The 72,089-nt window shown below is 42.0% G+C and overlaps 2 protein-coding genes across 2 annotated transcripts; one reads left to right on the top strand and one right to left on the bottom strand.

Annotated features, from left to right (window-relative positions):
* Positions 1 to 5,809: 5,809 nt before the first annotated feature.
* On the bottom strand, positions 5,810 to 7,007 carry LOC117514580 (chemokine-like receptor 1). The gene has a single exon (XM_034175100.1). It carries the CDS (start codon positions 7,005 to 7,007, stop codon positions 5,883 to 5,885), a length of 1,125 nt encoding a protein of 374 aa, XP_034030991.1. The 3' UTR covers positions 5,810 to 5,882.
* Positions 7,008 to 53,697: 46,690 nt separating this feature from the next.
* Positions 53,698 to 58,086, top strand: has1 (hyaluronan synthase 1). The gene is made up of 4 exons (XM_034175099.1): positions 53,698 to 54,441; positions 54,528 to 54,753; positions 56,955 to 57,087; positions 57,170 to 58,086. The coding sequence occupies exons 1-4, from the start codon at positions 53,746 to 53,748 to the stop codon at positions 57,843 to 57,845; spliced, it is 1,731 nt and encodes a 576-aa protein (XP_034030990.1). The 5' UTR covers positions 53,698 to 53,745; the 3' UTR covers positions 57,846 to 58,086.
* Positions 58,087 to 72,089: the final 14,003 nt, after the last annotated feature.

Here is a 72,089-nt window from a genome sequence, read left to right as displayed (position 1 = left end):
TCTCCCTCAGCCCCAACCAGTCCCAGCAGAAGACTGCCCCTCCCTGAGCCTGGTTCTGCTGGAGGTTTCGTCCTGTTAAAAGGGAGTTTTTCCTTCCCACTGTAGCCAAGTGCTTGCTCACAGGGGGTCGTTTTGACCGTTGGGGTTTTACATAATTATTGTATGGCCTTGCCTTACAATATAAAGCGCCTTGGGGCAACTGTTTGTTGTGATTTGGCGCTATATAAAAAAATTGATTGATTGATTGATTGATTACTGCTGCAAATAAGTATTTCAACACCTGTGAAAATCAGTGTTAATATTTGGTACATTAGCCTTTGTTTGCAATTACAGAGATCAAACGTTTCCTGTAGTTTTTCCACCAGGTTTGCACACACTGCAGCAGGGATTTTGGTCCACTCCTCCATACAGATCTTCTCTAGATCTTTCAGGTTTGGAGTTTCAGCTCCCTCTAAAGATATTCTATTGAGTTCAGGTCTGGAGACTGGCCAGGCCACTCCAGGACTTGAAATGCTTCTTACGGAGCCCCTCCTTAGTTGCACTGGCTGTGTGTTTGGGGTCATTGTCATGCTGGAAGACCCAGCCATGACCCATCTTCAATGCTCTTACTGATGGAAGGAGGTTGTTTGCCAGAATCTTGGAATACATGACCCCATCCATCCTCCCTTCAATACGGTGCAGTCGTCCGGCCCCCTTGCAGAAGAGCACCACCAGAGTATGATGTTTCCACCCTCATGCTTCGTGGTTGGGATGGTTTTCTTGGGGTTGTTCTCATCCTCTAAACATGGTAAGTGGAGTTGATTCCAAAAAGCTCTATTCTGGTCTCATCTGACCACATGACCTTCTCCCATGCCTCCTTTGGATCATATAGATGGTCACTGGTGAACTTCAAACGGGCCTGGACATGTGCTGGCTTGAGCAGAGGGACCTTGCTGCCCTGCAGGATTTTAAACCACGACAGCATCATGTGTTACTAATGTAATCTTTGTGACTGTGGTCCCAGCTCTCTTCAGGTCATTGACCAGGTCCTCCTGTGTAGTTCTGAGCTTTCTCAGAATCATCCTAACCCCACAAAGTGAGATCTTGTATGGAATCCCAGACCGAGGGAGATTGACAGTCATCTTGTGTTTCTTCCACTTTCTAATAAATAATCATAACAGTTGTTGTCTTCTACCAAGCTGCTTGCCTGTTGTCCTGTAGTCCATCCCAGCCTTGTGCAGGTCTACACTTTTGTCCCTGGTGTCTTTAGACAGCTCTTTGGTCTTGGCTATGGTGGACAGGTTGGAGTGTGATTGAGTGTGTGAACAGGTGTCTTTTATACAGGTAACCAGTCCAAACAGGTGCAATTAATACAGGTAAAAAGTGCAGAATAAGAGGGCTTCTTAACGAAAAATTAACAGGTCTGTGTGAGCCAGAATTCTTGCTGGTTGGTAGGTGGTCAAATACTTATTTGCAGCAGTAACATACAAATAAATGACTAAATTAATTATAAATTATTAAAATCATACATTGTGATTTCCAGATTTTTTGTTTTTGGATTATGTCTCTCAGTAGGCATACACCTAAGATGAAAATTTCAGACCCCTCCATGATTTTTAAGTGGGAGAACTTGCAAAATTGCAGGGTGTTCAAATACTTATTTTCCTCAGTGTGTGTGTGTGTATATATATATATATATATATATATATATATATATATATATAATACGATAGGGTTATCGCAACTATATATATTAAGTTTTTATTATATAATAGTTATTAGTGCCAGTTATATAGTTATTAGTTAGTGCCAGTTATTATTATATAATAACTGGCACAAGTATTTATTCTTCAATGGAGTGAAGAATAAATAAGACAATAATTAATAAATGGACATTAAATATGTCATTGGCTAATTTTGCATAAGAGAGTGCTCTTGTTTTTTTCTAGCCTTTAACCAAAATGGGCATAGAGTTTGTTCTATGCCCTGTAGTTACCTTAGGTTAAAATGTTTTAATCCATAAAGTTTTGCATAATTAGGGTTGTGGTTGCTTTGAGTGACAGCTTGTGTGTTGTTTGTCCCAACCAGGTCGCTGGGGGTTTTGCCCATGGCCATGCTCCAACTCTTTGCCCATTTATGGGTTGGTAGTTGAGCTATTTACAGCCACAACATGAATGTCCATAGATAGAGCAGAACAGAGTAAGATATCTGAACAATGTGTTAAATGTGCAATAATATATTTATCGGAGATAGTGCCATTATTACGGTAAACTAGTAATAATTGTGGATTAATTGCTGTATTTTGTCTGAGGTAATTGGAGTGTAAACGTAATTTCATTGTTGTTGCACTCGTGTTATGACAGTGACAATAAATCTCATCTCATCTCACCAAATCTGGTATCAAAACTGTAGAGTTCTATTAACATTACTCTCTCTCTCTCTCTCTCTCTCTCTCTGTCTCACTCTCTCTCTCTCTCTCTCTCTCTCTCTCTCACACACACACACTTGAGATTAATCATAACATTTGTTTGTTTATACAATATATTCAGCAATGTAAAAAAGGGAATTGTATTATTGTATAATTATAAATTGTATTATTTGTATTACTATTATTTAATTGTATTATGTATAATTGTATTATAGCAGCCAGGCATTTAGGTCCATTGTGAAGAGAAGGTATTAGGACACCTTTTTGAGTTTTCCAGAATTACATTTAATATTTTATATACAATATAGTTTTGAACAGTTCACCCTGTTAGGTTACGCACAATTTTATAAGCAGCTGTTAAATTGTGTTAGTTAAGTTGTTATAAATGACAGCAGGCTATATAAAACATAAAATTGAATTTAATGCTGTTAAAAAAACAAATCAGTGTACCATTATTGAGCATGTAGATTTATGTATCTGTTGTCAAACTCAAAACTCACCCCTACCTGTGCAGCATCCTAACAAGTCTCTGTGTTTTTTGTTTTTTTTGTAAAGAATGGGGCTGTATGTAACAAATTCAGCCCAATCACTAACCTCTGAGATGCTTTAACCAGCAACGAGCATGAGTGGAGCTGTGTGCCTCGGCATGGGACTGCTGTGTGTCTTGGCACTTATTACTGTAAAAACATTACAGTACTGCCTGCTATGAAATTACAGTAAGCAGCTGTAGTTGCCAGACATAAAAAGTACAGTAAAATAAGGTTATTTTGATTATAATTTAGTAATCGTTAATTCGTTCAGTAATAAGCTCTTGTATGTGACAGTAGGCACACATAGAATAACAGTATAAAGCTGGCAACTATCATTTTAAGATTTTTTTTCAGTGTATGCAGCTACGGTGCATCCTGAAAGTATTCACAGCACTTCACCTTTTCCATATTTTGTTATGTTAAAGCCCTTTTCAAAATGGATGAAATTCATTTTTTCCTCAAAATTACACACAGTACCCCATAATGACAATGTGAAAAAAAGGTTTCTTGAGATTTTTGCAAAAGTATTAAAAATAATAAAAAAACCTGTACATAAGTAAAGTAAGTAAAGTTTATTTGTATAGTACCTTTCAAGATAAAATCACAAAGTGCTTTACAGTGATTTGTGATAAACAGAAATAGAAACATAGAAATTAAAAAACAGCAGTAAAATAAAGCTAGTTAAAAGCAAGCCTATACAAATTGTTCTTGACCTTCTCCTTAAAAGTTTCTAAAGAGTCCACAGAACATAGGTGCAGTGGCAGTGCATTCCACGGTTTCGGAGCCAAAACCTCAAATGCACAGTCTCCTTTGATATTCACAGCCTTTGCCATGAAGCTGGTGCATCCTGTTTCCACAGATCATCCTTGAAATGTTTCTACAGCTTAATTGGATTCCACCTGGAGCAAATTCAGTTGATTGGACATGATTTAGAATGTCAAACACCTGTCTACATTATATAAGGTCCCACAGTTGACAGTGCATGTCAGAGCACAAACAAAGCAAGTCAAAGGAATTGTCTGTAGACCTCAGAGACAGGATTGTCTCGAGGCACAAATCTGAGGAAGGGAATAGAAACATTTCTGCTGCTTTATTGGTACCAATGAACACAGTGGCCCCGATTATCCATCAATGAAAGAAGTTTGGATCCACCAGGACTCTTCCTAGAGCTGGCCACCCATCTAAACTGACCCATCGGGGAAGAAGGACCTTAGTCAGGTAAGTGACCAAGAACCCGATGGTCACTCTGTCAGAACTCCAGCATTTCTCCCTGGAGAGAGGAGAACCTTTCAGAAGGACAAAAAGTGGCAAAAGGGAAATGCTGTGAATACTTTTGGATGGACTGTATACAGCTGCACCAGCATAGTCAGATATGACAGTGCACAACCAGTAGCCAGTGTAAAAAAGCCAACACTGGTGTAATATGATCAAATTTCTTAGCCCCAGCCAATATTCAAGCAGCTACCCTCTACACTATCTGAAGGCTTTTAATGCTTTTGAGTGGGAGGCCACATACGAAAATATGACAATAATCAATTCCAGATGATACAAACATCTGCATAGCCTGGGACAGAACTGGTCAAATCTTTGCAATATTTTGCAAATGAAACAAAGCAATCCTTGTTATCACTTTATGTGCATCAAAGCAAAGAGAGCGGTCAAAGGTCAGACCAATATTTTTAGCAGTATTACTGTTCTGAATAATACAGTCACCCAGAGATACAGTGAGGTAATGATACAGGTGTCTCAACTGTGTTGGACCTACAACCATTATTTCAATCTTCTCATCATTTAGCAACAGGAAGCTGGATGATACTGAACCTCTCACTGCAACTGTAAGTCATCTGCATAACAATGACAATCAATCCCAAAAGTGCAAAGAAAACAGCAGTGGGCCAAGACCTGACCCCTGTGGAACTCCATGTCTCACAGAGGATCCAGAAAACATATTATTAAAAGAAACAGAAAAAGACAGACAAATAAGACCTCAGCCACATGAGTACTGAACCAGAAATAACAAAACAATTCTCCAGTTGTTCTCTGTTCAATAAAATACTGCGACCCATTGTGTCAAAAGCAGCACTAACATCCAAAAGTAACAATACAGATACAGAATTGTGGATTTGAAGCAGCAAATCTTTCACCACTATTGTGGGCGCAGTTTCAGTGGGATGATGCGCCCGAAGTGCAGTGGCTCAACAAGCTCATTCTTAGACAAATATTTCAACAGCTGACTTAAAACCACATTCTCAAAAACTTTGGAAAAAAAATGCCAGGTTGGAAACAAGTTTATTACTTCCCATCACCCCAGGATCTAGACCCAGTTTCTTAAGGAGAAACAACAGCTGCTTTAAAACAAGAGGGAAACACACAGGTGGTGAGTGATAAGGTCATAGCACTAAGCACACAGAGTTCCAAAACTAGCCAAAAATCTTTCAGGAGCCACGACAGCAAAGGATCCAAAGAACAAGTTCTATTCTTTCTACTCATCATGACCCATAAACGATTCTGCAATGAAATGCACTCAAATTCAGCAAAGACCCAAACGGAGAAAAAAAACAGTATCCACTGAACTAACGGCATGTGGAGCTATTTGGTTATAACAGTGGTGTCCAAACTGTTCCAGAAAGGGCCGAGAGGGTGCAGGTTTTCTTTGCAGCCACTGACTCCAGCAGGTGATTTCGCTGATTAACATCCCTTTGAACAGGTGGGATGAGTTCATCAGTGAAATCACCTGCTGAAGTCAGTGGCTGCAAAGAAAACCTGCACCCTCTCGGCCCTTTCTGGAACAGTTTGGACACCACTGGGTTATAACCATCATCCATTATTAAAAAAATGTGCTGACAAATCTGTACCATTAGCAGACTAAGAGTCACCACACTCTGAAATAATTATGTCAAAATTATCTGCCCTGTACAGATACAATATTCATGTGAAGAACGGCTTTAAACTTCAGCATCAGAGTAAGACTTGTCTTTGCTCTGATTGATGGCCATTGAGTTTGTGTAGGTGTAAGACCGGGACACCTCTTCTTGGAAGGCACTCTCCAAGACATTCAGGATGGATCTGCGAACTTTATCCTTAAAATCCTGGCCCATGAACACGTAGAGCAGAGGGTTGAGGCAGCTGTTGAAAAAGGCGAGGCTGGTGGCTAATGGTACTCCAATAGTGATGATGTGGTATAATGTTTCACTGAACTCAGAGGCCGTGTGACAAACCATCTCAGTAAGAGCCATGACATGATACGGAGCCCAGCACAAGAAAAACACGGTGATCACAGCAGCGATGATCTTAAAGGGGCGACTGGAGTGACTGGACAGGCTGCTGTTGCTCCTGACACGATGGATTATTACAATGTAACAGGAGACGATGACTGTGAAGGGGATCACAAATCCCAGAAGGACGCGAGTAATGGTCGTAGCCCGATGACGAAAGCGACGCAGCTGAATCACAGACAGAGTTTTGTAGTCTTCAGAAAAGGCAAAGTTATTGAAACAGTTGATGATGTCTTTATTGTGATATGACAGTGCAGTGTCCCTGAAGATGAAGTACGGAACACTGAGGATCAGAGCCAGAACCCAAACACCTAGGCTCACACAAGACGCTTTCCGCACACTTCGGTGGTTCTGAGCCCAGACTGGCCACACAACAGACACACATCTGTCCACACTGATGACCATCAGCATGTAAACACTGGCAAACATGTTCAGAAAGCTCACAGTGCTGTTTAGTTTGCACATGAATTTGCCAAAAGGCCAGTGAAAAGACGTCGCCATGTATGTGATACTCAGGGGAAGGAAAGCGGTGAAGAGGAAGTCGGCCACAGCGAGGTTGAGGAACCAAACTGTGTTAATTGTTTTCTTCATCTTGAACCCTGTCACCCAGATGACCACTCCATTTCCAAGGACCCCGAGAACAAAAGCCAGAGAGTAAACAATGAGAGACATGATGTTCAGGAACTGTCTCAGCTCTTTGTATTTATCAGTGGTATAGTACATGGATCCATTTCCACCAGATACGTATGTTGAATTAATGTGATCAAAGGGTGTAGCTGTTGTGGTCTCCATCATTTTCTTGAAACCTGCAAAAACAATAAAAATATAATGCAGTTGTAGTATTTAACAATAAAGTCAAGTTCATCTTACAGGGAAGGGCAGCCAGGAATAACCATTTTGCATCCTACTATTATAGTTTGTAGTATAATATAGTACTCAGTATTGTTTTTAATCCCTATTATTTTTAGCAGATCCAAAGAAAAGGAGGCTATGCGTTATTTTTTTATTCTGTGAACATGCTGCCAGTTGTTATTATGAAGATCCATAATTTTATGTTTCTGTTCTTTCTATATGCAAAAACGTCTGTCTGCTCAGTGTTTACCAAATCCTGTCAGATCTCAGAAGTTACGCAGAGTTGGTCCTGGTTAGTACTTGGATGGGGGGATGTCTTCTGTCCACTTACTATTCACCAGAACAACACTTGTGTCTCACTGTGGATCTGTACTGGATCTGCTGTTGTGAGCCTGAAGAAAAGGGGAGCAGCTGAAAGACAAAACAAACAAACAAACAAACAAAAAAACGAACAAACAAAAAATACATCATATTCTTTCTGTATGCCTTCTTCCTATTTATACGAGGGAAAGTGTGTGATGGTGTGTTCCGGTTTAATTGCTGTTTTTAAAATTGCCCCTCAGGGACAAAAAATATTTTTGTAATATGAATTTCACGTCACATAATTTTGCACAATAATAGTCATAGTTTACAATTTATTTTATTTTGTGTTATGTATGGGCTTGTAAGTTATGCGTTAATGATGTATTTACACAATTATCCATGATTATCATTATTATTTTTTAATGAGTTCTTTTAAATTATTCTTTTAGTGTTATATATGGGCATATAAGCTGTACGTTAATGTTGTATTTACACAATTATCCGTGATTATTATTATTATTATTTATTATTATTTTTAATGAGTTTGTTTAAATTATTCCTTTTTATTTTAGTGTTATGTATGGGCATATGAGTTATTATCAATTATCCATGATTATTATTTTTTTTTCTCTGTTTTAATTGAGAATCTGAATAAGCAACATAATAAATAAATAAATAAACTCTCACATCCACCTACTATTTATGTATTTTACATAATAAAGTTGTTCAGTAATACACATTATAAATCAACTGTTTGTTTCTGACTGTTAATTTTTCCAGTGACAAAAACTAACAACTGCTCATCAAATATCATTTAAACACTGGTATCAGTAACTGTATGTTATTTGTCCAGAGAAAAAGGAAAAATATTTTCAAATGTGTTTGAAATTTAAACAAAGAACTCACTGTGGGACTGAGGAATAAAATCTCTGTGAAATTAAGACCTTTAATTCATATATTTCTTATGAATGAATCTTTTTCAAAAGTGTTAAAGGTGTGTTTACATTTGTAATGTTCACTTTAAAAAAATGGGCCTTTTTGAGCTGCACCCAGTTTATAAATTCAGTTTTGATTTTTTTTATTGTAAAAAAGCACTTTTGAATTAATTATTTGCACAACTTCATATATATATATATATATATATATATATATATATATATATATATATATATATATATATATATATATATATATATATATATATATATATGTGTGTGTGTGTGTGTGTGTGTGTGTGTGTGTGTGTGTAGTAGAGCTGCAATCTTTTATCTGCAGATTTTGCAGAACGGGAACAAAGGCAGCTTACCTTCACTCAGCTGTCCGGTTTGGTGAGGAGGTGTCAGACGCAGAGGAGAAGCACAAAGGCCCTCAGACTTCCTGAAGGACTCCTTAAATATGTGATATCATTGTCCACATGGAGGAGGAGCCTCAGCCTGTCACTTTTTGTATTAAGAACATTTATTTGTTAACTGTGTGCATAAAGAAACTGCATTTTTATGAAAGGTTTTTTTCATGATATTTCATGATGACATGTTTTATTTTCATTAATAAATTAACATGCATTGGTCATGGTTTTTTTTTATCTTTGCATGTTTGATTTATTTTTATTGTTATTTTATTTATTTTTAATTTATTTCTTGACTATTGGATCTTATCTATCATGATTCTATGTGCAGCACTTTTGAATGTCTTTGTTGTTAAATATGCTATATAAATAAAGTGGATTGGATTGGATGGTTTGTACTTGGATGGCAGACCTCTTAGCAAGACCAAGGGCTATTTGTGTTTCTCCAGGTAAAACTGGAGTTGTGTTAGGAAGGGCATCTGGCATAAAACTTGTTCCAGATCCCAATATGGGTCAAAGGTGGATCCACTGTGGTGATCCTCAATAAAAACGGTGGCAGCCAAAAGACAACATTCTGAGCACATATATTGTGTGCTCATGCACATCCTGAGACAAGGTAGGACACCAAAAGCTTCTCCAAATAAAGCTCTATGTCCTGAAGCCATCAGGGTGGCATGATGGCTTTGATGACTGTCCCCATTGCAGGGCCTGTGAAGGCGTCGTGGATGAACAGCCCACAAAGTTACAGCCCACTCACCGGCAGCTGAACATCCTGAAGGGACCCTTCCCACTTGCCGCTCTATTCCCACACCACTGGACCCAGAATGCAGGTGGGAGGAGGGAAAACTGAGTTGTCAGACGTTGAATCATCAAGGGCAACCTGGCAAGAAAGAGCATTGGCTTTCTTGTTGTGGCGACTTGAACAACAGAAGAATGTGAAGTTAAATCAGGTAAGAAATAATGTCCATCAGTAAGGGTTGACTGGCACCTTCCAGCCAGAGTCTGCATTCCTCCATGGCGAGCTTAACTGCTAGGACCTCTGGATTCGCCACATTGCAGCTGAGGTTGGCTGGGACAACTTCTTGGAAGATAGTGCTCAGGGATGCATCTTGTTGTTCTTGGCAGACTGCTGAGACAAAATCACCCCCACTCCCACTAACTTAACTAACTTCCTCAAACACCTGTATCTGTGTGAACATATTCCTGAACTATCAAAAATAATCAAACCAGAGAGGATCCCCTGTGCTGTTTAAGGACCCAGATAATGTCTTATCACTTTATTTTTCAGACTCTCCTGCTTCACTTCCTGGGTCCATTCCAAAGGCCATACACAGTAGAATCACCAGTGTTAAATTAACACTGACAGTGAACATCTGTTCCCACTCTGGCCAGAATAGGGCTATATACACCAGCAGTGTTAATTTAACTCTGTCAGTGTTAGTTTTATACTGGTGGTTTTACTGTGTTCTGGAGTTCTCCATTTTGGCAGTGACAACTGCTCGACAGTCTCCAGTACTGTCTTCATTTCAGTCTCCACCGCTGTCTTCATTTCAGTCTCCACCGCTGTCTTCATTTCAGTCTTCACCGCTGTCTTCATTTTAGTCTCCACCGCCATCTTCACTTCACTCTCCACCGTCATCTTCACTTCAGTCTCCACCGTTGTCTTCACTTCACTCTTCACCGTCGTCTTCACTTCACTCTTCGCCGTCATCTTCACTTCACTCTTCACCGTCGTCTTCACTTCACTCTCCACCGTCATCTTCACTTCACTCTCCACCGTCGTCTTCACTTCACTCTTCACCGTCATCTTCACTTCACTCTTCACCGTCATCTTCACTTCACTCTTCACTGTCATCTTCACTTCAGTCTCCACCATCGTCTTCACTTCACTCTTCACGTCGTCTTCACTTCACTCTTCACGTCGTCTTCACTTCACTCTTCACCGTCATCTTCACTTCACTCTTCACTGTCATCTTCACTTCAGTCTCCACCATCGTCTTCACTTCACTCTTCACGTCGTCTTCACTTCACTCTTCACTGTCATCTTCACTTCAGTCTCCACCATCGTCTTCACTCTTCACGTCGTCTTCACTTCACTCTTCACCGTCGTCTTCACTTCAATCTCCACCGCTGTCTTCACTTCACTCTTCACCGTCATCTTCACTTCACTCTTCACCGTTGTCTTCACTTCACTCTTCACCGTCATCTTAACTTCAGTCTCCACCATCGTCTTCACTTCACTCTTCACGTCGTCTTCACTTCACTCTTCACCGTCATCTTCACCGTCGTCTCCACCGTCGTCTTCACTTCACTCTCCACCGCTGTCTTCACTTCACTCTTCACCGTCGTCTTCACTTCACTCTCCACCGTCGTCTTCACTCTTCACCGTCATCTTCACTTCACTCTTCACAGTCGTCTTCACTTCAATCTCCACCGCTGTCTTCACTTCACTCTCCACCGTCATCTTCACTTCACTCTTCACCGTCGTCTTCACTTCACTCTCCACCGTCGTCTTCACTTCACTCTTCACCGTCATCTTCACTTCACTCTTCACCGTCATCTTCACTTCACTCTTCACTGTCATCTTCACTTCAGTCTCCACCGTCGTCTTCACTTCACTCTTCACGTCGTCTTCACTTCACTCTTCACGTCGTCTTCACTTCACTCTTCACCGTCATCTTCACTTCACTCTTCACTGTCATCTTCACTTCAGTCTCCACCATCGTCTTCACTTCACTCTTCACGTCGTCTTCACTTCACTCTTCACGTCGTCTTCACTTCACTCTTCACTGTCATCTTCACTTCAGTCTCCACCATCGTCTTCACTTCACTCTTCACGTCGTCTTCACTTCACTCTTCACGTCGTCTTCACTTCACTCTTCACTGTCATCTTCACTTCAGTCTCCACCATCGTCTTCACTTCACTCTTCACGTCGTCTTCACTTCACTCTTCACCGTCGTCTTCACTTCAATCTCCACCGCTGTCTTCACTTCACTCTTCACCGTCATCTTCACTTCACTCTTCACCGTTGTCTTCACTTCACTCTTCACCGTCATCTTAACTTCAGTCTCCACCATCGTCTTCACTTCACTCTTCACGTCGTCTTCACTTCACTCTTCACCGTCATCTTCACCGTCGTCTCCACCGTCGTCTTCACTTCACTCTCCACCGCTGTCTTCACTTCACTCTTCACCGTCGTCTTCACTTCACTCTCCACCGTCGTCTTCACTCTTCACCGTCATCTTCACTTCACTCTTCACAGTCGTCTTCACTTCAATCTCCACCGCTGTCTTCACTTCACTCTTCACCGTCATCTTCACTTCACTCTCCACCGTCGTCTTCACTTCACTCTTCACCGTCGTCTTCACTTCAGTCTCCACCGTCGTCTTCACTTCACTCTCCACGGTCGTCTTCACTTCACTCTTCGCCGTCATCTTCACTTCACTCTTCACCGTCATCTTCACTTCAGTCTCCACCGTCGTCTTCACTTCACTCTTCACTGTCATCTTACTTGTAGTTCCTAGGGTTTGTAAGAGTAGAATGGGAGGCAGAGCCTTCAGCTTTCAGGCTCCTCTCCTGTGGAACCAGCTCCCAATTCGGATCAGGGAGACAGACACCCTCTCTACTTTTAAGATTAGGCTTAAAACTTTCCTTTTTGCTAAAGCTTATAGGTAGGGCTGGATCAGGTGACACTGAACCATCCCTTAGTTATCCTGCTATAGACTTAGACTGCTGGGGGGTTCCCATAATGCATTGAGTGTTTCTTTCTCTTTTTGCTCTGTATGCACGACTCTACATTTAATCATTAGTGATTGATCTCTGCTCCCCTCCACAGCATGTCTTTTTCCCGGTTCTCTCCCTCAGCCCCAACCAGTCCCAGCAGAGGACTGCCCCTCCCTGAGCCTGGTTCTGCTGGAGGTTTCTTCCTGTTAAAAGGGAGTTTTTCCTTCCCACTGTTGCCAAGTGCTTGCTCACAGGGGGTCGTTTTGACCGTTGGGGTTTTTCCGTAATTATTGTATGGCTTTGCCTTACAATATAAAGCGCCTTGGGGCAACTGTTTGTTGTGATTTGGCGCTATATAAATAAAATTGATTTGATTTGATTTGATCTTCACTTCACTCTTCACCGTCGTCTTCACTCTTCACCGTCGTCTTCACTTCACTCTTCACCGTCATCTTCACTTCACTCTCCACCATCATCTTCACTTCACTCTTCACCGTCGTCTTCACTTCACTCTTCACCGTCATCTTCACTTCACTCTCCACCGTCATCTTCACTTCACTCTTCACCGTCGTCTTCACTTCACTCTTCAACGTCATCTTCACTTCAGTCTCCACCATCGTCTTCACTTGACTCTTCACCGTCGTCTTCACTTCACTCTTCACCGTCATCTTCACGTCAGTCTCCACCATCGCCTTCACTTCACTCTTCACCGTCATCTTCACTTCACTCTTCACCGTCATCTTCACGTCAGTCTCCACCGTCGTCTTCACTTCAATCTCCACCACTGTCTTCACTTCACTCTTCACCGTCATCTTCATTTCACTCTTCACCGTTGTCTTCACTTCACTCTCCACCGTCATCTTCACTCTCCACCGCCGTCTTCACTTCAGTCTCCACCGCTGTCTTCACTTCACTCTCCACCATCGTCTTCACTTCACTCTCCACCATCGCCTTCACTTCACTCTTCACCGTCGTCTTCACTTCACTCTTCACCGTCATCTTCACGTCAGTCTCCACCGCTGTCTTCACTTCACTCTCCACCATCGTCTTCACTTCACTCTTCACCGTCATCTTCACTTCAATCTCCACCGCTGTCTTCACTTCACTCTCCACCGCTGTCTTCACTTCACTCTTCACCGTCATCTTCACTTCACTCTCCACCGCTGTCTTCACTTCACTCTCCACCGTCATCTTCACTTCACTCTTCACCGTCATCTTCACTTCACTCTCCACCGTGGTCTTCACTTCACTCTTCACTGTCGTCTTCACTTCAATCTCCACCACTGTCTTCACTTCACTCTTCACCGTCATCTTCACTTCACTCTCCACCGTCATCTTCACTTCACTCTTCACCGTCATCTTCACTTGACTCTTCACCGTCATCTTCACTTGACTCTCCACCGTGGTCTTCACTTCACTCTTCACCGTCGTCTTCACTTCAATCTCCACCGCTGTCTTCACTTCACTCTTCACCGTCATCTTCACTTCACTCTCCACCGTCATCTTCACTTCACTCTTCACCGTCGTCTTCCCTTCACTCTCCACCGTCGTCTTCACTTCACTCTTCACTGTCGTCTTCACTTCACTCTTCACCGTCATCTTCACTTCACTCTCCACCGTCGTCTTCACTTCACTCTTCACTGTCGTCTTCACTTCACTCTTCACCGTCGTCTTCCCTTCACTCTCCACCGTCGTCTTCACTTCACTCTTCACTGTCGTCTTCACTTCACTCTTCACCGTCGTCTTCACTTCACTCTTCACCGTCATCTTCACTTCAGTCTCCACCGTCGTCTTCACTTCACTCTTCACTGTCGTCTTCACTTCACTCTTCACCGTCATCTTCACGTCAGTCCCCACCGTTGTCTTCACTTCAATCTCCACAGCTGTCTTCACTTCACTCTTCACCGTCATCTTCACTTCGCTCTTCACCGTCATCTTCACTTGACTCTTCACCGTCGTCTTCCCTTCACTCTCCACCGTCATCTTCACTTCAGTCTCCACCGTTGTCTTCACTTCAGTCTCCACCTCCGTCTTCACTTCAGTCTCCACCGCCGTCTCACTTCAGTCTTCACTTCAGTCTCCACCGCCGTCTTCACTTCAGTCTCCACCGCCGTCTTCACTTCAGTCTCCACCGTTGTCTTCACTTCAGTCTCCACCGCCGTCTTCACTTCAGTCTCCACCGCCATCTTCACTTCAGTCTCCACTGCTGTCTTCACTTCAGTCTCCACCTCCGTCTTCACTTCAGTGTCCACCGCCATCTCCACCGCTGTCTTCACTTCAGTCTCCACCGCCGTCTTCACTTCAGTGTCCACCGCCATCTCCACAGCTGTCTTCACTTCAGTCTCCACCGCCGTCTTCACTTCGGTATCCACCGCCATCTCCACCGCTGTCTTCACTTCAGTTTCCACCGCTGTCTTCACTTCAGTCTCCACCGCCATCTTTTCTTCAGTCTCCACCGCCCTCTTCACTTCAGTGTCCACCGCCATCTCCACCGCTGTCTTCACTTCAGTCTGCACCATCGTCTTCACTTCAGTGTCCACCTCCGTCTTCACTTCAGTCTCCACCACCGTCTTCACTTCAGTCTCCACCGTTGTCTTCACTTCAGTCTCCACCATCGTCTTCACTTCAGTCTCAACCGCCGTCTTCACTTCAGTCTCCACCGCCGTCTTCACTTCAGTGTCCACCGCCATCTCCACCGCTGTCTTCACTTCAGTCTCCACCGCCATCTTCACTTCAGTCTCCACTGCCGTCTTCACTTTAGTCCCCACCGTCGTCTTCACTTCAGTCTCCACTGCCGTCTCCACCGCCGTCTTCACTTTAGTCTCCACTGTCGTCTTCACTTCAGTCTCGACTGTCGTCTCCACCGCTGTCTTCACTTTAGTCTCCACCGTCGTTTCACTTCAGTCTCGACCGCCGTCTCCACCGCTGTCTTCACTTTAGTCTCCACCGCCGTCTTCACTTCAGTCTCCACCGTCGTCTTCAGTCTCGACCACCGTCTCCACCACTGTCTTCACTTCAGTCTCTACCGTCGTCTTCACTTCAGTCCTCACCGCCGTCTTCACTTTAGTCTCCACTGTCATCTTCACTTCAGTCTCCACTGCCGTCTTCACTTCAGTCTCCACCGTCGTCTTCACTTCAGTCTCCACCGTCGTCTTCACTTCAGTCTTCACCGCCGTCTTCACTTCAGTCTCCACCGCCATCTCCACCATTGTCTTCACTTCAGTCTCCACTGCTGTCTTCACTTCAGCCCCCACCGCTGTCTTCACTTCAGTCTCCACCGCCGTCTTCACTTCAGTCTCCACCGCCATCTTCACTTCAGTCTCCACTGCTGTCTTCACTTCAGTCTCCACCTCCGTCTTCACTTCAGTGTCCACCGCCATCTCCACCGCTGTCTTCACTTCAGTCTCCACTTCAGTCTCCACCGCCATCTTCACTTCAGTCTCCACCGCTGTCTTCACTTCAGTCTCCACCGCCGTCTTCACTTCAGTCTCCACCGCCATCTTCACTTCAGTCTCCACCTCCGTCTTCACTTCAGTGTCCACCGCCATCTCCACCGCTGTCTTCACTTCAGTCTCCACCGCCGTCTTCACTTCAGTGTCCACCGCCATCTCCACAGCTGTCTTCACTTCAGTCTCCACCGCCGTCTTCACTTCGGTATCCACCGCCATCTCCACCGCTGTCTTCACTTCAGTTTCCACCGCTGTCTTCACTTCAGTCTCCACCGCCATCTTTTCTTCAGTCTCCACCGCCCTCTTCACTTCAGTGTCCACCGCCATCTCCACCGCTGTCTTCACTTCAGTCTGCACCATCGTCTTCACTTCAGTGTCCACCGCCATCTCCACCGCTGTCTTCACTTCAGTGTCCACCACTGTCTTCACTTCAGTCTCCACTGCTGTCTTTACTTCAGTCTCCACCGCCATCTCCACCGCTGTCTTCACTGCCGTCTTCACTTCAGTGTCCACCACTGTCTTCACTTCAGTGTCCACCACTGTCTTCACTTCAGTCTCCACCACCGTCTTTACGTCAGTCTCCACCGCCATCTCCACCGCTGTCTTCACTGCCGTCTTCACTTCAGTCTCCACCGCCGTCTTCAATTCACTCTCCACCACCGTCTTTACTTCAGTCTCCACCGCCATCTCCACCGCTGTCTTCACTGACGTCTTCACTTCAGTCTCCACTGCCGTCTTCACTTCAGTCTCCACAGCTGTCTTCACTTCAGTCTCCACCGCAGTCTTCACTTCGGTATCCACCGCTGTCTTCACTTCAGTTTCTACCGCTGGCTTCACTTCAGTCTCCACCGCCATCTTTTCTTCAGTCTCCACCGCCGTTTTCACTTCAGTGTCCACCGCCATCTCCACCGCTGTCTTCACTTCAGTCTGCACCATCGTCTTCACTTCAGTGTCCACCGCCATCTCCACCGTCGTCTTCACTTCAGTGTCCACCGACATCTCCACCGCTGTCTTTACTTCAGTCTCCACCACCATCTCCACCGCTGTCTTCACTGCCGTCTTCACTTCAGTGTCCACCGCCATCTCCACCGCTGTCTTCACTTCAGTCTCCACCGCCGTCTTTACTTCAGTCTCCACCGCCATCTCCACTGCTGTCTTCACTGCCGTCTTCACTTCATTCTCCACCGCCGTCTTCACTTCAGTCTCCACCGCCATCTTCACCGCTGTCTTCACTGCCGTCTTCACTTCAGTCTCCACTGCCGTCTTCACTTCAGTCTCCACAGCTGTCTTCACTTCAGTCTCCACCGCCATCTTCACTTCGGTATCCACCGCCATCTCCACCGCTGTCTTCACTTCAGTTTCCACCGCTGTCTTCACTTCAGTCTCCACCGCCATCTTTTCTTCAGTCTCCACCGCCGTCTTCACTTCAGTGTCCACCGCCATCTCCACCGCTGTCTTCACTTCAGTCTGCACCATCGTCTTCACTTCAGTGTCCACCGCCATCTCCACCGCTGTCTTCACTTCAGTTTCCACCACTGTCTTCACTTCAGTTTCCACTGCCGTCTTTACTTCAGTCTCCACCGCCATCTCCACCCCTGTATTCACTGCCGTCTTCACTTCAGTGTCCACCGCCATCTCCACTGCTGTCTTCACTTCAGTCTCCACCACGATCTTTACTTCAGTCTCCACCGCCATCTCCACCGCTGTCTTCACTGCCGTCTTCACTTCAGTCTCCACTGCCGTCTTCACTTCAGTCTCCACCACCGTCTTTACTTCAGTCTCCACCACCATCTCCACCGTTGTCTTCACTGCCGTCTTCACTTCAGTCTCTACCGCTGTCTTCACTTCAGTCTCCACCGCCATCTTCAATTCAGTCTCAAGCGCCATTTTCACTTCAGTCTTCAACGCCAACGCCTTCTCCTTCAAAGTCTCCAGCGGTGCCCACGTCTTCAGTACCTACAACTCCAAAGACTCCAGCAGCGCCTTCAGCGGCGCCCATGTCTCCAGAGCATCAGTGCTATCTCCTTCAGAGTCTGTCCCTGTTTCTAATTGTGTAGTGGCCAAGGTCCTGCTATTCCTTTCAGTGTTTTTTGTGCTGCTGGTTCACTCAGGTCTTGAGACAGCTGGGACAGAACTTATCCTGGTGGTGTCGCTCTTCATTCCAGTGATTTTCTGTGTTTCCACTGATCCAGCTTTTTGGATTCATGACTTTTTTTGGTATTTTGGTTTGCCTGAATTACAGCGCCATATTAATTGGGAATATTTTGGGTTTTGTTTTGTTATTATGTCCTTCCTAAATTGTATTTTCGTATTGAGGTCTTTGTGCTAATGAGTTCAGATTAGATTGGTGTCACTCAAACTAGTTTCAGTTACTGTATCTACACTCAAGTCAGCATCCTTGTATGCTAATTAGACTTTGTGATACAATAAAATAAGTTAGAAATACGTAGAATTTTTGCAACATTCAGATATACATCTGGTGGACATCCACACTGGTGATGGAGGAAACCCACATCTTCCTCTTATTTTATTTTTTTATTTTGTTGCAGGCTGTTGTGCAACTATGATTCACATCATCAATTCTTCAAGCCTGTGTGGCTCTCAGTGAGGGACTAATGGCATCCCTCAACAAGAAAACAATTTATTTGGTGATCTGATGACGGTTCTTTTGGGTGAAACTACATCAACACATTATTTTCATTTGGTCAAACCATTTGCATAGATAGAGGCGACGCCATCCTCCCATTACAACAGCTCATGTATGGAGAGAAAGAGACCTTGATTTTCAGTGACCCCCTCACCAAATATAGCAATCGCCATGATGTCACTAACTTGAGCTCGGCATCATATCTTTATCAATCCTCAAGCTCCAGAGATAAAATACAATTAGCAGTGATGCTCATTTCCAGCAAACATAAACAGACAGCAAAATGACACAACTAACAAAATGAATGTCTGTTCCTGATGTTTTGTTGACCAGGCAGCACATACTGGAAAAAGAGAATGTAAGCAATAATGGTGTACTGTCTGTCAAGGGCTCTGAACAGATCCCCCAGCCCACCTCAACGCAAAGCAGCACACTCTAGTGATTGGTAAAATATTAATATTATTAATACCAAGGCAGTAATACTCAGAGACCAGTTCAGTTCTTGAGGGCAGCTTGTGGCAAAATAGCCTCAATCTGTGAGACTAACTTGGATTCAAAAAATAGTCCAGTGTCTGTACCCGGCACCATCAGCAGCACAGGTTAAGGCACAAAAACAACAGGCAAAAACAGCAGGCAAAAATGTGACAAAGGTCTAACCTCAAAACCCAGGAATAATTTAAACATCAGCAGGCAAAATCACAGGTCAAGAATAAACACTCGCTGAGGTCAAAACTCACAGAAGACTAGAAGAACACAGGGATTGCCTGGATTAGCAGTGAAACCAATTTACCACCTGGTATCAAGTGTGTGGCACAGGTCTGCTTATAAAGAGGATGCCAGGTGGTCACTTAATTAGCAGCCATTTGTCAGGGAATACTATGATGACTAAAGCCCCTTTCACATTGGGCTTGCATACAGTTGCGTTGTGATGCGTATCGAGTACGGCGGAAAATCACCCAGATTTGGTTTAGTGCCTGTGTAGGCTGGTGTACAATGGTTGCGTTGCTAGTCTTGCTTACAGTTGCATATGGTTGCTTACTGTGTGCTTACTGCCACATATGTAGCCCTTGCCGCTATATAAAGCTATTTTTCTGCCTCTCACAGTCCACTCCTGCCTATTTTTTGGTTTGCTTTTTTTTGCCATTGGGTAAATGCGCTCCGTTCTCAAAATGGTACATGAAAAAGCAAACGGCACTCACGTTTCCAGACACTGCTGCCTCATCAGGACTCGTAACATCAGATCGCAAAGTTCAGAGCCTGTTGTGTGCCCCCCCAAAAAGAAGAAAACATTGCCATATACTCATAAGCATACTTAAACATCCCATTTGTTGTTTCAGTATTCTAAAGAGAAAGTGAGACAGAGGGAGAGAGAGCGAGAGAGCGAGTGCAAGCGAGTGAGCACTGCTGGATTACTGAAGTGCATGTAAACGCGGGAGATCAGATTCTGGCAGTTATCTGATTACTAAAAAGATGTATCCCTGCTGTAGACTGGCTCATGCACGCGCAGCAGCTCATTCAGCTGTTATGAGCACACACACATGCAGCTGGGGGCTCATTTTACCACATGCTCACACGTCAGTTCAATTACCTGTGCTGAGCACACACATGCGCCAGTTTGATCACCTGTTGTAAGCAGACACAGGCACTGCGGGCTGCGTGGATCATACAGCCACACCTGTTCTCCTCCAGCTGCTTCACTCTGGATACATCCCTGCCTTTTTGTCTGATGCACTCAGTTTTTGGATGTGTACAGTTGTGCATTGTTGTGTAGACTTGCTAAAAAACTGCGTACTTTCTGTGTCCAGTGCTCTACACTGAAAAAATTAAACATTTCAATTTTTGCACCTGTCTCACGTACCCCTTTGTGTCCCTCAGAGTACCGCCAAATAGGGCTGCATAAACTTGGTGTACAGTTGCTTAAGCTCGGCATAGAGCTACATAAACATGGCGTAGTCGGTATCCCGCATTACGCAACTTTATGTAGGCCCAATGTTAAAGGGGCTTTCATCTGAAATTAATCAGAATTAGCCTTCTAAACTGAAACCAAGTGCATTAACCACTTGGCCACCACCCCTGTAAGATTAGCCTCCTCTGAAGCAGGCTAAAAACTTTAGTCAGGCAATGCAATACTTTAACTGACTACACGATTGTGCAATAACTAATTTCAAAAGATGAGTCGACTAAGTGCGTTTAGTCCACTAAACAAGATTAGATTGCTTTATGAAACTGGGCCCTGGTCTGATGAGACAAAGATTGAACTCTTTGGCGTGAACGCCATATTTGGAGGAAACCAGGCACCATCCCTACAGTGAAGCATGGTGGTGGCAACATCATACTGTAGGGATGTTTTTCAGTGGCAGGAACTGAGAGACTAATCAGGATTGAGGGAAAGATGAATGCAGCAATGTACAAAGACATCCTGGATGAAAACCTGCTCCAGAGTGCTCTTGACCTCAGACTGGGGCGACAAATCATCTTTCAGCATGACAATGACCATAAGCACACAGCCAAGATATCAAAGGAGTAGCTTCGGAATGACTCTGTGAATGTCCTTGATTGGTCCAGCCAGAACCCAGACCTCAATCTGATTGAACATCTCTGGAGAGATCTGAAAATGGCTGTGCACCGACGCTCCCCATGCAGGTGCTGCAAAGAGGAATGGGCAAAACTGCTCAAAGATAGGTGCACCAAGCTTGTGGCAACATATTTAAGAAGACTTGAGGCTGTAATTCCATTATTTTTAATAAATTGGGCAAAAATATATTCATGTTGTCATTATGGGGTGTTGTGGGTAGAAGTTTGAGGGGAAAAAAATGAATTTACTGGAATAAGACTGTTAACATCACAAGCTGTTGAAAAAGTGAAGTGCTGTGAATACTTTCTGGATACACTCTATCTATCTATCTATCTATTGCAAAATAATATGCAGGAACACATCATGCATTACTTATAGGTACATGAATATTTCTAAAATATTTCATATAGCCTTTAGAGAGATGACATATTACATAAGTTCTGGATGGCAATGTGGACATGCGCGAAGGTTGAGTCTGAAACTGTCATCTGGTGAAGAAGCCATTTATCAAGAACCTTACTTGCGTGACCATGTTTCCTTCCACATTTTTCTCTATCTTATACCCCCATCACACATGTGCCGTATGTGCAGTTTCTACACCATCTGATCGCAGCCTACATATTCTGACAGCATCATAACAGCATTTGAAACGATGTGATAGCGGTTGATTGAGCTCTGAGATGGATCGGTCACAGCAAAGCCTGTCGGCATGTTGTGCCATGTATGTCCACCTTCACTGGACCCCTGCCAGGGAGGGCAAAGGAAATGTTGATATGTAGTAACATGTATGTGGCACACATACATCATGTGCAGTGGGTGTGAACAGCGCACAATCAAATCAAAAGCACCGTGTGTCACTGCGCAGCACATACTGCTGCAGACCTGAACAGGCTGTAATATCCATAATAGACCTTACAGTACAGATACATTTCCATTTTTTCCCATGGGTGACATAAATAATATCAAATGAAATATTGTGCCCATCATATCTGTGAGACCACGGGCAGCTGTGCCTCTCCGTGGTCTTATGCCCAATAATGCGTCATTGCACATGTCAGAGCTAAACGGATCTCACCTCTGTAATATATATATTATTATTTGATCACCATCTAAACTCTGTAGGAGGTGTGATGTGGAACTGCGTCACCAGACCATGACAACATTATAAAACATGAATCTCACCTCCAGCACGGAACCAGGATTGTTTCACAGCACAGGGCGGACAGGAGCCAGGACCACAGCCTGTGGTGAAAAGCCTCTCACCTGGCTGCTGTGTACTGCAAACAACCACAGCAAAAATAAATCTTATGTGGTAATCCAGCAAGACATTGCCATGTACAGAGTTGTGTTGTGTTGCTGAAGTTAGCAAAAAACAAAAAAAACAAAAATGAAATTAAAGTTCGTTGAAAAGACTGCGTCTGATGAATCCCGTGCACATGGGAAAGCCTGGCCCACTGCCAGCTGACTTTAGCAGGAAAACGTGTCCAGTGGCTGACAGTGGTACACCCACGCACACGTGCACACACATGCAGCATAGTTTTAGCAGCAAACAGTGTCCAGTTCCTGACAAGAGCACACACATGCACCCCGCACACATGCATGTGTAGCGGCTCATTCATCCATTGTTACAGACACACACACACACACACACACACAAAGTGATCATTTCATCATTTCAGCACCTGTTCTACGCACGCACATGCATATGAGGTCAGTAGCGCTGACAAGGAGAGGACGAGCGAAGATGTGATTGAATGAGTGCGTGAGTGAGTGATCGCACCGATGCCATCTTTGACACATATGGCGTGAGTCTGATCCATACTTTGGTTGTACTCTGAGGTCCAGTACCGCAGGACTGTGCAAAGGGAGGACACAGCGCTCCCTCCCACACCGGTCCTGTGTGTGCCATCCGGACGTTTGGACGTCGGGCAGTCTTCAGCGCTTTTTATGGCCGCTGTGGATGTGATCGTGTAGGTGTGGATGAGGTAGTCTGGATGGGATCCACCCACAGTCAACACGCTTCTTTCTGTCCCGACCATGTCCGGATTATGGGCGTTTTTGCTGTGTCGGTCTGGTTCCTGCACATTCTTGCTATGTGTGAAGGGGCTCTTACTGTCACAGGGCCCTGAAACTTGATTTGTGGAATTTGTGTCAAAAATAGCAACACAGGTTGAACTCTTTGCTCCTGAGCATGAGTGTTATGTTTCCTCACACTGTGAATGAAACAATCAGGTAAAAGCAAAAAATGTTAGTGTCTTGAATTAAATTATGCTTAAAAATGTACCTCTTATTTGAGAGTGGAGAATATGATTCCAATGAGAAAAATCTATGAATAATTATACAATAATTTTAAAAACATATTTAAAAGAATGAAAGAAAAAGACAGCTGCTTTTGCTGTAACTGTAGCAAATAAAGTTTTACAAATATAGCCACAAGTGGCCATTGACAGGTTCCGAGCACCTTTTGTGCAGTTTGACCAATGAACAATGAGGGTGTGGCAGATGCAAAAGAATTTAAATCTAATAAGTGCATTCAGATTTGTTGGGTGCACACATTGGGTTTGCCACAGTCGATAAGCCATCTCACCGTGTCCCCTGCATCTTTCTCTGTTGCTTGAAAACCTTCATGTCTGACCTCACAACATCCACAAACCTCCTCTCTGGCCTTTCTGTTCTCCTTGTGGTTGGTGGCTCCATTCAGTAGTTATTACTAAAACTATGCTGTTGTTGTTATAGTGCTCCAATCATGTTGGTACACATGTCAATTTTGGCAAATGTGCATAGTGATCAAGTCCACAAAGGCTGATTTCAACAGAGTAATTCATTACTGTAATTCATTACATACAAATGCAGAGGGTTGTTAAGGCAGCACAGAAGATCATCAGCCGTCCTCTCCTCTCCCTGTTGGACATTTACACCTCCCGCTGCCTCAGCAGAGCCAAAGCGATCTCCAAAGACTGCTTTCGCCCTGGCTCTGCCCTGTTTGACCTGATGCCCTCAGGGAGGTGCTACAGGCTCACAAGGACAAAAACAAACAGACAGAAACGGGAACAGTTTCTTCCCCAAAGCCATAACCACATTGAACTCTAGCATGCACTGATCCTCCTCGTGCAATCCTAACCATGTGCAATAACCCAATCACCCATAGACAATATACATTTCTGTGCAATATATTTATATCCTAGCCGTACCTTGCACTAGTGTCAATTGTATATACGAGGGCTGTCAATAAAGTATAGGTCCTTTTTATTTTTTTCAAATACTATATGGATTTCATTCATATGTTTTTACATCAGACATACTTGAACCCTTGTGCGCATGCGTGAGTTTTTCCACGCCTGTCGGTGACGTCATTCGCCTGTGAGCACTCCTTGTGGGAGGAGTCGTCCAGCCCCTCGTCGGAATTCCTTTGTCTGAGAAGTTGCTGAGAGACTGGCGCTTTGTTTGATCAAAATTTTTTCTAAACCTGTAAGGCACATCGAAGTGGACACGGTTCGAAAAATTAAGCTGGTTTTCGGTGAAAATTTTAACGGCTGTCACTTTAAGGACTTCCCACGGAGCGAGACGTCGTGCAGCGCTCCCAGGCGCCGTCGTCAGCCTGTTTCAAGCTGAAAACCTCCACATTTCAGGCTCTATTGATCCAGGACGTCGTGAGAGAACAGAGAAGTTTCAGAAGAAGTCGCTTTCAGCATTTTATCCGGATATTCCACTGTTAAAGGAGATTTTTTTAATGAAAGACGTGCGGACGGATTGCAGCGTCGGCTCGCAGCCGCCGCGATGCTCCGCCACAGGAAAAACACCTCTGTTGGAAGCCTTAAGGACAAGTTGGAACATGTCCAGCTGTTAAACAATTTCTCATATACTCACTCCACTGAAAGCCATCAAAAGCCGCCTGGATTTTACAAATGGTTATCAACACGGAGGTGTTTTTCCTGTGCCGCCGCACCGCGCCGGCTGCGTCCCGACGCGCGGACCCGTCCGCATGTCTTTCATTAAAAAAATCTCCTTTAACAGTGGAATATCCGGATAAAATGCTGAAACCAGGTGTCAGTAACAACCCAAGTAATACACACATGCAAAAAAAACAAAACAAATAAGTACAGAAATTAAGTTATGTGTAATAAAATGGAATAACACAGGGGAAAAAGTATTGAACATGCTTACTGAAATTTATTTAATACTTCGTACAAAAACCTTTGTTTGTATTGAAGCTTCAAGATGCCTCCTGGATGGAGAAACTAGTCATGTGCATTGCTCAGGTGTGATTTTGGCCCATTCTTCCACACAAACAGTCTTCAAATCTTGAAGGTTCTGTGGACCTCTTCTATGAGCTGTTATCTTTAGTTTTTCCAGATATTTTCTACGGGATTGAAGTCAGGTGATTGACTGGGCCATTCTAGCAGCTTTGTATTCATTCTCTGAAGCCAGCTGAGAGTTTCCTTGGCTGTGTGTTTGGGATCGTTATCTTACTGAAATGTTCACCCTCGTTTCATCTTCATCATGCTGGTAGATGGGAGCAGATTCTCCGGTCTCAAATATAAGGCACATTTTTAAGCATTAGTTTATTCAAGACACATTTTTGCTTTTACCTGATACTTTGTTTCATTTACATTGTGAGGAAACACAACACTCAGGAGCAAACAGTTCAACCTGCATTGCCATTTTTGACACAAATTCCACAAATCAAGTGTCAGGGCACTGTGACAGTAAGATAAGGAGGAAATGTGGAAGGAAATGTGGTCATGCAAGTAAAGTTCTTGATAAATAGTTTCTTCACCAGATGACAGGGCAATTTTTGGGAACAAGACAGTTTCAGACTCAACCTTCGCTCATGTCCACATTGCCATCTGGCTCTTATGTAATATGTCATCTTTCTAAAGGCTATACAAAATATTGTAGAAATATTCATGTTATGTGTGATGTGTTCCTGGATATTATTTTACATTAGATAGATAGATAGATAGATAGATAGATAGATAGATAGATAGATAGATAGATAGATAGATAGATAGATAGATAGATAGATAGACAGACAGACAGACAGACAGACAGACAGACAGACAGACAGACAGACAGACAGACAGACAGACAGACAGACACAGACAGACAGACAGACAGACAGACAGACAGACAGATAGATAGATAGATAGATAGATAGATAGATAGATAGTGTATCCAGAAAGTATTCACAGTGCTGCTTCATAATAACATTTTTTTTTAATGTCTGGAAATTTATTACAAATTAAAAAAAACCCCTAAGAAATCACGTATACATAAGTATTCACACCTTTTTCTCAATACTTTGTTGATGCACCTTTGGTAGCAATTACAGCATCAATTCTTGATTATGATGCCACAAGCTTGGTGCCCTTATCTTTGGGCAGTTTTTGTCCATTCCTCTTTGCAGCACCTCTCAAGCTCCATCAGGGTGGTTGGGGAGTGTCGGTGCACAGCCAATCCTTTGATATCTTGGCTGTGTGCTTAGGGTCATTGTCCTGCTGAAACCAACCCAGTCTCACGGCATGTCGTGATTCAGGAGCACGAAATATACATTAATGTACTGGTTTGTGATATTGTGAGGAAAAGCGCCTCATTTTTGTCACGGCAGCACAAATTCATTCTCATTCATTCCGTGATGGCTGCACGAAATTAAAAGTGAAGCAGGGGGGTTGGGGTGGTTATGGCTAGGGTTGGGGAAAGGAGTAAAATTAGGTTTCTGTCAGAGTCGTTCAGAGTTGGACCTGGAAAGAACAACTCAGTTTACACACACAGAAAATGATCACGCAGGAGACACTGAATTTCTTTTCCTGATCAGGAGAGAACAAATGAGTAAGTCCCTTCGTCAAGAACTGTCGTCTGCTGTGAAGGCCCCGCCCATTTGCTTCTCCTTTTTATTGAATACAGTTACATACAAGCATATAGGAGTGACAATATCACAAAACAATGGAAAGACACAAAGTCTGGTCTCACGTTGATATGAAAACTGAGGCTTCCCATAATAATGTCCAGCCCTGAACCAGTGTTCCGGTCACCCTGCTCTTCCCTCAAGGCTGAACCGTTAATTAAAGATGCACATCTGCGCTTAGCAAAAACATAACTCTAGTAAAACAGCCTGCACATTCCAGCTAAACAGTCTGAACATTGACTAAGCCAAAGATCATCTGCTCACTTTCTTGTGTGGCAGTGTTAATGATCGCTTGAACAGTTCAGTGCATATTGCTTTGATGAGTAATTATTTAAAGGAACAATGGTACATGAACTCTCACACATGCATACATGTATATATGAAAAATAGAGAACAAAATCAAAGACACGATCACAGAGAGTACATCAAAGTAAAGACATTAATATTTGCTAATTTTTATTGATAATATAGAGAAAACCCTGTCATTCTTCCCCCCTGTTTATCGAATTTTAATGTCTACACTCACAACATCATCATTGTAGAAACATAAAAAATCTTACAGTGTACTTAACCGCATTCACCATACAACACAATTCAACGTTTTCCATCAGATACATATCCGTCGAACACCATTTCTTTGTGTAAATATTCTTGAATTCTGAGAGGTACATGCTTATTTTCTGACTTTATACATCAACTGAACAGTCTTAAATGAAATCATGTCATGGAGCTTTAAAATCTTTGATTTAATAAACAGTGGATTGGTATGATCCTGATAACCTGCATTATGAATTATTCTTAATGCTGTCATTTTGTAGTTATTGCCCTATACTTCAGCACCATAAGTCAAGTAAGGTGCAATCAATGTGCAATACAGAGTATGTAGTGCTTTTTCTTGACTATGTTGAATATTGAATATGTGCTTTCCAGTTGGTCCTGACATCGATGACCACACCTAACGACTTGTTCTTTCTGACAGGTTCTACATTTACTCCCTATACGTTTAACTGTATTCGTCCATCTTTTTTATAGTTTCCAAATAACATTATTTTAGTTTTTAGACCAATTTAGTGACAGTTTGTTCATATCGAATCAAACCAACTCTTCAACTTTATCATTTCTGATCCCAGATCATCTAATAATTGTTGCAAATCATCTCCTGAACAAAATAAGTTCGTATCATCTGCAAAGAGGACTGCTCTAAACAGATCCGAGACTTTACATAAATAATTGATATACAATATGAATAACTTTGGTGCCAACACAGAACCCTGAGGAACTCCACAAACGACACAAACAACATGTGTCTATTAATCGCTTCTATTGCATCTAAACCCATATTGACTATTAAGGTTAAGGTTGGGGGTAGGAGTAGGCTTAGTAATAGTGAGTTAAAAAAAAAATCACGAAAATTTGAATAATTTCGTGACGGGAGCACAAAAAAACAAAACAAACAAACAACAACAACAACAACAAAACGTGAGAGTGGGCTGGTTGAAACATGAACCGTGGCCCCAGTCTGAGGTCAAGAGCGCTCTGGAGCAGGTTTTCACCCAGGATGTCTCTGTACATTGCTGCATTCATCTTTCCCTCAATCCTGACTAGTCTCCCAGTTTCTGCCGCTGAAAACATCCCCACAGCATGATGCTGCCACCACCATGCTTCACTGTAGGGATGGTGCTTTAATCTTTGTCACTCAGATATGAGACAGCCAGGACTTCCCCTCAGGGCTGGACTGGCATCTGAAAAGGGCCCGGGCACTTTTTGATCATTTTTGACCATTCAGGTGGAAGTCAGCAAGGTAACATAACACTATACAGTGTAGTTAACTTGTGTAATGTACTGTTCTGTCATTATTGTTGGCCCTTCATTTCCAGTTTCTATGTTGCCCATTCGTGAGTGTGTGTTCTCTGATTTGTGACATTGACTTGCTGTTGCATTTTCTGGCCAGCAGATGGCAGTATAACCCCACATAGTGTATACAGTTATTATTGACAAAAACATAGAATAGTGATTACAACATTTATGTATGTTGGAGCTGTGGCTGTGAATAAACATGAATGATTTTATTGTGCTGCATAGGCACATGAGGTAAATATGATTTCTGTTAATATACAGTAAGAAAAGGGCTGTGTTGTGCACAACTCCATCTGGGCTGCTATTTTATGTTCTAAGTCTTACTGAATAAAATTAATCCCTTAGTAATAATTTCCTAGGTTAAACATTTTCATACTTTCAGCTTACAATTGCTCCAGTCGAGAGATACTGTCAGTGAGCTTACTGAATGGAATGTTAATAACAACCAAAAATATTTTATGCCAATTCCACAGCGTATCACACGTCTTTCTGCCCCTTCTCACCAGGCTGGCAGTAGCTACTCAACCTTGGAACGGCTACCAGCGATTGCTAAACAGTAGCACAGCTAGTCGGCTTCTTACCTATCCATCTACCACGCCACGAGGCAGCTAATACTTAATACCAGATGTCTTGATAATGACATGGCATGCCATTACAGAAGGAAAAGATTACAAAAATACATTTTGTATAAAATCATAGTTGCACAACACATGACAAGCAGCAGAGTAGAAATAAGATATTAGTTGGATTTGAGAAAGTGAAAGGGGGGGATGCCATAACTAACAGGCACTAGCAATGACGTTAGACACACAGCACAGGTCGTCCTTGTGACAGTTCAAGACAAATGGAAGAGTCCTATATGGTGGCGCAACAATACAAGAGAAGTCAAAGTGTATGACAATAAATCAAATGGGTACATGTTTGTGACTGATTTGAGAAAGTCAAGATGACGACTTAGTTTCAGGCAATAAATGGGAAATGAAACGCCGAAGCGGTGAATAGCTACACTGCATTGGCTAGCTACTAGCAAGTGTTGAGATGAATTCTAACCTCAATCTCTCCCTGCTGGGTCACGTCTCTCCGTCTCCGTCTCCGTCTCCTCCTCACTCTGCTCCTTTGGTTCCTCAGCTCTGACAACCATCTCCTCCTCCTCCTCTTCACTCTCTACCACCTGTGCTCTCGACGCCGGTCCCAGGCTAGTTTGAAATGACGGACCGGCGGCCCCACTACCCGAACCCGAGGTCGAGCTTGTGGTTTTAAACATATCTGTGATTTTGGCACATTTTGCTGTGTCGTCTTTTAATTTCTGTTTTCTTTTTTCCTTTCGCTTCTCAGCTCCACTCTTTTGCTTCTCCATTTTGCGCACAACTCTCCGTTCTCCACTCGAGCTCGGACTGAATAGCCAAAACTTTGAGTGATGACATGGGTCAGGTGGGGGCCTGTAGGGAGGGGCGGGCCTTCGAGAACCAAGGAATTTCATTGGACTAGTCCAATGGACCACTATGTGTCATTTTTTACCGTCGCAATCAATAAAAACTATAATTATATACATATATTTTTTTAATGACAGACCTGAGGGGGCCCAAAATGCGTGAGGGCCTGGCGGGATTTGCCCGGTACGCCAGATAACCAGTCCAGCCCTGCTTCCCCTCACACCTGCTGGATGTTCAGTTGTGTCTTTCTGGACATTCTTCCACTCATGAAAGTGACACCATGCCTCCATTCAGGTTCACTATCATTCATATAAGAGTCATCCAGCTGAACCTCAGATGTGTCCATGAAGCAAACTTTTAGTTCCATCTTACCAGTAAAATGATGCAAAGAAACAATCCAGAATCCATGTATGATTCCCCCAAACTGAAGGAGATTTTCCACGAAATTAGACTGGTCACTCCACCAAAAATTCAGTGACACAGGCTTAACATCTTTTGAGTAATGTAGCCCACAATCAATCAATCAATCAATCAATCAATCAATCAATCAATCAATCAATCAATCAATCAATCAAACTAACTAACTAACTAACAAACAAAAGCAATGAAAGCAAGCTTATAAAATAATTATGGAAGGTTTGAGTACATAAATTCCATCTTGACCAGAGGTGGAAAACCCCCGACTTCAGTGAATAAAGTCCAACCAGGTGTTGCTTCTCCCTGTGCACCTCATAAAGGTGATTCACTGATTAACTCATCTACCTACCTGAAGAGTTAAACTTAGAATCACTTGGTTTTGGGAGCTGATGGAATAAATATGTGGTTGGACTTGGACTCACTGAAGCATACTGAACAACTCTCCTGAACTTACATTACCGCTATGCTTTGGGGAAATGGAACACGTTTACTCTTTGAAGTACACTGCTGATGATAGACAACCTTGAGAAAGAGGTGAAAACATGGTTGAAATACCTGAACCAAAGAGAGCAACCACACATTAATCTGCCAACCAAACAAAAGATTAAGCTTTTTGTTCTTCTGGCTCTCTTTGAATGGGCAGGGATGGTCTAGAAATGACTGAAACTGTGTGTACTTCGTAAATGTGACTCATGATGCATGGCTGATTTGACTATCAATCAATCAATCAATCAATTTTATTTATATAGCGCCAAATCACAACAAACAGTTGCCCCAAGGCGCTTTATATTGTAAGGCAAGGCCATACAATAATTATGTAAAAACCCCAACAGTCAAAACGACCCCCTGTGAGCAAGCACTTGGCGACAGTGGGAAGGAAAAACTCCCTTTTAACAGGAAGAAACCTCCAGCAGAACCAGGCTCAGGGAGGGGCAGTCTTCTGCTGGGACTGGTTGGGGCTGAGGGAGAGAACCAGGAAAAAGACATGCTGTGGAGGGGAGCAGAGATCGATCACTAATGATTAAATGCAGAGTGGTGCATACAGAGCAAAAAGAGAAAGAAACAGTGCATCATGGGAACCCCCCAGCAGTCTAAGTCTATAGCAGCATAACTAAGGGATGGTTCAGGGTCACCTGATCCAGCCCTAACTATAAGCTTTAGCAAAAAGGAAAGTTTTAAGCCTAATCTTAAAAGTAGAGAGGGTGTCTGTCTCCCTGATCTGAATTGGGAGCTGGTTCCACAGGAGAGGAGCCTGAAAGCTGAAGGCTCTGCCTCCCATTCTACTCTTACAAACCCTAGGAACTACAAGTAAGCCTGCAGTCTGAGAGCGAAGCGCTCTATTGGGGTGATATGGTACTATGAGGTCCCTAAGATAAGATGGGACCTGATTATTCAAAACCTTATAAGTAAGAAGAAGAATTTTAAATTCTATTCTAGAATTAACAGGAAGCCAATGAAGAAAGGCCAATATGGGTGAGATATGCTCTCTCCTTCTAGTCCCCGTTAGTACTCTAGCTGCAGCATTTTGAATTAACTGAAGGCTTTTCAGGGAACTTTTAGGACAACCTGATAATAATGAATTACAATAGTCCAGCCTAGAGGAAATAAATGCATGAATTAGTTTTTCAGCATCACTCTGAGACAAGACCTTTCTAATTTTAGATATATTGCGTAAATGCAAAAAGCAGTCCTACATATTTGTTTAATATGGGCTTTGAATGACATATCCTGATCAAAAATGACTCCAAGATTTCTCACAGTATTACTAGAGTTCAGGGTAATGCCATCCAGAGTAAGGATCTGGTTAGACACCATGTTTCTAAGATTTGTGGGGCCAAGTACAATAACTTCAGTTTTATGAGTTTAAAAGCAGGAATTTAGAGGTCATCCATGTCCTTATGTCTGTAAGACAATCCTGCAGTTTAGCTAATTGGTGTGTGTCCTCTGGCTTCATGGATAGATAAAGCTGGGTATCATCTGTGTAACAATGAAAACTTAAGCAATGCTGCCTAAGGGAAGCATGTATAAAGTGAATAAAATTGGTCCTAGCACAGAACCTTGTGGAACTCCATAATTAACCTTAGTCTGTGAAGAAGATTCCCCATTTACATGAACAAATTGTAATCTATTACATAAATATGATTCAAACCACCGCAGTGCAGTGCCTTTAATACCTATGGCATGCTCTAATCTCTGTAATAAAATTTTATGGTCAACAGTATCAAAAGCAGCACTGAGGTCCAACAGAACAAGCACAGAGATGAGTCCACTGTCTGAGGCCATAAGAAGATCATTTGTAACCTTCACTAATGCTGTTTCTGTACTATGATGAATTCTAAAACCTGACTGAAACTCTTCAAATAGACCATTCCTCTGCAGATGATCAGTGAGCTGTTTTACAACTACCCTTTCAAGAATTTTTGAGAGAAAAGGAAGGTTGGAGATTGGCCTATAATTAGCTAAGATAGCTGGGTCAAGTGATGGCTTTTTAAGTAATGGTTTAATTACTGCCACCTTAAAAGCCTGTGGTACATAGCCAACTAATAAAGATAGATTGATCATATTTAAGATCGAAGCATTAAATAATGGTAGGGCTTCCTTGAGCAGCCTGGTAGGAATGGGGTCTAATAGACATGTTGATGGTTTGGATGAAGTAACTAATGAAAATAACTCAGACAGAACAATCTGAGAGAAAGAGTCTAACCAAATACCGGCATCACTGAAAGCAGCCAAAGATAACGATACGTCTTTGGGATGGTTATGAGTAATTTCTTCTCTAATAGTTAAAATTTTATTAGCAAAAAAAGTCATGAAGTCATTACTAGTTAAAGTTAAAGGAATACTCGGCTCAATAGAGCTCTGACTCTTTGTCAGTCTGGCTACAGTGCTGAAAAGAAACCTGGGGTTGTTCTTATTTTCTTCAATTAGTGATGAGTAGTAAGATGTCCTAGCTTTACGGAGGGCTTTTTTATAGAGCAACAGACTCTTTTTCCAGGCTAAGTGAAGATCTTCTAAATTAGTGAGATGCCATTTCCTCTCCAACTTACGGGTTATCTGCTTTAAGCTGCGAGTTTGTGAGTTATACCACGGAGTCAGGCACTTCTGATTTAAAGCTCTCTTTTTCAGAGGAGCTACAGCATCCAAAGTTGTCTGTAATGAGGATGTAAAACTATTGACGAGATACTCTATCTCACTTACAGAGTTTAGGTAGCTACTCTGCACTGTGTTGGTATATGGCATTAGAGAACATAAAGAAGGAATCATATCCTTAAACCTAGTTACAGCGCTTTCTGAAAGACTTCTAGTGTAATGAAACTTATTCCCCACTGCTGGGTAGTCCATCAGAGTAAATGTAAATGTTATTAAGAAATGATCAGACAGAAGGGAGTTTTCAGGGAATACTGTTAAGTCTTCAATTTCCATACCATAAGTCAGAACAAGATCTAAGATATGATTAAAGTGGTGGGTGGACTCATTTACATTTTGAGCAAAGCCAATTGAGTCTAATAATAGATTAAATGCAGTGTTGAGACTGTCATTCTCAGCATCTGTGTGGATGTTAAAATCGCCCACTATAATTATCTTATCTGAGCTAAGCACTAAGTCAGACAAAAGGTCTGAAAATTCACAGAGAAACTCACAGTAACGACCAGGAGGACGATAGATAACAACAAATAAAACTGTTTTTTGGGACTTCCAATTTGGATGGACAAGACTAAGAGTCAAGCTTTCAAACGAATTAAAGCTCTGTCTGGGTTTTTGATTAATTAATAAGCTGGAATGGAAGATTGCGGCTAATCCTCCGCCTCGGCCCGTGCTACGAGCATTCTGGCAGTTAGTGTGACTCGGGGGTGTTGACTCATTTAAACTAACATATTCATCCTGCTGTAACCAGGTTTCTGTAAGACAGAATAAATCAATATGTTGATCAATTATTATATAATTTACTAACAGGGACTTAGAAGAGAGAGACCTAATGTTTAATAGACCACATTTAACTGTTTTAGTCTGTGGTGCAGTTGAAGGTGCTATATTATTTTTTCTTTTTGAATTTTTATGCTTAAATAGATTTTTGCTGGTTGTTGGTGGTCTGGGAGCAGGCACCGTCTCTACGGGGATGGGGTAATGAGGGGATGGCAGGGGGAGAGAAGCTGCAGAGAGGTGTGTAAGACTACAACTCTGCTTCCTAGGTCCCAACCCTGGATAGTCACGGTTTGGAGGATTTAAGAAAATTGGCCAGATTTCTAGAAATGAGTGCTGCTCCATCCAAAGTGGGATGGATGTCGTCTCTCCTAACAAGACCAGGTTTTCCCCAGAAGCTTTGCCAATTATCTATGAAGCCCACCTCATTTTTTGGACACCACTCAGACAGCCAGCAATTCAAGGAGAACATGCGGCTAAACATGTCACTCCCGGTCCGATTGGGGAGGGGCCCAGAGAAAACTACAGAGTCCGACATTGTTTTTGCAAAGTTACACACCGATTCAATGTTATTTTTAGTGACCTCCGATTGGCGTAACTGGGTGCCATTACTGCTGACGTGAATTACAATCTTACCAAATTTACACTTAGCCTTAGCCAGTAGTTTCAAATTTCCTTCAATGTCGCCTGCTCTGGCCCCCGGAAGACAACTGACTATGGTTGCTGGTGTCGCTAACTTCACATTTCTCAAAACAGAGTCGCCAATAACCAGAGTTTGATCCTCGGCGGGTGTGTCGCCGAGTGGGGAAAAAGGGTTAGAAATGTGAACGGGTTGGCGGTGTACACGGGGCTTCTGTTTAGGGCTGCGCTTCCTCCTCACAGTCACCCAGTCGGCCTGCTTTCCCGGCTGCTCGGGATCTGCCAGAGGGAAACTAACGGCGGCTAAGCTACCTTGGTCCGCACCGACTACAGGGGCCTGGCTAGCTGTAGAATTTTCCACGGTGCGGAGCCGAGTCTCCAGTTCGCCCAGCCTGGCCTCCAAAGCTACGAATAAGCTACATTTATTACAAGTACCATTACTGCTAAAGGAGGCCGAGGAATAACTAAACATTTCACACCCAGAGCAGAAAAGTGCGGGAGAGACAGGAGAAGCCGCCATGCTAAACCGGCTAAGAGCTAGTAGCTGCGCTAAGCTAGTGGATTCCTAAAAACACACAAAGTGAATAATGTGTAAATAATTTAGAGGTGATTCAGCAGAGGGAGTGCTTTAGTTAAAGCACGTGAAGATTACACTGTGAAACAACTCGTTTGTTTCACAGTGTAATCGTTTCATCGTTGTTTAACGATAAACAAATCATTATCTAGGTAACTAGATCAATCTAACTGCGCAGATTAACAGCTAACAGATACAGCAAAACACTGCTGTGCTCCGGAACAGGAAGTGATACAATACCGCAGTGAGAGCCAACCACCAGTAGAGGCAAGCAAGAGACTATAGAGACTATGTGAGAGGGTATGTGTCAGCAAAAGAGAACAAGCACAACTTCTCATTTTTCTATTTCTTTATTCTTTCGTAACAGCTGCCCTGGGTGAATATAATAAGATCATGTCTCTTCTGTGGTGGAACTCTTCTGTCTAGTGAATGGGTGTTGTCTGCTGCACACTGCAACCCAAAGTAAGCACTGTGATCACAAACTATGTTCGAGCCGACAGAAATTTAGCCCTGTGTGGTAAGACTCGCGGTGGAGGACTGTGTGTCTACATCAACACAGAATGGTGCAAGAACTCTGTACTAGTCTCCAGTCACTGTTCATCTCTGGTGTTGTTCGTGGTCATGCAGACCTTTTTATCTCCCAAGGGAATTTACCACAGTGCTGATCATCAGCGTTACATCCCACCCGCCGCCAACGCTAAAGATGCACTCTGTGAGCTGTACAGCGCTATCAGCGAACTGCAAAACACACACCCCGACGGACTGGTTATTCTTGCTGGAGATTTCAACCATGTGAATTTCAAGTCAGTTCTCCCTAAAGTCTACCAACATGTGAACTTTGCAATGAGAGGAGCGAACGCATTGGACCTCGTTTACACGAATGTTCCCAGCGTGTACCGGGCAGAGCCCCGCCCTCACCTCGGATACTCAGATCACATCTCTGTTATGCTGATTCCAGCATGCAGACCACTCGTCAGACGCTCAAAACCGGTTCTGAAGCAGGTAAGAACCTGGCCATCAGGAGCCATCTCTGCTCTCCAGGACTGCTTTGAGCACACTGAATGGCAAACGTTTAGGGAGGCTGCAACCTACAGTAACACCATAGACTTGGAGGAGTACACTTCATCTGTGACCGGCTACATCAGCAAGTGCATAGATGATGTGATTGTCTCCAAGACCATCATTGCACGTCCCAATCAGAAGCCGTGGATGACTGCAGAGGTGCGTGCTCTGCTGAAGGCTAGAGACTCTGCCTTCAAAGCAGGAGACAAGGCAGCTCTAAAAAAAAGCAAGGGCCAAACTGTCCCGGGCCATCAGAGAGGCAAAGCACGCACACGGTCAGAGCATCCACAGCCACTTCAGAGACAGCAGGGACACACGGCGCATGTGGCAGGGCATCCAGGCCATCACCAACTACAGGGAAACACCACCTGCCTGTGACAGTGATGCCTCCCTTCCAGATACGCTGAATGACTTCTACGCTCGGTTCGAGACACAGAACAGTGTGGCAGCGAGGAAGACCACCCCTCCTCCTAACGACCAGATGTTGTGCCTTACAGCAGCTGACGTGAGGAAAACTCTACGCAGAGTTGACCCACAGAAAGCTGCTGGACCTGGCAACATTCCTGGTAGAGTGCTCAGGGAATGTGCAGACCAGCTAACAGATGTCTGCACTGACATCTTCAACATCTCCCTGAGCAGTGCCACCATCCCAATGTGTCTCAAGGCAACCACCATCATACCTGTGCCAAAGAAGTCTTCATTGTCCTGCCTCAATGACTACCGTCCCATCGCACTCACATCCATCATCATGAAGTGCTTCGAGAGGCTTGTCATGAGGCACATCAAGACCCTGCTGCCTCCTTCACTAGACCCTCTGCAGTTTGTGTACCGTCCCACCCGCTCAACGGACGACGCCATATCCACTACCCTTCACCTGGCACTCACCCATCTGGACAACAGAGACACTTATGTTCGAATGCTGTTCATTGACTTTAGTTCAGCATTCAACACAATCATTCCCCAGCACCTGATCAGGAAGCTGAACCTACTGGGCCTGAACACTTCCCTCTGTAACTGGATCCTGGACTTCCTGACTGGGAGACCTCAGTCAGTGCGGATCGGACATAACATCTCCAGCACCACCATGCTGAGTACTGGGGCTCCCCAGGGCTGTGTGCTCAGCACACTGCTTTTCACTTTGCTGACTCACGACTGTGCAGCAATGCACAGCTCGAACCACATCATCAAGTTTGCAGATGATACGACTGTGGTGGGTCTCATCAGCAAGAATGACGAGTCAGCATACAGAGAGGAAGTGCTACGGATAATGGACTGGTGCAGAACCAACAACCTGTCTCAACATAGACAAGACCAAAGAGATGGTTGTTGACTTCAGAAGGACAAGGCGTGATCACTCTCCATTGCACATCGACGGCTCTGCTGTGGAGATCGTCAAGAACACCAAGTTTCTTGGAGTTCACCTGGCAGAGGATCTCACCTGGTCCCTGCAACACCAGCACCATAACCAAGAAAGCCCAGCAGCGTCTCTACTTCCTGCCATCTTACCATCTGTGCCAGGGGCAAGTCTCTCCATCGTCCACCTGCTGGTTTTCTTCACCCACTTCCCACGCCGAGCCGCCCCTGGTCCCATGTCTGCCTGGACTTTATCACGGGACTGCCTCCATCCCAGGGTAACACTGTGGTCTTCACGATCGTGGATCAGTTTTCCAAGGCTGCACACTTTGTGGCTCTGCCAGCTATTCCAACGGCCCAGGAGACTCCTAGTCCACCATGTGGTGTGGTTGCATGGCATACCCTCAGTCGTGGTGTCGGACCGAGGTCCCCAATTCACCTCTCAGGTCTGGAGGAGCTTCTGTGAGATGCTTGGGGCCTGGGTCAGTCTCTCCGCCGGTTACCATCCTCAGAGCAATGGTCAGCGGAATGGGCCAACCAAGACCTGGAATCCACCCTGAGGTGTATCTCGTCCTCCCACCCGACCGAATGGAGCACCCACCTTCCTTGGGTTGAGTATGCTCACAATTCTCAGATCTCCTCTGCTACTGGATTTTCTCCTTTTGAAGTCTCGCTTGGCTATTAACCTCCTGTGTTCCCTCTGCAAGAAGCGGACATTGCTGTGCCGTCTGTTCAGGCCCACTTCAGGTGTTGCTGTCAGGTGTGGAGGACAGCCCGTTCCACCCTCCTGCGGTCTAAACAACGTATGGAACGTCAAGCCAACTGTCACTGCACCCCGGCCCCCATCTACCAGCCCAGGCAGGAGGTGTGGCTCACCTCGCGGTCCTGCCGTTCACCTGGTGCATACCGATTCCTTATGTGTAAGCAAATTTGTTTCCTCGTCAGAAAAACCTTTGACTTGTGAGCGTGCTCTCTCAGCCACCATGGTACAGGCTCTTGGCACACTTGTGTCTTAAAGGCAATGGCAGGTACCATTCTGATTGGCTGATTTTATTTCGCAACATGCATGAGATTTTGCTCTGTGTGTATCACAGAAAGGACTTTGATATGCTCCAAAAGAATTTGCCACACATTATAGACTACTTGTTGTAGATCATCAAGAAAAGAGTTTTTGTATTCATAATCAAACAAATGAGCTCTAATATAACCTTCACCCTCTTCTGCTGGTTGGCAGTGGTTTAAAAAAAAGCTTTCAAAAGAAAAGAAAGAAAAGGCTACAAGCGGTATGCAGCAAATACAGACCTTTGGAAAAACAAGTACCTGCAGATCTGATATCACAGCTGATATTTTACTGCTATCGTGTGAGTTGTATCTTCTGCTCTGTGATAAGGAACACCACAGGCTGTACCCTACAGGCTCACTGACCTTATGTTTGACACACTTGATGTACTATATTGTGTTGGAAAAATTGTCATTATTTTATTGCTTATTATCAAATATTTGCAGCTACATCAAGGAAACAAAGCTGTGACACCTCCATAATGGTTTTAATTCTTTCTGCTCCAATGTAGAAGTGTGTCTGGGAGAGCACGACATCAGGGAGTCCGAGGGAACTGAACAGCACATTATGTCTGCAAAGTTTACTCATCACCCTGAGTACAAGTCAGGAACACTGGACAATGACACCATGCTGATCAAACTAAGCCAGCCAGATATGTTGAAGAGCTACAGTAGTGTTAAGAATAATAGTAGTGCTATGTGACTAAAAAGATTAATCCAGGTTTTGAGTATATTTCTTATTGTTACATGGGAAACAAGGTACCAGTAGATTCATTAGATTCTCACAAATCCAACAAGACCAAGCATTCATCATATGCACACTCTTAAGGCTATGAAATTGGGCTATTAGTAAAAAAAAAGTAGAAAAGGGTGTGTTCACAATAATAGTAGTGTGGCATTCAGTCAGTGAGTTCATCAATTTTGTGGAACAAACAGGTGTGAATCAGGTGTCCCCTATTTAAGGAGCCAGCACCTGTTGAACATGCTTCTTTAAGGGTGATATCAAAAAAGCTGTTTTTGAAGCAAAACCAAGAAATGTGAATGAACTGTGGAATGTTGTTAAAGAATCTTGGAGTGGAATAACAGCTGAAAGGTGCCACAAGTTGGTTGACTCCATGCCTCACAGATGTGAAGAAATCATGAAAAACTGTGGTTATACAACTAAATACTAGTTTAGTGATTCACAGGATTGCTAAAAAAGCAGTTTGAACATATAGTTTTGAGTTTGAGGCGTCAACAGCAGATGCTACTATTATTGTGAACACCCCCTTTTCTACTTTTCTTTTACTAATAGCCCAATTTCATAGCCTTAAGAGTGTGCATATCATGAATGCTTGGTCTTGTTGGATTTGTGAGAATCTACTGAATCTACTGGTACCTTGTTTCCCATGTAACAATAAGAAATATACTCAAAACCTGAATTAATCTTTTTAGTCACATAGCACTACTATTATTCTGAACACTACTGTACGTGTGGCCTGCTGCCCTCCCATCGGTGTGCGCCCCTGACGGGACAGTGTGCAAGAGTTCAGGGTGGGGGAGTATTCATCCCACTGTTGAAGACTGTGAGTTGCACCTGTTTACAGGTGTGTCGCACCAAATTCTGGGCCCTAGGTACTAGCCATATTAAACCGGAGTGGGGTTGTCCTGACGGGGGAGTTCGTGGTTACGTTACGGCAGAGTGCTCCCCCCATCTCACCTCTCGCGTTAGGTGAGCAACGCTGCACAGTGCAGAGTTTGTGCAGGGGGAGGGGGGTATCATTCAATGTTTGGACGAGGAGGTGGTCGAAACGGAGTAAGACATAATCATGGATAGGAAATGATCAAAGCCATCAGGTGCCCAATTTCGAAAGAAAAAGAAAGAAGAAAAGGAGAAACGAGCAAAGGAAAAAGGTATGTATTGATTTACGTATTCCCGCAGCTTCACAGTGCTTTAGCGAAGCAAAGACTGCAGCGAAACGAGACGAGTCATTGGATAAATGCTGGTCTTTGTCCCGCCCATCGGACGCTCAGCGTCTCTGGGGTCTATGGGGCAGTGGGCTGGCCTCGGCTGGCCCGGATGCTCAGCTTCTGCATGATGATTGGATGATCTGTCTGAGGCTGAATCCCTTTTTGATTGACAGCAAAATGAGCGAATCAGCAATCTTTTGGTGTAAACATCCGTGGGAGCATTTTCATTCTGTTCTGCGTTGAACCGGAGACTTTCCTAATTCTCTTGGCGGCACAAATCGAACTTCTATTTATGGTGTGTTTTTTTGTAGCTGCTTGTGTTTGGAGACTGACTTCAATCACTCTTTCTGACTTCTATCACAGTTTCTGTTCCTACCGAGCAGCGGGTGCTGCTGAGCTCTTCCACCGTCACAAAGCACTCACAGGCGGACACACTTCACACTAGCCTCACGCCAGTCCCAGCTAGCAAGCTAGCTAGGTAGCAAGCTGCACATAATGGCAGACAATTTGAATGTTGTGGACCGGATTTTGGTGAAGCCATTTGATAGTCTTCCTTACGAAGAAGCCATGGCTGCTGTCATGGCTTCAGCTCTCAGTGGTTTGCAGGCCAAAGTTAAAGCAATAGCCCCCAGTGAAATGTTTGTGCATTGCTGTGCACACAGACTGAATCTGGTTCTGTCTCAGGGGGCTAAAAGCTTATCTGAGTGCAGAATATTTTTTGCATCACTCTCTGGGTTTGCCACATTTTTCTCAAAATCCACAAAGAGGATGTCTTTTCTTGAGTCTGCAGGCTGCTCAAGGTTGCCCAGAAATGCTCCTACTCAATGGAATCTCACATCAGGGATAGTGAGCACTGGGGCAAACTTTTGTATATAGACTGTTTTCCTCTTACTTCTTTTGCACTTCTTGTTATTTATGACAAATTATTGTGGTTTGCCATTTTTGCCTTTAAAGAGTGTTAACTTCTTCACTTGTTGCTTCCTGTTACTTATGATACACAATAGTGTTTGTTATTTCTTCTTATGTGTACATTAATGGGTATAGAATTTACCTCTGTCGTTAGTTCATTTATTTATGATACATGATTGGGCTTTACCATTTTTGCCACTTTAATGTATAGGGTTTTTTTGTACATTTTTTTGTCACTTCATGGTATTCTGTAATATACAGATTGTTTAACTTCTTTTGTTATTTATATGGTGCGACTTTAATGGAGGTTTAAGTCTTGTTCATTATGGTGAATGGTACTCTATGATAATGCAAAGTGCGCTGTTGGTAAAACTGAACGACGTGCAATATTTTGACCATCGGGTGGTGCTGTAGTGCAGTTCTGCTTTCTTAAATACCTGTACTGTACATAGTTGTAATGTGAAGTCACTGAGTCTTTTGTTTTTTATGTTCAAAAACTTTATTGAAGTAATTATTGTTTATCTTTGTGTTTGTTATTGCAGTAGACATTAAAACTGGAAATTTGTTCTTGAAAATAGCTGTTGTGAGTTAATTTGTGGGATTGTGGGTGTTCTGGACGAAGTTAGTGTTTTCATGAGTGGTGGGGCGGAGGTGGTGGCCACGTTAGTGTGCGCGGGGGGGGGGATGCAGGGGGTTTCGCTCGGGGAGTAAATCACTCTAGGACCGCCACTGGGTGTACATCAGCACTTTTGTGGCACATTCCACTGTTACAGGAGATTTTGTAATGAAAGACGTGCCGAGGAATTCGCGCGTCGGGATGGAGCAGCAATGGCGCACAACAAAAAGCACGTCCGTGTTGGAAGTCTCACAGGACAAGTTGTGACATGCCCAGCTGTTACACAATTTCTCGGATATTCACTCGACTGAAAAGCCACCGAAAGCCGTCTGAATCTTCCAAATGGTTTCCAACACAGACGTGCTTTTTGTTGTGTGCCATTAGCGGCTCCGTCCCGACGCGCAAATTCCTCCGTATGTCTTTCATTATAAAATCTCCTGTAACAGTGGAATGTGCCGCAAAAGTGCTGATGTCCACCTCTTCCACAATTTCTCTGGTAGTCAGACGACGTCCCGGATCAACACAGCCTTCACTTTGGAAATGATCTGGTCGTTTCAGCCTGTCGATGGCCGCTCGGAGCACGGCGCACCCTGCGCCGCTGTTTGCCGTCTTTAATCCGGTTGTAATGATCCTTAATCTGTGTGACGCCCAGAGTATCTTCACCGAAAGCCGTCTGAATCTTCCGAATGGTTTCCACCTGGCTGTCTCTCACAGTTTCTGGAAAAATTTGATTCAGCGCTGCTCCAATCGCTCAGCCATTTTCCTGAAATGAAAATCCGACGAGGGGGCTGGACCAGTGCTCACTCAAAGCCTGCCCACAGGCGAATGACGCAACCGACAGGCGTGAAAAAACTCACGCATGCGCACGAAGGTTCAAGCTTGGCTGATGCAAGCGCACATGATTCAAATCCATAGTTTTTTAAAAAAATAAAAAGGTCGGATAGTTTTCTAACAGACCTCGTATATTTTTGTTTGTTAAAAAATAAGGAAAAAGGTTAATTCATATTATATACACTCTGCATACATACCATAATAGCCCTATTCTTATTCTGTATACTTTGTAATTCTTTGTAATATTGTATAGTTTGTATAGTCATGTTCTATCTGTCCCTCAGTTCCTGCGACTACAAAGACACCCCATTTATGAGGTAATCCTAATATTAGCACAACAAAAAAACACACAAAACAGGAAAAAAATGTTGTAAAGCTTACTAAAATTCAATTACATTTTAGTTAAATCATTTGCTTGTAAAGTGGCTCCATAAACTCACCTTCACTAACATCCTCATTGTTGCTTGTGTTCTTTTATGGTTTTGTCTTTTTTATTGCGTTTTTAAATTTTTAATTCAGTTTTCTCTTATGTTCTGTTTTTATTATGCTGTGTAAAGCACCTTGAGGCAATCTCATTGTGAATTGGCACTATACAAATTAATACATTTGATTTGATTTGACAAGATGAGGGATCAGCACCTGGACCAGCACCTCCTGCTTTGTCTGAAACTAAATGCCATGGGGTTCATAATGTTAATATTACATTCTGACAATACATTTTGTATAACTGTAAAAAGTTTAACCAATTTGTGTGTGCGCATGTGTTTTTGTAGGCAGGTGCATGTGCAACTGGACTATGGTCATATTATATCCCACAGAAGATAGGCAGGCTAATGCATGTTTTTCTGTCCTTGTAATAAAACAGACTTTTCTATGCATATACAATGAAAGGGACAGTGCTAAATGCACACATTTATTTTTATCATTTGGGTAATTAATTTGTCATAAATGCGCTAACAACCAGTGGCAAGTCAGGGGAGATTGGGTCAAGACATTTGATTTTCTTGCAGCAGAAGTAAGCTGCCCTGCTCCTATCCTGTGTGTCCTCACAGCAGCAGCCGTGCGCACTGCTCCATGTCCCCTTGCCTCCCTCCCTTTCTCCCTCCCGTGCAGACTGTGTGTCCCGTGGGGAGAGAGGAGAGATGAACAGAGCTGCAGCTGCTTGCTGACATTCATTCAGATCATGTTTTAGTTATTTCACCACCAAAACTGGCGTGTGTTTATTGTGTCTTTCCCTTTTAAACTGTGAAGTTTATATGTCCTCAGTGCTGATATTAGCAAGTTTCCTGCATGCACGTTAAGATAGTTTTCGAGCTCACCTCTCTTCTCAAAGAATTTGGTTAGCAGCTGTTTTCCCTCATTGTTTTCTTTCCCTGTCCTTTTTTTGTCTTCTTTTTTGAAATCCAGACTTTAATTTTTTTTTTTAGGAAAGACGTGTCTTATGTCAGCCTAAACACCTGTCCTCATGCTGTCAGATCCTGTTTGGGATGTGTGTGTGTGTGGGGGGGGGGGAGGAAGGTTCGGGGTGGGGGGGGGGCAGCGTGCCGCCTGTGCGTCTGGACTAAACCATTGTACAACTGTGCAGGGGTGGGAAGGGCCCTCAGAGATCTTTCAATATTATTGTTAGAGCAGAATTATGTTTCACAACATTTACACATGTATTCTAATTATATTCTTTTACAACATGAATTGTATGGACATTAATAACATGCAACACAAAAATGTATTTAATGCCAGTTTTTTTGTGTGGCTCCCCCATACTCTGGGCCGTGGGTACATAGCACCCTTTACCCTAGTCTAAGGCACACCTGTGCACTAATCATGGTGTCTAATCAGCATCTTGATATTGCACACCTGTGAGGTGGGATGGATTATCTCAGCAAAGGAGAAGTGCTCACTATCACAGATTTAGACTGGTTTGTGAACAATATTTGAGGGAAATGGTGATATTGTGTATGTAGAAAAAGTTTTAGATCTTTGAGTTCATCTCATACAAAATGGGAGCAAAACCAAAAGTGTTGCGTTTATATTTTTGTTGAGTGTATTTGATACCTCCTTATGCAGAATACCAAAACGTGCAACATCCTTTGTTTCCAAAAGTGCCTTAAAGACAATTCAAACATGAACGGAAATCCAGGATCAGCTCAGCTTTATTTATTAATTTTTTTAATTTAACCTTTATTTTACGAGGTAAGCCAACTGAGAACCAATTCTCATTTGCAATGGAGACCTGGGCAAGAGGCAGCGTAAGCAGACAGGGGAAAGAGGCAGCGTAAGCAGACAGACACTTTAAACGACACCACAGTCTTAAACACCAGAGGTCTCCCATACAGGTCTTGAGACTCGGTTTGTCTGGTGCTTATCCCAGGTTACATCCTCTGCCAAAGCTGGTACCCATTTACAGCTGGGTGGACCTAAACAAGGCAGATGAAGTGTCTTGCCCAAGAGCACAGACAGCGAAGTAGCACAGCACAGTAGAGTGAATGGCAGAGTTCCCTCCCACTGATGAACCTGATCCAATCCCTCAAACACCAACAGTGTTCCCAGACACTAGTTTAAAAATTGGCTTCGGCCTAAAAGCTTTAATTTTGTGCACTGTGTGAACTCAAACGTATAAAAAAAGTTCCCTTTGAGATCCTTCTGGGAATCAGCTTCCAGATCCAGTTTCTGGTGCATCTCAAAGGACATGTTAGGCAGCAGTCCCACAATGCTTCAGTCACGCTGAAGGTTGACTAATGAGTTGATAAAGTCAACATTACTGTATCAGTGGTTTTAGTGATCTGATGTTCTTGTGGTGGCCCACTAACAACAGACTGCAAGATCTCTCAGAGGATATGAGATCGATGGTGGTTTCACACAGATTAAAGGTTTTATTCTTTTTTTTCCCACACTGATTTTGTATTACAAAGATCAGAGCAGCTAGATCAGTGGGATAGAAGCTGGACTACCAGTATGAAGACCTGGGTTTGAGTCTTGGTCATGTTACCTGTCTGTGTCCTTACAGAAGACACATTATCTGCATTATCGCAGTCCACCCAGCTGTAGATGGATACCAGCCTTGGCTGGTGTAGTAAACTGTAACGGTGCGGTATCCTCTCCAGGGGGAGACGTAGACTCTCATTCACTTCATGTTACAGTATCCAGAGATAAGTTCTAGCACCAATGCGCCTCAACGCCTATGCAGGAGATGACAAGGTTCATCTATACCAACCCTGCTCCTGGAGATCAACCTGCCCTGCATGTATTCCTTGTGCACCTGCTGGAACCACAGCTTTTTAGTCAAGACTGGTGTTTCCTAGAATTGGAATGGTTGAGCACAAATCTCTAAGTTAATTAATAGTTGGTGGAGCAGGAGAAGACAGAAAACATGCAGGGCAGGTGATCTCCAGGAGAAGGGATGCTGGCCCTGACCTATGAGATCAAAATCATTTTTTTTTTCATGCCAAAAACAGCCACATACTTTCTCATGTGAGCAAGTAGAAATGTGTTCCATATCTCCAATTCATGATTAAAAGCAACTCAAAGATTAAAATAGTGTTAAATGTGGAATATTCATGAACATTTAGTTGTCTTCTGTGAGATGCTGTTAGTACATATTGTAACTGACACCATACAGTAGAGCAGTGTTTCTCAACCTTTTTTGAGTCGCGGCACCCTTTTTATATTTACAAAATCCTGCGGCACACCACCAACTAAAATAATATTATAATGCTATTACCTCTGGTTTTGCGCAAAACCCAATTATCGCAATAGAAAATCGATACAGAAAACACCGCATTTCGAAAATCCTCAAGCATTTTGCGCTCTGATCTCAAGTAGGGCTGTCACGATTAGAAATTTCTGGAGACGATTAATTGTCAGACAAATAATTGCGATTGACGAATATATTGTCTATTTTTTTTTTTCTTTTTTCCCCCTTCTTTATATTCTACTATTGTAGTATAATTACACAACTCTGGAAGAACGTTTGGCTTCTGCAAGTGGAGAAACTGGGAATGGTGCAACATTTTTATTTTTATCTTCATTTTACATACAGTCCCAACTTTTTCTGATTTGTGGTTGTTTCTGTTGCATTTCTGAAATTGTTTCTCCTCATCAGTCACGTTTTGAACAAATACCTTTGGAAAATAACAGCTGTTAAAGTTCAGAGTTCTCACCTGCTTTTTGTGATCTGTGCGTCTGAACATTTTTTTTTTGTGTATCTCAGTTCATTCATATATTCTCATTTTTTAAATATGTTTTTAAAGATATTTGACCGTTTATTTCATCTCATGATCTCATAAATTCAGCATACGACGCGCACATGGTGTGAACAGGACGGTAACGGCAGAATCACACCTTTAGAGAAAGTTCAGAGAGAAGTAAAAGCTTCACGTTTTCGTTTTGTTAACATGTTCACTCCATTTAAAATCCTCTCTCTGCTCTGCGCTCGCTGCGCACTGAACGTGTCGCGCCTGCATTCAGGAATCTCCCTGACCCACCCCCTCCCCTCCCTCACCCACCCCCTCCCCTCCCCTCCCTGACCCACCCCCTCCCCTCCCTGACCCAGCCCCTCCCCTCCCCTCCCTCACCCACCCCCTCCCCTCCCTGACCCAGCCCCTCCCCTCCCTGACCCAGCCCCTCCCCTCGCAGTCTGCAGCCTGTTAACTCCGCGCGCGTGCACACACAGGCACAGACACACACACCGACAGCTCCGCATTTTAGACGGCTTTTGAAGGAGACGGCACTGTTTTAATCGGCCGTCAGCCTCCTTGTTATTGTCCCGCCTTAAGACGAGAGCGAGGCTGCAGCACAATGACGTCAGATTCTGAGTCGTTTTATGCTTTGTGGATAAAATAAATAATTCACGGTAATCGCGAATATGAAAAATACCCACGGCACCCCTGACGATCGATCACGGCACCCTAGGGTGCCGCGGCACTCCGATTGAGAATCACTGCAGTAGAGCATGTATGGGTCATTCAAACACCAGGTAATTAGGATGACAGTATGCAGAATATATGTAGAAATCCTACAACGACATAGCCAGTAACTGGAGCTGGTTCACCGTCCTAAATGGCCTGGCACGGCCTACACACATGACATCAGACGTGGCTTTTTAAAGCATATTGGTGACTCAGGCCAGCTCCTGTGGCTCAGGGTGTGGATTCTAAATGAGCACTAAACAGATTGCCCTGGAATTAAACTCACCGTGCATGTGGGCACAGTTTAGTCCGGACAGTGACAGCTGCTCAAAGAACCAGAACTTTTAGTAGTATCTAAAAGAAAGAGAATGGCACAAGCACATGTACCCTGTGACCACTCAATTATCAGAGGTACAATTTAAAACAGGTTTCCAGCTGTTTTACCCAATAATTTTTAAAAAAAGGAAACAAAATGCAGTTTCACAGAGAAACCACGAGAGGTCACCATAAAACCTCTACTCAATTAGATGTACAATTTAAAACAGGTTTCACCCATTAGTTTTTTTAAAAGGAAACAAAATGCAGTTTCACAGAGAAACCACGGGAGGTCACCATAAAACCTTCACTCAATTATCAGATGTACAATTTAAAACAGGTTTCCAGCTGTTTTACCCAATAATGTTTTTAAAAAAGGAAAAAAAAAAATGCAGTTTCACTAGAGGTCACCATAAAACCTTACAGTTTGTAGCCATTTCCTTATTTCAGAAAAAAGGGGTAGTTTCACAGGCACCAGCACGTACTCTGTCACCACTCAAATATCAGATGTACAATTTAAAACAGGTTTGTAGCTGTCTTACCCAATAATAATAATAATAATAAAATAAAAAAAAACAAAATGAAAAAACAAAAATTTCAGTTTCACAAGTAAACCACCAGAGGTCAGCATAAAACCTCTATACAAAAGCAATGAACACAGCTTTGATTCCAAACTGTGGGTCCCAACAGTCATTTATCTCTTAAAAATAAAATAAAATAAAATAAAAAGCACCCCCACTTTATGCTCGTACATGATCAGGAAGAGAAGGAACATTTTCATTCAGAATATGTTTTGTGACCAGTTAATAGAATAAATTCAATACATACATACATCTAATAATAATAATAATAAACTTAATTTATAATGCACTTTACATTTACAGTAAATCTGAAAGTGCCACAGTAATTAAAAGGAAAGATAGTTAAAACCAGAAACAAAAATAGGCAGATAAAAAAAATTAATTAAAACAATAGGAGAAGTAAAAAAAATAAAAAATCTATTAAAACATCGGGTAAAAAGAAAGGTTTTAACGCCCCCCTTTTTTTTAGTTTTTACAGCAGTTTTACTTTTTCCTGGAGCAGTGTTTCAGCGTTTATTTTGTTTGTTTGGTTGTTTTTTTTTTTGGTTGTTGTTGTTGTGGCCCAACAACAACAACAGCTATAGATATATATATATACACATATATATATATATATATATACACATATATATATATATATATATACACATATATATATATATATATATATATATATATGTGTATATATATATATATATATATCCATCCATTTTCTTCCGCTTTATCCGGAGTCGGGTCGCGGGGGCAGCAGCTCAAGCAAAGCCGCCTAGACCTCCCAATCCACACACACCTCCCCCAGCTCCTCCGGGGGAACCCCAAGGCGTTCCCAAGCCAGCCGAGAGATGTAATCCCTCCAGCGTGTCCTGGGTCTTCCCCGGGGCCTCCTCCCAATGGCGTCCAGGGGTCACCCGGAAAAGATGCCCGAGCCACCTCAACTGACTCCTTTCGATGTGGAGGAGCAGCGGCTCGACTCCGAGCTCCCCCCGAGTGCCTGAGCTCCTCACCCTATCTCTAAGGGAGCGCCCAGCCACCCTGCGGAGGAAACTCATCTCGGCCGCTTGTACTCGTGATCTCGTTCTTTCTGTCATGAGCCAAATCTCATGACCATAGGTGAGGATCGGAACGTAGATCGATCGGTAAATCGAGAGCTTTGCCCCCCTACTCAGCTCTCTCTTCGCCGCGACGGTCCGATACAGCGACCGCATCACTGCAGATGCTGCACCAATCCGTCTATCCATCTCACGCTCCATCTGTCCCTCACTCGTGAACAAGACCCCGAGATGCTTAAACTCCTCCACTTGAGGCAAGGACACTCCACCGACCTGAAGAGGGCAAAGCACCTTTTTCCGGTCGAGAACCATGACCTCAGATTTGGAGGTGCTGATTTTCATCCCTGACGCTTGAAAAAAATAAATAAATATATATATATATAAACAATTGAATGGATATATAAAAAAAGTTAAATGATAAACAGATAAGATAAAAAGCAAATAAAAGATAAAAGCAGTTAAAAGATAAACATCAGCAAATCCCAGATCTATCTATCTATCTATCTATCTATCTATCTATCTATCTATCTATCTATCTATCTATCTATCTATCTATCTATCTATCTATCTATCTATCTATCTATCTATCTATCTATCTATCTATCTATCTATCTATCTATCTATCTATCTGTGTATATAGGCCTTGTGTGATGTGGAGGAGTGTCCTCCTGTCTTTTGGTACTTAGGAGGACTTCCTTCCTTCCCTCCCTCCCCCCTGCTTTGAGGAGCAGCTCTCTGTCTGATTTCAGTCTCCTTGGTAAAACTAAAAAAACAAGCACATACATGAAGTTCGCGCACGGGTTATGTGGAATCACCACCTCTTGACGCACAGGGTTGAATCAGCGGATGCACGAGTGATAGATGATTGTGTCGACACGCACGCGCGCACATGGCTCCCTCCAGCATGAAGAAAGCACGAGCCTATAAAAAGCCAAGACCTTCACACCAACTTGCCACAGAGGGAAATTCACCGGCGTAACTTAACATCAGGTAAAGTCATTATCTGATTAATTTTACAAAATTCATTCCATTAATTTTGTTGACTGTAATTAAAACGATTGCAATAAAGTATAAAAAAATATTATTATTTTGGCGTATTTTTTTTAAATTTAATTCTTATTTGCAGACATGATTTTCCATCACATTTACCTGACAGTATTCTGAAAATGTATTATTTTCCTCCTGTCTTTGCTTTGTGAAAACCACAATTTTTTAAAAGCATTTCAGATGTTTCTCCCCCACATTGTTTTTTTAATTACGTTTGTTCGATTCTGTGTAATATTTAAATCACTGCACCGTTTTTAAAAAAATACAACAGTTTACCACAAATAAGCATTTTTGTTGTCTTTAATCAATATATTTAGTCATATAAAATAAAGGCAAATGCGTTGTAGTAGCCAGAAAGTTAGATCAACTGCAAAGGGGTCAGAATTCTTTTTGAATTCTCCAGAATTACTGTATATATATTTTTTTATTATCTAGTTTTGAATAATATCCATTCTTAGATTAACCACAAACATCACATGTGATAGCTGTATTCTTCCTAAACTTTGTTAACTTGTTATAAATGACAATATAGGCTATATAAATACTAAATTGAAGTGAATTCCATTTTTTTAACCTAAAGCACGACATAATTTGTGAGCATGTAGATTTATGTGTCTGTCCTCAAACCTAAACCTCACATTGTAAAAAAAAAAATCTGTTAAATTAATGGTGAAATTCTGTGAAATCACCACATAAAGAAATTGTAGAAAGAAAAACAATGGAGTGGTGTTTAATTTACAGCAATAATGTGTAAAATGTGGAACCAAAGTAAAGTGTAAATTTAACAGTACAAATATGTTAAAATAATCATATACCATTGTATATTTTACAAATGACTGTAGTTTAAACACAGAAAAACCATAATACCAAAAACTGTCCAATAAAGTGAGATTTTACAGATGAGAATTTTCACAAATACGAGGTCTGTTAGAAAAGTATCGGACCTTTTTATTTTTTTCAAAAACCTGATGGATTTGAATCACGTGTGCTTGCATGAGCCAACCTTGAACCTTCGTGTGCATGCATGATTTTTTTCATGCCTGTCAGTTGCGTCATTTGCTTGTAAGCAGCCTTTGTGTGAGGAGGGGTGGAGTCTCTCGTCGTTTTTTCTTTGCAAGGAAATGGCGGAACAACTGGAGCAGCGCGACTGCATCAAATTTTGCCAGAAACTGGGCGACAGCCAGGTGGAAACCATTTGGATTATTTAGACGGCTTTCGGTGAAGATGCTATGGGCATCACACAGATTAAGGAGCGGTACAACCGGTTTAAAGACGGCCGCACAACGGTGGAGAGCGAGCCGTGCTCCGGGCGGCCATCAACACGTTGAAGTGACCAGATCATTTCCAAAGTGAACGCTGTGGTGATGCGGGACCGTCCTGTGACTATCCGAGAAATTGTGGAAGAGGTGGACATCAGCACTTTTTCGGCACATTCCACTGTGACAGAAGATTTTGCCATGAAAAGAGCTGCAGCGAAATTCATCGGCATGAAGCTGATGGCGCAGCAAAGAGCCACCGTGTTGAAGTCTCACAGGACATGTTGTGACATGCTCACCTCATGCACAATTTCTCTGATAGTCACACAACTGAAAAGCCACCGAAAGCCATCTGAATCTTCCAAATGGTTTCCACCTGGCTGTCGCCCAGTTTCTGGCAAAATTTGATGCAGTCGCGCTGCTCCAGTCGTTCCGCCATTTCTTTGCACAGAAAAAACGACGAGCGACTCAACCCATCCTCACAAAAAGGCTGCTTACAAGCAAATGACGCAACCGACAGGTGTGAAAAAAATCATGCATGCGCACGAAGGTTCAAGGTTGGCTCATGCAAGCACACGTGATTCAAATCCATCAGGTTTTTGAAAAAATAAAAAGGTCCGATACTTTTATAACAGACCTCGTACAGTAAAATACTGATAATTAAAGGTTTGAAAAAAGAGGTGATGTGTCTGTTTAAACTACATTTTGAGGGTAATTAAACATAAGGTGACTGTTTTTCAGAGATTTTATGTTCTAAATAATAAAATTACAACAGGTTTACACTATAAAATTTACATGTTTTACTTAAAACCATTTACACATTCTCTGTCATTTTTACAAAATTATCCTGGTAACCACAGCTGCCAGAATTTTTCTGTAAAAGCAAGGGAATTTTTTACAGTGCACCTTTACCTGGAAGGTATCCTAACATGTGGTCTCTTGGTGGTTTCTAGGTAAAGAATGGGGCTGAAAAATACATTGAAGCGGGTCGGCTCGGTATTCCGTGCCATCTTCACTTTCCTCTTTGCTCTCGTGGTGCTGGGCGTCATGGTGTGGGCATATGTTAAAGGTTATCAGCTGGTGACCTCCATTTATGGCATCATGTCCTTTGGCTTTTATGGACTACTTCTGGCATTCCACGTGTTGATCCAGAGCTTCTTTGCCTTCATCGAACACAGGCGAATGAAAACCTACAGTGAACCGTGCACCTTCACCAAGACCATCGGCTTCACCATTTCAGCGTACCAGGAGGATCCCGTCTATCTCAGAGAGTGCCTGAACTCGGTGCGAGCGCTCGCGTATCCCCCTGAACTGTTGCGTATCATCATGGTGGTGGACGGGAACACAGCTGATGACCTGTACATGATGGAGATGTTCAAAGAGGTGTTTGCAGACCAGGATCCTGGCTGTTACATGTGGAAGAACAACTATCACACGTGGGATCCCAATAAGGCCGAAGAGAATGTGGAAATGGCGAGTGCAACGGGCCCGGAGTACGATGATGACTTTGCAGCGGGTGAGGATCTGCAGAGAAGAGAGGTCGAGCAGCTCATCCAAACCAAGAGGTGTGTGTGCATCATGCAGAAGTGGGGTGGCAAGAGGGAAGTGATGTACACGGCGTTTAAAGCGCTCAGCTCCTCGGTCGACTACATACAGGTGCCCGATTTACTTTCTTACACACAATTTGTATGTGTGAGGTGATGACATCATCCAAAGACTGAATTTGATCGCTCTTTCCCCAGGTGTGTGACTCAGACACTAAGTTGGACCCCCTGGCCACGGTGGAGCTGTGTCGAGTATTGGAGAGTAACCCCAAGTACGGTGCCGTGGGAGGAGACGTGATGATCCTCAACCTGAAAGACTCCTACATCAGCTTCATGAGCAGTCTCAGGTACTGGATGGCTTTTAACATTGAAAGAGCCTGCCAGTCCTTCTTCAACTGTGTGTCCTGCATAAGTGGTCCACTGGGTAAGAAACACAACGCATTTTGTCTGATAAGGGAACTAATGAAATGGCTCTGTCTGCATTACCAGCGGAAGTGACCTGAATCTGATTTTAAACATTACACCTTTTATTCTGGGTGGTTTACATTCATGTCACATCACCAGAGACGATGATCACATCTGGAATCACAGCTGAATTTACTTCAAATATGATGTAAAAAGCAAACAAACAAACAAACAAAACAGGTCTGGCATATGCTCAAAACAGGACTTTGAACCAGAATCTGTATTTTAATATTTCCAGTTTTGGGTTTATTGTTGCCAAAACTAGGTTAGAACCAAATGAAACACTGGTTAATAACATTCATGTAAGGCTGTGTGGCATAATATCTTTTGAACATGATAAAACTGTCTATTAATACAAACTATATTTGACTCTACAGTCTGTCACTACTATCACAGCAACCATATCTCATGGCATTTCATGATGAAAAGTGATTTAATTTGTTAGTTTGTGATACTGCACAAAATGTAGATTTTCATGATGGTACCACAAAATAATAGATCACAAATGGGGGCTGTGGGCCCGCCATGTCTCATCTGGGTTATGTTTAGGGGTAGGGCTAGACAATCCCATCACAAAAATCTGCTACATTTTGTGACAGTATCACGATCTAATAGTGTGAGACTGTGCTGGTCACAGATAACAAGCTCAGGTATACTGGGAACATTGTTGCGCCTAACTAGAGCTAACTGTTTCCAACATAATTTCTCAATCAACTCACCAACAAGTTATTGCAAGCAGAAAACTAAACCTCCATGAAGTTGGGTGGGGGTTATGTTTTCACCCCATTTGTTTGTTTGTCTGTCTGCGCGTAACCCACAATTTTATTAATATATTAATAAAATTATATATTAAATATATTAATATATTGTTATGATTTTTTTAACATAGGATTCATATCCTGATAGGCAAGAACTGCTTCAATTTTCAAGGTCAAAGGTCAAAGTCAGGATAAATCTTTGAAAATGGGAAAAAATCCCTATCTTTTAACATTGAAGTAATTTTCAAAAATTCATAACCCTGTCAAAAAAGATACAATTTCTTTTATATTTGAGAGCATTTTTAGGATGGTATACTTTATAGATTGACAAAGATGATCCTGATCTGATCCGGATTGTGGATTTTGTGGACATTTGAATTTAATATTGAAAAGCCCATTTGGTGTGCATTTTGCATTATACCCCAATCCAAAGTGCCTCAATCACTCATTTTTCTGTTATGGATTTTCCTCCATCCACCAAAACTGGATGGAGGTTCCAATTTTATGCCTGTTTGTCTATCTTCCAGTTATCAGTCAGAAACCAATGGCAAATTGTGCATAGCAGAGATAACTAATGTTCTGTGAAAATTATCTGAAATAGAATTCAGAAACCAAAAAGTTGACCCCCCGACAATACCACAAATAAAAACATTGATTCAAGTGCATGAACTAAATACATACACCTGACATTTGATCACATCTAGTCACTGTTTAGTCACTTCTAACAGGACTTTGACCTTGAAATTTTTTTTCAAGTAAAATTTTGTGGAATTGGAAACTAGTGTTGCCGGAGGTTTGCACTCTACGAGCATGGTGCTCTAGTTTAATTTGCATTAAATACAAGAAAATATGAAATATGAATTAAATTTGATCTTTTTTGACAGAATTATGAATTTTAGAAAATTAGTTCATTGTTAAACAATAGGCATTTTTCCAAATTTCCAAGTTTTTCCTGTCTTTGTCCTATGACTTTGAATATTTAATCAGTTCTTGCCTATCAGGATATGAAGCCTCTGTAAAAATTCCATAATGATATATGAAAAATTGTGGGTTACAGGCTGTTCACAAACAAACAAACAAACAGGGGCAAAACCATAATCTAACCTAATAACATAACATAGGCCAACTTGGCTGGTGTAGGTACATAATAATATTAACTAGTTGCCATTATTTAAATTCAGCACTTCTGCTTTCATTTTTGTTCAGAGTGATATACGAGTTGATTCTTGTTTTTGATTCATTCCTTGATCCGGTTCAAAGTTTTAGTTCAAATTACTCACAAAAGGAGTACAAAAATCAGATTCTGGTTAAATCACCCCAAAAAATGTGAGCGTAATTGTCATGTTATGCTAGGCACCATGTAGCTCTTGCGCTAATGGTTTTGTTCTTTCTGTTTCCAAAGGTCTGTACAGGAACGATCTCCTTCAGCAGTTTCTGGAGTCCTGGTACAATCAGAAGTTTTTGGGAACTCACTGCACGTTTGGTGACGACAGGCACCTCACAAACCGAATGCTAAGCATGGGCTATGCCACAAAGTAAGACCCTTAACACCACAATAACTATTTTACTGCATTAATGGTGACTATATCTTTGAATGATTTATTTTATTTTTTGTAGATATACAGCTCGATCAAAGTGTTACACGGAAACGCCTTCACAGTTTCTTCGCTGGCTCAATCAGCAGACTCGCTGGACAAAGTCTTACTTTCGCGAATGGCTCTACAATGCCATGTGGTGGCACAAGCACCACCTGTGGATGACCTACGAGTCTGTTGTCTCGGGTATTTTCCCCTTCTTTGTGACCGCCACCATCATTCAGCTGTTCTGGACCGGCACCCTGTGGGACATCCTCTGGATCCTGTGCTGCATCCAGCTGATTGGACTGGTGAAAGCGTTTTATGCCTGCATCCTGCGCAGAAATTTTGTGATGGTCTTCATGTCCCTCTACTCCACTCTGTACATGACCAGCCTGCTGCCTGCCAAGTACTTTGCCATTCTCACCATGAACAAAAGCAGCTGGGGGACATCGGGCAGGCGTAAGATTGTGGGGAACTACATTCCGCTGCTGCCGCTGTCAGTGTGGGCGGCGGTTTTACTAGGTGGGTTGTGTTACACCATCTATAGAGAGAGTCAAAAAAACTGGCAAACCCCAGCTAAAATACTGGAGACTCAGTTCCTTGTCTTTGGCTGTTTGACGTACGTATGCTACTGGTTGACTATGATGTTCCTTTACTGGGCGTGGTTTCGCAGATTATGTAGGAAACGCTCCCAAAAGTATACCTTGCCCGTGTAGGGTCAGAATGTCCAAACCAAAGGAGAACTTTTATTTGTTCGACTTGAGTGATGTTATTTATTTTGTCTCAGATTACAGTAAACAGATATAGACCTTTAACACTGCTGCTAAGCCACGAAACTTAAAACAGTAAATGCTGGTGAAATGTTTGGTATGATCCAGATTACATACTTTTAAACATCAAACTAGAACTTTTAGAAAATGTAAGAACATGTCAGTTATATACTGGGACGGCTGTGTTATTTATGAAATATACTGGGACGGCTGTGTTATTTATGAAATATACTGGGACGGCTGTGTTATTTATGAAACTGCACTGAGGGTCCAGTTCTGTGGTTTCTCTCTGTCACATTGTGAGACCAAGAGCTGAACTTTTCTTAAATACTAATTCATGATATCTAAAGACTAGAAACCTGGAATTTCAGTAACAGTTTTTATTTTGAGGTAGACAGTGGTTACTTGTCTAAAAATGCACTCACCAGGCAGCTATCTCATTGGGTAGACCTTTCTCGTGCTGGGCTGAACCCCACTTTTGCCTTTAGAACTGCCTTAACCACCTTCATTTTTATGGCATAGATTCAACACGATGCATAAAACAGTCCTCAGATATTTTTGATAATTCACGTCATTCATGTCACAACAGAGATCCTGACCCATCAGCCCATGCAATGTTTTTCCAATCTTCAGTTGCATAAAATTTGGAAACTGTTTCTTATGGACCTGAAAAGTTCCTGTATGACTGATTATCTCTGTATTTTTTAGGTATTTTGGGGAATCAACCCTAGTATTGGCTTTGAAGACATCTACTGAGCAATGTTAACTTACAGTAAAACGTGTACAATATGACCCCTTTAAAAGAAATCACACACTGCTGTCATGGTGCTGAATTATGGACTGCACTTTCTGCAACTTGGCAGACTTACTTGAAAAAACAGCAGGTTACAGTGACAAGGTTGTACAACCTGTACAATACAATGCCATAAAAATCAACAGAGAGAAAGAAAAAATATATATATAATATGAATATAATATATTCATATTAAATTTCTATTTGGCCCTGCGACAGACTGGCGTCCTGTCCTGGGTGTACCCCGCCTCACACTCTATGACTGCTGGGATAGGCTCCAGCCCCCCGCGACCCTTAATTGGACTAAGCGGTAGAAGATGAATGAATGAATGAATTTCTATTTGCATGTTGATGAGGCTTGTTTTCACTGTGAGTTTAAAGACTATGATTTAAGATATTTTAATAGAGTTAAGTCTGAATTATTTTTTTATTTTTTTGATGTCATTAAAATTTTTAAAAGCCTAGTGGTTCACCCATGTTCTTGCAAATGACCATATTTTGCAATATATATATATTCTCTCTTGGATTGTCACTCTATTTTTTAAGTTCTTTAAAATAAATTAAATAGTGGCCTTTAGTAATCTAAGAATGACCATAAAGTTGCTTAATGGATAGAAGCCCAAAGATGGAAAGGAAGATGGAACAAATATTTTGCTTTAAATAAATTTACTGTATTATTTATAGTTACACTCTTAAACATGTGAAGTATATCCTCTTTAAGATGCATATATTTTTGTTTTGTCATCGTGCAATATAGAAAACAAGCCAAATATCTTAAAGTGTGACGTGTATATATATTTTTTTATTATTATTATTACTATTTTTATGCAGGATGCAATGTGTTGAAAAAGAAGCAAACTGCGTTGAAATGTGAATCAAGTAATGCTTTTGGGAGCTTGTACAGAAATAGAAAAAAAAAAATTATAATGTGTTATTTTACTTGCTTTACTGCCATTCACAATGACACAAGTTTTTCAGTGTCAGTATATTTTCACTTTCGTTATATACAAGTCACACACTGGTTGTAATAAGAAACATAACACAAGCTCATTTGTATATACTAAAATCAATGAAACCTAAATTGCCTTAACTAGTACCGTGCCTGCGGTCTTTCATTTCCTCACTATGTTCCTCACAGTGGAAACTGACAGCTGAAATCTTTGAGATAGCTTTTTGTATCCTTCCACTAAACCATGATGTTGAACAGTCTTTGTTTTCAGCTCATTTCAGAGTTGTTTAGAGGCTTCCATGTTGCCACTCATTAGAAGAGATGCAAAGAGGGGAAACATTTGCAAATAGCCACCTTAAATACCCTTTCTCAAGATTGGATTCACCTGTGTAAGGAAGTCAAGGGTCAGTGAGCTTACCAAACCAATTTTGTGTTCCAGTTAGTGCTAAATGTATTAAAATAAAAAAAATGACATGGGTGCCCATCAAAAAAAAGTACAAGGGCACACCTGCCTAATTTTGTTTAAATAATTATTGCACACATTCTGTAAATACTAGAAACTTCATTTCACTTCTCAAATATTAGTGTGTTTGTCTGCTATATGATATATTTAACTGAAATTTCTGATCCAGACAACCAATGATTTATAAAGGAAAATCATGAAAATTATCAGGGGTGCCCAAACATTTGCATACAATTGTATCTGATCATGCATGGGGGAATTTTGGAATTGTGTTTTAATGTCAAAGAAAGTAATAAAGGGAGCTCTGTGACATCATAAAACACAAAATTATAGAAGTAAAAGAAAATATTTCTAAAAATCTGGATCTCCCTCAAAATTTAACCAACTCTTCTCTTCTCCAAGTAGAATTTTTTTTTCCCCACACTTTTCCAATAGGCCTTTATTTATTTATATTTATTTTTAGATACGTGATCCACAAATAGGCAGGCAGACCAGGTCACATTTAGGACAACAAGCTTTTGCTGTGTATTCATCATCACCAGATTGCATTGTCTTTGACAGGATGATCATTTTTATCCTCTTCTGTCATTGGTTGAGGTAAATAAATAAAAATACATGAATAAAAGAAGTCTATCACACATTCTTGGCTCCTATTTTTAGAGATCTCCCCTCCAAATTAAATAAAATCTGTTGTGCTTCAGGTCTGGATTCTGACACCAGGATCCTGGTGTTTCTCAGGGATGTGTTCTGGCCTCTAAAGTGGTCAATGCATGCTTGAACTGAGTGTTGGGTCATGGAGTCCAGCAACTTTGGTGTCTTTGTTGGTGAGGAAAGATTGACTGAGGTTGACCTTGTGGGCAATGTTGTGATCTTTGTGGAGTGAACAGATACAGAGCTTGAGAGTCTGATTGAAGAGTCAGTGTCTTGGTTTGTGATGGTCCTGAATCAGATTCCAGGTGTTCAATGACTCACTGGAGTCAGCCAACAGACATTTATTAGCATGTGATGAAAGCATTGAACTTGCAACAGTGTCACATCTGTCTTTGCCTTTGAGCTTTGGAAATGCCTGGGAATCATGAGGTTGCTGGATAGAGGTGTTTGATGATGCCCAAACCTTAGCAACGAAGAGCAACGGTCCAAGTCTTTAGGGTTCTGCTGCTTCCTGTCTGACTGTATAGTTGTGAAACCCAGACACTAAGTAACCTAAGGTGAGGTCTCGATGTACTAGGTCTCCCTGGGTACTGCTGGTATTTTTGTGAAACAAACAGTTACTTGGGAGGACTCAGAGAAGGCATGCTACTTGTATTGTATAAAAGCGTACTACAACATTTTGGCCATGTGGCACATTTCTCTGGGCACCCAACATGTGAAAAAGACCAATGAGATGCACATGTATCACCTGGTAGCAGTAGAGACCCAGTTACTTTCTGGACATGGGGACAGATGACTTGTCTGCCCGGGTGGCTTCCGTGCACAGTTTCTCCAATCACAGCCACAAAAGTATACTTCATTTCTATTCTGGATATTCTGGTGATACAAATCTACTGGCATTTGTTTCCATATCAGTAGGCCTAAGCAGCACAAGTATGATGCCTCGATATGGAGATCACAGCCACATACACACTACACTGCATGCTTGATATGCCAAAAAAGGCACCTCTGAAGTTTCTCTGTGAAAACTGACAAAATAAGGTTAGTCAGTGCTGTTGTACATTGTCAACAGGGAAGATGAAGTTGCTTTTGAAGTGCAAAGTAAATGAAGTTTCATAACAAAAGAACCTGTACTCCATGTCCTCGCCACTACACAAATCACAAATCTGGATCAGAAAAGGAGCAAACTTGGATCTACACTGAAAAAAATGCTACTTTGGATCAACTTTAAAAAATTTATGTAATTTGTTACAGCTAATTTTTTTAGTTTCTCACAATGTATATTTATGATTTTGTAAAGTGATTCCAGCAGATTTAAACTGGAAACCACAATTTTCCATTAGACCAATGTAAACTAGAAGCACTCAGAGAGTGCAAACCTCCGCCAAGGCCATGGGGTCACTGACGCCATAACATCTACACGCCGTGGAATCATTGAACCTAAAAAAGTCTAACAATGATGTCTGCTCAGTAGTAAAAAGTTTCATCTGCTGTGACTGGACAGCATGTATTCTTAGCGCTTGGCATCACAGTTTATTGCAACTTGCACCTTTCCCAGAAGCTGCTGTCATCTGAGCACTGATATTGATATTGCATGTGCTTATAGACAAAAACAAATAAGAGACAAAATTCAATTTATTATTCAACTAAACTGCAAATATATGAATTTTTTAACATTTATGAAACACTTCTCTAAACAAGGCCATAGGGTCACTAAACAAAAATAAATGTAAGAAATATTACAATTTGAAAACAAATGCACCCGAACGTGATGACAACGTGATGTTAACGTAATGCTAACTTTTAACATTGAAAATGCCATAGACATGCTAACACATTAGCATCGGGATCCGGATCACCACTAAAATTTTATCACTTGTTCCTCTTGTCATTTCCAACCACTCCACAAAATTTCATCAAAATCCATTCAAAACTTTCTGAGTTATCCTGCTGACAGACAGACAAACAAACAAACAAACGCGACCGAAAATATAACCTCCTTGGCGGAGGTAATAAGTACTTTGAATGAAGTGCACCATGTTTCACTTTTTTCAGTGTACAACCCCTGGCAATAATTATGGAATCACCAGCCTCGGAGGATGTTCATTCAGTTGTTTAATTTTGTAGAAAAAAAGCAGATCACAGACATGACACAAAACTAAAGTAATTTCAAATGGCAACTTTCTGGCTTTAAGAAACACTATAAGAAATCAGGAAAAAAAATTGTGGCAGTCAGTAACGATTACTTTTTTAGAAAAGCAGAGGGAAAAAAATATGGACTCACTCAATACTGAGGAATAAATTATGGAATTACCCTGTAAATTTTCATCCCCAAAACTAACACCTACATCAAATCAGATCTGCTCGTTAGTCTGCATCTAAAAAGGAGTGATCACACCTTGGAGAGCTGTTGCACCAAGCGGACTGACATGAATCATGGCTCCAACACGAGAGATGTCAATTGAAACAAAGGAGAGGATTATCAAACTCTTAAAAGAGGGTAAATCATCACGCAATGTTGCAAAAGATGTTGGTTGTTCACAGTCAGCTGTGTCTAAACTCTGGACCAAATACAAACAACATGGGAAGGTTGTTAAAGGCAAACATACTGGTAGACCAAGGAAGACATCAAAGCGTCAAGACAGAAAACTTAAAGCAATATGTCTCAAAAATAAAAAATGCACAACAAAACAAATGAGGAACGAATGGGAGGAAACTGGAGTCAACGTCTGTGACCGAACTGTAAGAAACCGCCTAAAGGAAATGGGATTTACATACAGAAAAGCTAAATGAAAGCCATCATTAACAGCTAAACAGAAAAAAACAAGGTTACAATGGGCTAAGGAAAAGCAATCGTGGACTGTGGATGACTGGATGAAAGTCATATTCAGTGATGAATCTCAAATCTGCATTGGGCAAGGTGATGATGCTGGAACTTTTGTTTGGTGCCGTTGCAATGAGATTTATAAAGATGACTGCCTGAAGAGAACATGTACATTTCCACAGTCATTGATGATATGGGGCTGCATGTCAGGTAAAGGCACTGGGGAGATGGCTGTCATTACATCATCAATAAATGCACAAGTTTACGTTGCTATTTTGGACACTTTTCTTATCCCATCAATTGAAAGGATGTTTGGGGATGATGAAATCATTTTTCAAGATGATAATGCATCTTGCCATAGAGCAAAAACTGTGAAAACATTCCTTGCAAAAAGACACATAGGGTCAATGTCATGGCCTGCAAATAGTCCAGATCTTAATCCAATTGAGAATCTTTGGTGGATGTTGAAGAAAATGGTCCATGACAAGGCTCCAACCTGCAAAGCTGATCTGGCAACAGCAATCAGAGAAAGCTGGAGCCAGATTGATGAAGAGTACTGTTTGTCACTCATTAAGTCCATGCCTCAGAGACTGCAAGCTGTTATAAAAGCCAGAGGTGGTGCAACAAAATACTAGTGATGTGTTGGAGCATTCTTTTGTTTTTCATGATTCCATAATTTTTTCCTCAAAATTGAGTGATTCCATATTTTTTTCCTCTGCTTGGTCTAAAAAAGTAACCATTACTGACTGCAACAATTTTTTTTCCTGATTTCTTATAGTGTTTCTTAAAGCCAGAAAGTTGCCATTTGAAATGACTTTAGTTTTGTGTCATGTCTGTGATCTGCCTTTTTCTACAAAATTAAACAACTGAATGAACATCCTCCGAGGCCGGTGATTCCATAATTATTGCCAGGGGTTGTATAAAGGTCGCAGACACTTTACCATCAGAAGCTGCTGTTCCACAGACAACAAGCAAAACGACTCAAGATCACAGTGTAAGCTTCAAGACAGAGTGCTTCATATCATACAGAGCGCAATAAGACGGGTGATCAACACCTCCTCCTGATTTCAACATTGGACTGCCAAACATCAGTATGGCAGGCCAAGGAACTAGATCCGCTGTGCCCAACCCTGTTCCTGGAGGGCACCTGCCCTGCATGTTTTTTAACTCTCCCTGTTCCACTCTCAAGCAATTAACTCTCTCAGGTTTGCTCAAACAATCAAGAGCTGGAAGGCACCACTTTAAAAAAAATTGGGTGTGACTTGAGTAGGTAGACATGGAAAACATGCAGGGCAGGTGCTCTCCAGGACATGATCGGTGACCCCTGTGCTACGAGAATATGAAATATATATTTAATTAAAGTACAGCAGGGGTCACCGACCCTGTTCCTGGAGAGCCCCCACCCTGCACGTTTACCACATCTATACATACCATTTTAGGGCTTTATTGACTTGAGTAGCAGCTGAGAAAAATAGCATATGGAATGGACGGGGGGGTACCTATCTGCATTTACCCAAGACACACAGAGATGTATGTCAAAATACCATTAAAATCACATTAAAAAATGGGGCTGATTTGTAATTTATGAAGACTTGGTCATTCAGATATCTTCAGAAATGCTTCTGCTGGTCTGACTGATGTTCAAGACTGTCCATCAGGTCCCACTACAGCCGCTAGCACGTTTTCTGATTTTTCTTTAATTTATTAAGAAACCAGGGTGTTGACTCTGAAAGATGCTCATAATATTTATTTTGCATTGATTTTTCACCTGCATCTCTGCGCATTAAAATATCATTTAAACTGTAAGAAGAGCTGTTTCAGTAGAGTGAAAGTGATGGAACCCAGACTGAAATTTGCTAAGAACATTGTGTTCAGCTGAAACATTGTTAAGCTGTTTGGCCACCACTTTTAATAAAATTTTGGAGATAAAAGACAATTGAAATTGGTCTAAAATTCTGATGAAGAGAAGGGTCGGCATTAGACTTTTTTAAAAGAGGGTGAATAACAGGCTGTTTAAAATACTGAGGGACACAGCCAGAAATCAATGATCTGTTGATTATTGATAAAACACACACTTTCTTTGCCCAAAGGTTCCAATCCAACAAATAAAATGCATAGAAAAAGTCTAGGAAGCCAATTTCAGTCCCGTTCATTTTTGAGGGTTTTCAGCTCTGTAGAGCCTTGACTAAAATGAAACGCAAGAAGATATAATTAGTGACTTGGAATTGTTCTTGCATTCATCACGTGATTTACCTCAAGAAAACTGACTACAATAGTGATGATGTGTATAATAAATAATCCTTAATTTAGTGTGTCCTAATACGTATGGGTTTGAAAAGTACTGACTGTGGATAAAAATGGTTCTAATTACAAAATGGTGAACAGAATGGGGTTTAACAAAAATATCTCATGAAAGGGAATTATTGATTTTATGTCCACAGTCCTTTAATTTTCAAAGCTCATAAGTAATAGGACAAACTAAATATAATGATTATTTTAAATAGAAATGACCACATTTACAGCCAGTTTTCTTTAGGTAAGTCAGGTGAAGGATCCGCGCTCCACTGGTGGTGTACAGAGACAAAATTACAAAACATCACTCACACTATCTTAAAAATTCGCCTGCCCCACCCCCACCATAACTAAATAAATAAATAAAAGAACTAGAGCACTGCACTCGTAGGGCGCAAACCTCCACCAACACCTCCAATTTCACAAATTTTTACTTTGGAAAAAAATTTCAACGTCAAAGTCCTATTAGAAGTGACTTTTCATAAGCTAAATTAGATGTGATCAAATGTCATGAGTATGGATTTACTTTATGCACTTGAAACAATGTTTTTATTTGTGGTATTGTCAGTTTTTTAATTCTCAAATAATTTTCCACAGAACATTGGTTGTATCTGCTACACACAATTTGTCATTGGTTTCTGACTGATAACTGGAAGACAGACAAACAGGCATAAAATTGGAACCTCCATCTAATTTTGGTGGTGTAGGCAAATCCATAACAGAAAAATGAGTGACTGAGGCACTTTTGATTGCGATATAATGCAAAATGCACACTAAATAGGCTTTTCAATATTAAATTCAAATGTCCACAAAATCCACAATCCAGATCAGATCCGGATAAAACTCTGTCAGGTGATAGTGAGTTCCAGTCTGCACCTCACTTTCAAATATGAGAGTGATTTGGGCACATTTGATTAAGATATAATGTAGAATATACATTAAATGGGGTTTTTCAATGTTAAATTTAAATGCCTAGATCAGATCCAGATCAAACTTTGTCAGTGGATAAAGGATACCATCCTACATAATGCTCTTAAATATGAAAGAAATTCAATTTTCTATGACAGAGTTATGAATTTTTCAAAATTCTTTCAGTGTTAAAGGATAGGGATTTTTTCAATTTTCCAAGATTTTTCCTGACTTTGATCTTTGACCTATGACCTTGAAAAGTGAATCAGTTCTTGCCTATCAGGATATGAATCCTCTATAAAACATTTCATGACGATATATGAAAAACTGGGGGTTACAGGCTGTTCAGAAACAAACAACAAACGTTTCCTCCGCCTAACTTCATTGCCAGGCGTAATAAAACAAATCCAGACTCCACAAGCTCTAGAATTTAACATGACTTGTAAAAAAAAAAGAGGGAGTGTCACCATGTAAAGTTTAAGTCCTTCACATGGAAACAGAGAACAAACATGACAACACAAAACGTAATCATGTTGTAATTGTAGAAAATGGCTCTATGCAGTAGTTTATAGTAGACAATGAAGGAAAGGGTGGAAAGATGATAAAGGAGATAAACCAGCATGTGTGCAAAAGTAATTTAACAAAGTTCTATTAAACACACACACACACACACACACACACACACACACACACACACACACACACACACACACACACACACACACACACACACACACGACAGAGAAAATTACTCATCTACTTGAGAAAGTTGTTCTGCAGAAATACTCTTTAACCAGGGGTCTCATTCTTAAAACTCTGGGGAGAAAATGGTTTCTCATGATCATGAGAAACCGTGATGATGTTCACAACTCTACTTTCCACTCCCATCTTTAGCCATGAGTGGATGGAGACACACCCTCCAGTAATCATTACCTCTGCCAAGGAGGTTATGTTTTCGGTTGTGTTTGTTTGTTTGTCTGTCTGTCTGTCAGCAGGATAACTCAAAAGGTTTTGAACGGATTTTGATTCAATTTTGTGGAGTGGTTGGAAATGACAAGAGGAACAAGTGATTAAATTTTAGTGGTGATCTGGATCACGATCCGGATCCCGATGCTAATGCGTTAGCATATCTATGACATTTTCAATGTTAAAAGTTAGCATTAAGCAGTTGCAGCTGTCGTCACGTTTAGGTGCATTTGTTTTCAAATTGTAATATTTCTTAAATTTATTTTTGTTGAAATTTTGTGGAGTGGTTGGAAATGACAAGAGGAACAAGTGATTCAATTTTAGTGGTGATCCGGATCACAATCCGGATCCCGATGCTAACGCAAGTCTATGCATGTATATAGCATTTTCAATGTTAAAAGTTAGCATTAAGCAGTTGCAGCTGTCATCACGTTTGGGTGCATTTGTTTTCAAATTGTAATATTTACCTCCGCCAAGGAGGTTATGTTTTCAGTCGCGTTTGTTTGTTTGTCTGTCTGTTTGTCAGCAGGATAACTCAAAACGTTTTGAACGGATTTTGATGAAATGTTGTGGAGTGGTTGGAAATGACAAGAGGAAAAAGTGATTAAATTTTAGTGGCGATCCAGATCACGATCCGGATCCCGATGCTAACGCGTTAGCATGTCTATGGCATTTTCAATGTTAAAAGTTAGCATTAAGCAGTTGCAGCTGTCATCACATTCGGGTGCATTTGTTTTCAAATTGTAATATTTCTTAAATTTATTTTTGTTTATATATTAATAATCTAATGATTATTATATACAATTTTAGAGAAAGAGACAAAAAGAAATAGATCATTGTGCCAAGGAGGGAATCTCTTTAGGGTCAGTGACCCTATGGCCTTGTTTAGAGAAGTGTTTCATAAATGTTAAAAAATTCATATATTTGCAGTTTAATCAATCAATCAATCAATCAATTTTTTTATATAGCGCCAAATCACAACAAACAGTTGCCCCAAGGCGCTTTATATTGTAAGGCAAGGCCATACAATAATTATGTAAAACCCCAACAGTCAAAAACGACCCCCTGTGAGCAAGCACTTGGCTACAGTGGGAAGGAAAAACTCCCTTTTAACAGGAAGAAACCTCCAGCAGAACCAGGCTCAGGGAGGGGCAGTCTTCTGCTGGGACTGGTTGGGGCTGAGAGAGAGAACCAGGAAAAAGACATGCTGTGGAGGGGAGCAGAGATCGATCACTAATGATTAAATGCAGAGTGGTGCATACAGAGCAAAAAGAGAAAGAAACAGTGCATCATGGGAACCCCCCAGCAGTCTACGTCTATAGCAGCATAACTAAGGGATGGTTCAGGGTCACCTGATCCAGCCCTAACTATAAGCTTTAGCAAAAAGGAAAGTTTTAAGCCTAATCTTAAAAGTAGAGAGGGTGTCTGTCTCCCTGATCTGAATTGGGAGCTGGTTCCACAGGAGAGGAGCCTGAAAGCTGAAGGCTCTGCCTCCCATTCTACTCTTACAAACCCTAGGAACTACAAGTAAGCCTGCAGTCTGAGAGCGAAGCGCTCTATTGGGGTGATATGGTACTACGAGGTCCCTAAGATAAGATGGGACCTGATTATTCAAAACCTTATAAGTAAGAAGAAGAATTTTAAATTCTATTCTAGAATTAACAGGAAGCCAATGAAGAGAGGCCAATATGGGTGAGATATGCTCTCTCCTTCTAGTCCCCGTCAGTACTCTAGCTGCAGCATTTTGAATTAACTGAAGGCTTTTTAGGGAACTTTTAGGACAACCTGATAATAATGAATTACAATAGTCCAGCCTAGAGGAAATAAATGCATGAATTAGTTTTTCAGCATCACTCTGAGACAAGACCTTTCTGATTTTAGAGATATTGCGTAAATGCAAAAAAGCAGTCCTACATATTTGTTTAATATTTGTGACCCCATGGCCTTGGCGGAGGTTTGCACTCTCTGAGTGCTTCTAGTTTACATATAAAAACGCCGTGTGCAGCACAAGCTATTAAAAATGGTAATGAAAACCAAAGGAAAAAAACACAATAGGAGTGAACGTGAAACAGAGAAGCACATCAGAAAGGTAGAGAACAGGAAATTTAGAGCATCACGGTTTAACCAGCTACAAAATGCAACTGTAAAACTAAAAACACTTGCAGTAAACTGCTTCTCGTCACCACTGAACTGGTAAAAATGTAATTATAAGTGTCTGGTAGCATGGAGAGGATTTCTACATGTTTACCTCATGAAGTATCATGAAACATTTTAAAATGACCAATTATTAGGGGTGGGCAATCTCTAGGCACCTCATAAATTATGATTCAGAGGCCGTGATTCAATGAAAAATGATTGACGCATCCCTTTTGTTTTCCTGTACAGGATTTTTTCTCACTGTGTGACTGCTTGGTAGTTTTCAAAGCAAAGTATTTGTAAAGCTCCCTAATGAATTTTCTTCCAATATATTCTTTAACAGGTCAGCCATATTTGCACCCATGTGGCTTTCATTCATTGATTCTAAATTTTAAAACTCCCTCGCTGCCTCTACGGCCTGTGAAAGTGTGGGCTCATATATGTGACTGACTATGTGTTTGGAATATTACCACTCCAGCAAAGTAAAAGGTAAAACATTTATGTACTGCTGATTTTCTGACACTTAAAACTGCAGAAAACATGGCACAAAACATCTGTTCTCATTTTGTGCACAGCTATTTGCACTTTGGGTTCATCAGGATGAACTGTGTGTACAGTGCGCTTTAACACAATGTGCTGCACGACGCATATGGTGCATCCGGAAAGTATTCACAGCGCTTCACTTTTTGCACATTTTGTTATGTTACAGCCTTATTCCAAAATGTATGAAATTCACTTTGTTTCCTAACATTCTACACACAATACCCCATAATGACAATGTGAAAAAGTGGTTAATTTTTGGAGATTTTTTGCAAATCTATATATAAAAATAACTAAGAAATCACATCTACACAAGTATTCACAGCCTTTGCCATGAAGCTCAAAATTTAGCTCTTCTGCATTCAGATTCCACTGATCATCCTTGAGATGTTTCTACAGGTCATGGTCTGTCCACCTGGGGTAAATTCAGTTGATTGGACATGATTTGGAAAGACAAACACCTGTCTACATATAAGGTCCCACAGTTGACAGTGCATGTCAGAGCAAAAAACAAGCATGAAGTCAAAGGAATTTTCTGTAGACCTCTGAAACAGGATTGTCCCGAGGCACAAATCTGGGGAAGGGTACAGAAACATTTCTGCTGCTTTGATGGTCCTAATGAGCACAGTGGCCAAAATCATCCTTAAATAGAAGATGTTTGGATCCAAAAGGACTCTTCCTAGAGCTGGCTGCCTGTCTAACCTGAGAAATCGACGGAGAAGGGCCTTAGTCAGGGAGGTGACCAAGAACCTGATGGTTACTCTGACAAAGCTCCAGCATTCCTCTGTGGAGAGAGGAGAACCTTCCAGAGGACAATCATCTCTGCAGCAATCCATCAATCAGGGCTGTATGGTAGAGTGGCCAGACAGACGTCACTCCTTAGTAAAAGGCACATGGCAGCCTGCCTGGAGTTTGTCAAAAGGCACCTGAAGGACTCTCAGACCATGAGAAACAAAATTCTCTGGTCTGATGAGACAAAGATTGAATTCTCTGGCGTGAATGCCAGGCATCATGTTTGGAGGAAACCAGACTCCATCCCTACAGTGATGCATGGTAGTGTCAGCATCATGCTGTGGGGATGTTTTTCAGTGGCAAGAACTAGGAGACTCATCAGCATTAAGGCCAAGATGAATGCAGCAATGTACAGAGACATCCTGGATGAAAACCTGTTCTAGAACAGGTTTTTAATTACCCTAAGCACATGGCCAAGATATCAAAGAAGTGGCTCCAGGAGCCCAGACCTGAATCTGATTGAACATGATTAGAGGGATCTGAAAATGCCTGTGCACCGATGATCCCCATCCAACCTGATGGAGCTTGAGAGGTGTTGCAAAGAGGAACGGACAAAACTGCCCAAAGATAGGTCCACCAAGCTTGTGGCATCATATTCAAGAAGACCTGAGTGTTGTGTGGGCCGCTGAAGAGGAGGTACTGCTGGCCCACCACCACAAGATGGCGCCCTGCTTGAAGTGCGGGCTTCAAGCACGAGAGGGCGTCGGCGCGACCAGGAGTGACAGCTGTCGCTCATCATCCGTACCAGCTGTCACTCATCCACTACTCAACACCATCACCATAAAGGCCGGACTGCAACTCCACCTTCCCGCCGAGAAATCAGCTACCAAGCAAGGTAATTTTCTCTGCTGTGATCATCGTTGTCTAAAAATATT

Source organism: Thalassophryne amazonica, chromosome 7 (assembly GCF_902500255.1).
Source record: "Thalassophryne amazonica chromosome 7, fThaAma1.1, whole genome shotgun sequence".
Taxonomy (NCBI): domain Eukaryota; kingdom Metazoa; phylum Chordata; class Actinopteri; order Batrachoidiformes; family Batrachoididae; genus Thalassophryne; species Thalassophryne amazonica.
The sequence above is the reverse complement of the archived record's forward strand: the minus strand, read 5'-3'. Positions and strand labels throughout refer to the sequence as shown.

Bases quoted from the DNA above. Each gene is read 5' to 3' on its own strand.
- has1 (XM_034175099.1), top strand. From the start codon at position 53,746: ATGGGGCTGAAAAATACATTGAAGCGGGTCGGCTCGGTATTCCGTGCC. The intron at 54,442-54,527 runs GTGCCCGATTTA...CTCTTTCCCCAG, and splicing joins CCTCGGTCGACTACATACAG to GTGTGTGACTCAGACACTAA. The intron at 57,088-57,169 runs GTAAGACCCTTA...TATTTTTTGTAG, and splicing joins AGCATGGGCTATGCCACAAA to ATATACAGCTCGATCAAAGT.
- LOC117514580 (XM_034175100.1), bottom strand. From the start codon at position 7,007: ATGATGGAGACCACAACAGCTACACCCTTTGATCACATTAATTCAACA.